Source organism: Populus alba, chromosome 8 (assembly GCF_005239225.2).
Source record: "Populus alba chromosome 8, ASM523922v2, whole genome shotgun sequence".
Lineage (NCBI taxonomy): Eukaryota > Viridiplantae > Streptophyta > Magnoliopsida > Malpighiales > Salicaceae > Populus > Populus alba.
The window spans coordinates 17,476,908-17,548,996 of NC_133291.1; the positions used below are offsets into that span (position 1 = coordinate 17,476,908).

Consider the following 72,089-nt stretch of genomic DNA (forward strand, 5'->3'; position numbering starts at 1 on the left):
AAATTAGTGCAAGACCAGCCTATCATAAGGGAGAATTAGAATAGAAAACCAATCTAAAATAACCCAAAAGGGGGATGAGGAAAACCTTGGTCTAGCACCCAAACACCCTACCTCATTTAAAAGGGGGGGTAAATGCAAGGAGAGAGGGAAGGTGACCCTTCCTCTTACCTAAAAACCAGTTGTAGCAGGCTGCATGTGCCCAGCTGCGTGCCTTTTCTTCTCTTCCTCCTTTCAAAAGAAAAACTTGACCAAACCCCAGCTGCATGTGCCCTTCTTAGGCGTGAGAAATAAAGGAGAGGGAGAGGAAAGGTTGAACAACTAAAATTATGGAAAAGAGGGAGCCTAGGGTTGGTTGGAAACAATTAGCAAATGAAGAAAAGTAGAAAACCGAGACTTAAGGGAAAAACCATACCATCAAGACCTGCTAAAAAACTATTTAAAAACATGAGGTGAGTCAATATCCTTCTCTTGGCTGATTGTTACCCCATATTTCAGATAAAAAGGAAAGGAAGAAAACTTGAAAATGGAAGGGGTGGTGTTCTTGCACCTTAACTCAAGGAATCTTGACTAAATGGATAGACCAATGTAGAACAAAAGATGAATGATCACATACCTTTACGCAAGAAACATGAACAATTTTGAATGCATGAATCTAAGGGAGGGCTGGCCATGGTGAGGGATGGAAAAAATATGAATTAGAGTGACAAAATGCATGGATGATGATCTTGTGAGACTTCTAGGGACATTCTTGAATAAAAAACAAAATCATACTTGTGTTAATGATGTAAATTCTGCATATTTGATTGATGAAATTATATGGAAAGGTGCTGGAATGATGTTAAGTGCAAATTATGTTATTAATGAACCTTGAAAGCATGTTGCAGCTGAAGCAGGAATCACACCATATAATGCTTCGGTTTTGTTTGTTTGATGAACGAACATGTGTAATTGTGAATCAAAAGAACGAATTGTGAATTGTGATTGTGATTATACTTGTGAGAAATATGATGATTTGCATGTGCAGCTAAGTGTATTGGGTAGCAATGTCTGGCCATAAAGATTGAGGGAACAATGAGAGAATTCTTCATGACGAACACCTTGAAGGGATTAAGTCCTTGATCGAAAATGAACCCTTATGAATTATGAAATTGCTAGTGGTGGTGTTGATGTATTACCATAATGTTAGTGAAAACATGGAATGATTGATTGTAGCAACGCTAAATGCCAGTTTTGAAGTGCTAGCTAGGAGAGTAATTGGAAAATGTGTGTATTGAGATTTGGTCGCGTATCGCTTGTTATAAATTGAATACGGTTAGTTATTGTTTATGTTCAAATTCTTTTTAGGTGTATTATAAAGCGGAAAGACTAAACGTGAACCCTATACGCAACCTACGGATAAAGTAAGACTAAAATGACTTAATCATCACTGTCGATTTCTAGATCGACAACAACACAAAGTTTGCTGATGATTTCAGTGGCAGCCACAAAACTGGATAACATTGATGATTTCTGGGTCGATAGCAACTAAGCTTTCATCAATGATTTTTTAATCAATAGTAGTTTATGTGCGATGATGATTTCAGCGTCAACCGTAGATATGTGTTGCATTGATGGTTTCTGGGTTGACAACGACTCAATTTTCGTCAATGATTTTTGAGTCTGTAGTAGATTGTGTGTGCTAACGATTTAAGCATTAGCCTTACAAATATGTTGCGTTGATGATTTATAGGTCGATAACAACTTAGTTCTCCTCAAGGTTCTTTGAGTCAGTAGTAGATTGTGCGCCATGATGATTTCAGCGTCAGCCGTAGAAATGTGTTGCGCTAATGATTTCTGGGTCAACAGCGACTCAGTTTTCTTCAATGATTTTTAAGTCAGTAGTAGATTGTGCGCGCTGATGATTTCAGTGTCAACGATAGAAATGTGTTGCATTGATGATTTTTATGTCGGCAACAACTAAGTTCTTGCCAATGACAGGGATTATACACACAATCACACATAAAAAATAAATATAATGTAAGCACCCAAAAAAAAGCAGCAAAAAATGACTAAACTATCGTTGCTAATTTCTGAATCGACAGCGATAGTTTTTCGGTGCTGATTTCTAAATCGACAGCGACACTGTAAAACCCAACAAAAAATAGTGTTGGACCGGCCTATCCTATAGCAGAATTGGAATAGAAACCCGTTTAGAATAACTCAAAAGAGGGATAGCAACCCAAGATATCCACCACCCATACACCCCCCGTTTCATTTAAGAGGGGGTATAAATGCAAGGAGGGAGGGAGGGTGACCTTTCCTCTTCCCTAAATGGACGGCCAACAACACTAAATTGCATCAATCTCTCTCTTTCCCAAAGCAAAACCAGCCAGCTGCATGCAGAAGACCCTTTCCCTCTTCTCAAAGTGAAGACCTTGAACCCAGCTGAATGCATCCCTCTTGAACCCTAGAATGGAAAAGAGAGTTAAAGAGTACTAAAAAATGGTTGAAACCATGACAAGAGAGGGTGTGTAACAGGCCGGCTGGTGTAGTTATAGAAGGAAGGAAGGATAAACCAAAACTAGAGAAGAAAAGGAAGCAGAAAACCATGGGTAGAGAGGGGAGAAAAACAAGGAGAGAGGGAGTGTCCTTTCCTCTTCCTTAAATGGGCGGCCAACAGCACTAGATTACAACATTCTCCCTCTTCCACAAAGAAAAACCAGCTAGCTGTATGCAGCAGACCATTTCCCTCTTCCCAAAGAGAAGACCCCGAACCCAGCTGAATGTAACCCTCTTGAACTCTAGAATGGAAAAGAGAGTTAAAGAGTACCAAAAAATGGCTGAAACCATGACAAGAGAAGGTGTGTAACAGGTCGGCTGGTGCAGTTATATAAGGAAGGAAGGATAAACCAAAACTAAAGAAGAAAGGGAAGTAGAAAACCATGGGTAGAAGGGGGAGAAAAACAAGGAGAGAGGGAGGGTGTCCTTTCCTTTTCCCTAAATGGGCGGCCAACAGCCCTAGACTGTAACAATCTCCCTCTTTCACAAAGAAAAACCAATTAACTGCATGCAGTAGACCCTATCCTTTTTTCCCAAAGAGAAGACCCCCAGCTCAGCTGCATTCATCCCTCTTGAATCCTAGAGAGGAAAGGAGAGTTAAATAGTATGAAAAAATGGCTAAAACCATGATAAGAAAGGGTGTGTAACAGGTTGACTAGTGCAGTTAAAGAAGGAAGGAAGGAAAAACCGAAACCAGAGAGGAAGAAGAAGCAGAAAACCATGTACCCTGATGATTTCAGCGTCAGCCGTAGAAATGTGTTGCGTTAATGATTTCTAAGGTCAACATCAACTTAGTTTTCGTCAATGATTTTTGAGTCAACAGTAGATTGTTCGCGCTGATGATTTCAACGTCAACAGTAGAAATGTGTTGTGTTGAGATTTTTATGTTGGCAATGACTAAGTTCTTGCCAACAACAGAGATTATATACACAATCACACATAAAAAATAAATATAATGTAAACACCAAAAAAAAGTAGCCAAAAATGACTCTACTATCGTTGCCCATTTATGAATCAGCAGCGATAGTTTTTCGGTGCTGATTTCTATATTGGCAGTGACACCGTAAAACCCAACAAAAAATAGTGTTCGACTGGCCTATCCTATGGGTAAACTAGAATAGAAACCTGCCTAGAATAACTCAAAAGAGGGATAGCAACCCAAGATATCCACCACCCATACACCTTCCTTTTCATTTAAGAGGGGGTATAACTGCAAGGAGAGAGGAGGGTGACCTTTCCTCTTCCCTAAATGTACGGCCAACATCATTAAACTGTATTATTCTCTCTCTTTCCCAAAGCAAAACCAGCCAGCTGCATGCAATAGACCCTTTCCCTCTTCCCAAAGAGAAGACCATAAACCCAGTCGAATGCATCCTTCTTGAACCCTATAATGAAAAAAAGAGTTAAAGAGTACTAAAAAATGGTTGAAACCATGACAAGAGAGGGTGTGTAACAAGTTGGCTAGTGCAACTATAGAAGGAAGGAGGGATAAACCAAAACTAGAGAGGAAAAAGAAGCAGAAAATCGTGGGTAGAGGGGGGAGAAAAACAAGAAGAGAGGGAGGGTGACCTTTCCTCTTCCCTAAATGGGCAGCCAACAGCCATAGACTGCAACAATCTCACTTTTGACAAAGAAAAACCAGCTAACTGCATGCAGCAGACCTTATCCCTTTTTCCCAAAGAGAAGACCCCCAACTTAGTTGCATGCATCCCTCTTAAACCCTAGAGAGGAAAGGAGAGTTAAATAGTATGAAACAATGGTTGAAACCATGACAAGAAAGGGAATGTAATAGGTCGACTAGTGCAGCTAGAGAAGGAAGGAAGGAAAAACCAAAACCAAAGAGGAAGAAGAAATAGAAAACCATGCGTCTTGACGATTTTAGCGTCACTTGTAGAAATCTGTTGCGTTAATGATTTTTGGGTCAGCAGTTACTCAGTTTTTGTCAATGATTTTTAAGTCAACAGTAGATTGTGCGCACTGATGATTGCAATCTACTGTTGACTTCAGCGTCAACGGTAGAAATGTGTCCTTGCAATTGTTCTTGTTGGATTCATGTAGTCTCTAAGTGTTCTAACTCGATTATTCTCATTATTATCATTATTAGAGAGGAAAAAGAAGCAGAAAATCGTGGGTAGAGGGGGGAGAAAAAAAAGGAGAGAGGGAGGGTGACCTTTCCTCTTCCCTAAATGGGCGGCCAACAGCCATAGACTGCAACAATCTCACTTTTGACAAAGAAAAACCAGCTAACTGCATGCAGCAGACCTTATCCCTTTTTCCCAAAGAGAAGACCCCCAACTTAGTTGCATGCATCCCTCTTAAACCCTAGAGAGGAAAGGAGAGTTAAATAGTATGAAACAATGGTTGAAACCATGACAAGAAAGGGAATGTAATAGGTCGACTAGTGCAGCTAGAGAAGGAAGGAAGGAAAAACCAAAACCAAAGAGGAAGAAGAAATAGAAAACCATGCGTCTTGACGATTTTAGCGTCACTTGTAGAAATCTGTTGCGTTAATGATTTTTGGGTTAGCAGTGACTCAGTTTTTGTCAATGATTTTTAAGTCAACAGTAGATTGTGCGCACTGATGATTGCAATCTACTGTTGACTTCAGCGTCAACGGTAGAAATGTGTCCTTGCAATTGTTCTTGTTGGATTCATGTAGTCTCTAAGTGTTCTAACTCGATTATTCTCATTATTATCATTATTAGAGAGGAAAAAGAAGCAGAAAATCATGGGTAGAGGGGGGAGAAAAACAAGGAGAGAGGGAGGGTGACCTTTCCTCTTCCCTAAATGGGCGGCCAACAGCCATAGACTGCAACAATCTCACTTTTGACAAAGAAAAACCAGCTAACTGCATGCAGCAGACCTTATCCCTTTTTCCCAAAGAGAAGACCCCCAACTTAGTTGCATGCATCCCTCTTAAACCCTAGAGAGGAAATGAGAGTTAAATAGTATGAAACAATGGTTGAAACCATGACAAGAAAGGGAATGTAATAGGTCGACTAGTGCAGCTAGAGAAGGAAGGAAGGAAAAACCAAAACCAAAGAGGAAGAAGAAATAGAAAACCATGCGTCTTGACGATTTTAGCGTCACTTGTAGAAATCTGTTGCGTTAATGATTTTTGGGTTAGCAGTTACTCAATTTTTGTCAATGATTTTTAAGTCAACAGTAGATTGTGCGCACTGATGATTGCAATCTACTGTTGACTTCAGCGTCAACGGTAGAAATGTGTCCTTGCAATTGTTCTTGTTGGATTCATGTAGTCTCTAAGTGTTCTAACTCGATTATTCTCATTATTATCATTATAAAGGGACTGATATTCTCTTCAGCCATGTTTTCTAAAGAAGATAAGGATACCCTACAAAGTCTATCATTTAATGTACATGACCAAACTCTCATGCACGTGTAGGAAGAGAATAAAAAGAAGAAAAGAAAAAGAAAAACAAAAGGAGACAAAACACAAGAAATAAAAGTTAGATAAAAAAAACTAAAAGGAGAAAAATATAACAAAATTTATAATTTGTACAGAAATTTACCTCCCCGACAACGATGCCAAAAACTTGACACGACACAAGATTGATGTCTTCTCCCAAGTGCAGGAGTGTTGAAGTAATAAATAACTCGGCAAGACCGGGGTCGAACCACAGGGAGGTTAACTATATAAATTATAAATGATGATGATGATGATAAGGACTTGGAGATGTAATATTAATATGAAGATTAAAAAAGGATAAAATAATTGTCAAGGTTAGAGGATCCACTAATAGTATTAGAAATAAGTATAGTATAAACTCTTTTTATTAATTAACTGTAAACCATACACAAAAGAGGTTCCAATCGGATGATTTATCCTTAATAGTTAATTATAAATTGTTAACATGATCATATTAATTATCTTATTTAAGTAACACAAAGCTTTTAAATATTGTCAGGAATTCATGATGCGAACTTATGTTAACAACAAATCAAGTTCCTTTCATAGCATAGGTGTAGGTTATACCATACAGTTAGCTATGAAAGTGCCAAGCATTTGTTATACCAAGTGTTATACAATACAATTCTAGATTAACCATTTAACAAACAAGGTATTAAGAATTAATAAGATAAAAAGATAAGACATGTTAATAACAAACTTTCTTGGATATAAACATTGAAGTCTGTGTTGAGTTTATATTATACCTATTCTAACACCATTAGTGAAACCTTTTCACATTGACATAATAAACTTAGCTAAACATAATGAAGAAGAGAAACGTAAATAAACAACATAAAAACATAAGTATAGTAAAGGAAATGAAAAGCATAAACAAGAGATTAAGGAAAATATAACATGAAATAAAACTTAAACATCACAAAAATATAAAGAAAGAAATAAAGAGCATGATCTTGATATGAACAACCAAAATGCTTAAATGCATGGCAAATGCCTTTTTAATAGGCCAAAAATTGAAACTATTGATTTGCTGACTAATTGTTAAGTGGGTGGCCACATCTTGATTTGGTGACAATCCTTATCTTCTTGTCTGAACAAAACATCATTGATAATATCAGAATTGGAACCACCTATACTTATGAAAGTTCTAGGAAATTGTCTTATCTTACCAGGAAAAACAATTAAGGTCATTTGGACTTCTATAACTTGAGATATGGGCATAACACTGAACAGTGTCTAGGCTGTAGGACAGAATCAGACTTCTCCGTTGTTGCTATAATTTAGACTTGAAAATGACATTTTTAAATCTTGGACTCCACATGAAATTTTTAGGCCTATATCTTAGCTTTCCATACATATAAAGAAAACCTAAATCTGAGATCTACAACTCTAGATATGACCCAATTACTAAATAGTATTCTAGTTTGGACTGAACCAGCATCTCTTTTCTAACTTTGACCCTCTCTTTGTCCTTTCAATTTCAGTACTTAAAACTCATCAATCAATCCTTTTATTTATGTGATACACCTGCATTTAAGATGAACATTTACCATAAATTAAAGGTATCTTATATTATTAGATATGTTATTATAAAACATGCTTTAGTTAAGGAGTTACTGATACTTCAAGTGCAAAATGATGATATAAAATCTTGATAAAAATGCACTTTTAAGTACTAATCCACTACTGATGACACAATTCAGCAGTGAAGACTGGTTTGCCACTAACACCATAATTGGGCAGCAAAAACTGATTTATTATTGACAACACAATCTGGCAGCGAAAACTTATTCGCTGCAAACACCACAATTTGGCAGCTAAAACTGATTCGATGCAGACAACACCATTCGGCAACTAAAACTGATTCACTGCTGACAACACAATTTGAAAGCAAAAACTAATTTGATATTGACTGCTGACAACACATGCATTTCGTTTTTAACATACATTTTGTTCTGAGCATCCAACAGAATTATACAATTTCAACATAAACATCTACATGCATTTTAGTTCTAGCATAAAATTTGTTCTTAGAATCCAGCAGAATCATATAATTTTTAAGCATAAACATCTACATGCATTTCAGTTCTAGGATACATTTTGTTCTTAGCATCCAACAAAACCCTACAATTTCATAATGAACATCTACATGCATTTCAATTCTAGTATACAATTTTTTTTTAGAATCCAGCAGAATCATACAATTTTTAAGCATGAACATATACATGCATTTCAGTTCCAACATACATTTTATTATTAAAATCCAACAGAATCATATAATTTTCAAGTATGAACATCTACATGCATTTCGGTTCCAGCATGCAATCTAACCAGCCCTTTAGTTATGGCCGACCCTTTACCAGGTTTTTTCCATTCAATCTATTCATTTTTTTTATGTTAATTGTTCTGGAAATTTGGTCCCCATTCATCCTTGTTTTCTTGTCCTTTTAGTTAGTTTTAGTTTCCTTCACAATTAGCTAGAAGTTCTAAATTATTTTCTTAGGGTATTCTCTCTCTTTTTCGGTTCTATGTTCCAAAGAATAGGAGGAGAAAAGATGTGGTTCATACCTTACTCTTTTTAGTAGTTCTAGGAAGGGATTTAACAAGTTTTTCTCCCTCTTATACCCACGGTTTTCTACTTCTTTTTCCTCTTCAGTTTTGGTTTTTCCTTCCTTCCTTCTATAGCTACACCAGTCGGCTTGTTACATACCCTCTCTTGTCATGGTTTCAACCATTGTTTTAGTACTCTTTAACTCTCTTTTCCATTATAGGGTTCAAAAGGGATACAATCAACTGGGTTGGGGGTCTTCTTTTTGGGAAGAGGGAAAAGGTCTTTTGCATGCAGCTAGCTGGTTTTGCTTTGGGAAAGAGAGAGATTGCTGCAATTTAGGGCTGTTGCCCGTCCATTTAGGGAAGAGAAAATGTCATCATCCCTCTCTCCTTGCATTTATACCCCTTCTTAAATGAAAGAAGGGTGTTTGGGTGTTGGATATGTTGGGTTCCTATCCTTTTTTTAAGTTATTCTACACTGGTTTTTATTGCATTTCTCCCATAGGATAGGTTGGTCTAACACTAATTTTTATTGGGTTTTACAATGTTGTTGCCGATTCAAAATTTAATAGCAAAAACTATGTCGCTGCCAATTCAGAAATTGATAGTGATGGTGGAGTCATTTCTGGCTTTTCCTTCTTTTTTGGGTGTTTACACTGAATGTTTGTTTAAGCATTACAAAGGATCTATTATTATGTATACTAAATGTTAAGCTATTACGGAATGTCTGAACGAGTATTACGAATGGTGTACTATTATGTTATAATGAATGTCAAATTGTATAAATCATTTGAATTAGCATTACAAAGGATACATTATCATGTAATAGTGATTTCATAAATCACCTATGAAATGTTTGATTGGTTAATGATTAGCTTTGATTAATGGCATTCTAGAAGGATGATCGGGTCACGTTTTATGATTAGCTATGGCTAATGGCATCCAAGAGGGATGACCGAGTTGTGATTAATGATTAGCTTTGGCTAATAACATCCTAAGTGGATAACTGGGTTGTGGTTGATGATTAGTTTCGGCTAATGGCATCCTAAGTGAATGATAGAGATAAGTAAATGATTAACTTCAACTAATGACATTCTAAGTGGATGACCAAGATGAGTAAATGATTAGCTTCGGCTAATAGCATCCTAAGGGGATGATCGAGATGAATAAATGATTGTCTTCGGCTATTGGCGTCCTAAGAGGATAGTCGGATTTGGGAGTTCTAAGTTAGTTTCAAGAATTGATGCGTTTATGTGTATTATGTTTTTTTTATATATACCAAGTATATGAAAGAACTGCAATTGTTATACTTTAAATAGAGAATACCATTAGTTCAGTTAACGGTATTCAAGATGGATGACCGGGTTTGAGTATTGTAATTAGCCTTAGTAATTGATGAATTATTAAGGGTGGTATTCATGTAAGTAAGGAGAAATGAAAGAATCATGCTCTTTTGGTCCATGAATGAAATGTAACATTAATATTGCTTTATTATGTTTTTAAATGGCTTATAATGCTTGAAATTACCTTGTGTTGTAACAGGGACATTATACCAACATGGTGCGTAAGAAAATCCATTTCACGGCTCAAACATTTTGACAAGAACTATATATTATGGGTGATATAAATTTTGTATTAACATATGTATTAATTGCTCAATTAGTCATCTAACCCCTTTTGTAAAGACTTGTAATGAAAAATTTAAATGGAACATGGATTTGTATATGTGGATATGTAGATATGATGTGTATGAATATATGTATGTGGTATTCTTCTTATGAGAATGTTATGTTGTGAAATTGCATGGGGTCATCATAAATAAAAGTATTAGTTGTGTAACTTATCATTTGACACTCTTGTATGAACTCTTGATGATAACGATACTAGAACAAGAATGTGAATTTATGAGTATGTCAATATGATATAATGTAAACCTACGAGTATGAAAATATAATATCATGGACATGTGTATTGAGAATCTGTTTTATGAAAATATTGATTTATGTTATCGTACATGGATTGTGCCTTATTAATGAATGGAATGCAATTATTAATGAATGGAATGCAATTATAATTTTGCAGAATGATATGGTGAAAAACATCTAGAACCTAATGACTTATAGAAAAAGAATTCCATTAATTTTGGCTTTGAAAAAGTCAGGCTGTTATATATAATATCAATAAATATGTAGATAAATCAGTTTTGTATCCTTCTTAACCTAAGTAGTTAAGCTCAAAGAGATGTCTTAATACCTAATACCCTAAAGTCAACTCGCCTAAGAGTTGTTGGTCCAAAGCTTGTCATATAGATCGAGGAGAAAGCTTAAGGGAATCAAACATTGCACTATCTACATTTAAGTATTTGCAACCCAAGTTACTAAGCTCGTAGGGGTGTCTCAACTCCTGATGCCTTAAAGGCCAAGTTGTTTGGGAGTTATTAGCCTAAAGCTCGTTACATGGGTTAAAGATGCATTTGTATTGTTTTTTAAGTTAAGATATTAAAAAATAATAAGAAAAGAATATATATATATATATATATATATATATATATATATATATATATATTAACCAAAGGAAGTTAACCTTAGAAAAATATTAGAACATATTTTGTTTTCTTCCAAGCAAAGCCCTATAACTATGTGTTAATATATTGAGTACGAAAAGGTTTATCAATAACCTGATTAAGAGACATATGATAGAAATATAAATCTAATATGAGTTTGTTTAGTTGGATTGATCAATGGAAGTAAAATAATGAATGTCTTGGTTTTAGATTCTATAATTGTTTTTCTATTTTAATGTTTCAATTACTAGGAACTAGTAATAAGCAAGTTGGTGGGTGTGATAAGTACTTAAAAGTGTATTTTATTAAGGTTTTATATCAACATATTACATTTAAAGTATCATTATATTTCCTGACTTAAGCATGTTTTATAATAACAATTCTGATAATATAAGATATCTTTAATTTATGGTATATGTTTTGTTTTAAATGTAGGTTTGTAAAGTAGGCATATCTCACAATTTAGAGGACTAATTCATGTGTCTAATTATTGAAAATGAGGTTTATGTGAAGAGACAAAGCAAGGGCTAGGATTAGAGAAGAAATCCTAGTTGGATTGGTTTTATTCAAACTTGAACATCATTTGGTTTTTAGGTTATAATTGGATCTACCAACCTCAAATTTAGGTATGGTTTAGCTTGATGGAAAGTTAAGATATAGGCATAAAACATTCATGAAGAGCCCAAGACTTAATATTGTTGTTTTTAAGTTCAAATCTTAGAAACATAAGAGAAGTCTGAATCTATCTTGCAATCCAAATATTATTTGGTGTTCAAATCAGCCCCTGCTTTCTGGAAAGATGAGACAATTATCTATAACTTTCATTAAGACTATTTATTCAAATTATGATGATATAATTGATGTTTTGTCTAGACACCAAATCCATAGTTAGCCACCATATCAATAGTTGTAAATTTTTTCCTACAGAAAAAGGCATTTGCCATATATTTAAACATCTTGGTTTTCATATCAAGATTCATGTTTTTGTTTTTTTTTTTTCATTTTTGTAATATTCAATGTTTTTTTAAAACATTATTTTGGAACTTAAAATATAGGTTGCCCATCTTGACTTGAGGTTCCATATAAATTGCTTTGGTGATTATAATTTTTCAAAGTGTTTGATGTTAACCATTTCTCAACGATTACTGGCTTTTTCATAGGATTTGTTACTTTTGAAGTTTGGTACGTGGACCATTTCTCAACAATTATGGCTTTTAGGAACCATTACTAAATTATTGTAGTGCTTGATGAGCTATATCTCAATGGTCTTGGAGCTTGAAGAACTATTTCTCAGCGATTGTGGAGCTCAAAGAACTATTTTTCAGCAGTTATAGAGCTTAAAGAATGGTTTCTCAATGGTTGTGGTGCTTAATGAATTATTTCTTAATGGTTGTTGTGTTTGACAAACCATTTGTCAACGTTCGTGGTGCTCGATGAACCATTTCTTAACGGTTATGGAACTTGATGAACTGTTTCTCAACTAGTGTTATGTTTGATGAACCATTTCCCAATGGTTGTGTTACTTATGAGAATTCATAACCTTTAGGCTTTTGTATAAGTAATGATGAGTTTTCAACTACAACAATGCTAAGCTCCATGTTGTGTACTTGAGTAGCCAATTCTTCGACTTAGGTTTGATGCCTTGTAAAATGCAGTGTAGTCCCCAATACATCCTTTAAATGCACATATCTAAAGTAAAAGCTTTGATAAGTCAATTCTTATAATTGAGGCTAATGTTTCTCCACCGATGAATATAGTCAATTACAGGCTCTTCTGCTCATTAACACATATTGGTGAGCTTAATCATGTTGACCACACAACAAGTGCTCTAGAAGCGGTTAAGCAACTCATGTTCTAATTGCTCCTAACTATCCTTAATAAGTCAATCCTTTAGGTGTATAGCTTCATATAAAAATACAAAGGTTAAACTGAACTTTCTACTTGTTCCATAATAGCCTCCTTGATAAGCTTTTTCAGTTGATTCGTGGTGAAGATCTAATACCACAGATATGCCTTATAGCTCCGGTGTATAGCTTCGTTTAAAAATATGAAGGTTAAACTGAACTTTCTACTTGGTCCATAATAGCCTCATTGATAAGCTCTTTCACTTGATTAGTGGTGAAGATCTAATACCACAAATATTCCTTATAGCTCCAATTGTAGAATTCTTAACAACATCCAAGTGATCTTTTTAGAAAACTTTAATAACCAAAGTTTGGCCTCCCTCATTTATGCTCTCAAGCTTGTTCAGTAATTTCACTATCTCTTGATTGTTTATCTTGAGTGAAGTTGAAAGCCCCTCAACAAGTGTTGCCAAGTTAGCCACTTGCTATGCCAAAGATATAGTCTTAGTTGTCATTACTAATATGGTAACAAAACTTGAAGCCTTTCTTGGAGATGTTAGTTATCATGGAAAAGTCTCCACAAGTTAGTTATCAAAGTAGTCACCTTGAGGTTTGATGAAAAGCCACATGCCCCACTTGAATTTATAGGTGGAGTTACTTATAATTTCAGCCTTTGAGTAGCGAGCTCTCTTTCCTTTTGTGTATTCACTGTCCCTATTAGGTTGAGAAACAGTTGTACTTTCTCATACAACTCGATGATGGATTGTTTTTTAGAGATTTGGTTGGAGAATCTTTAACAAATTATCAATGACTTTAATTAATAGTCTTGTTGTCTTTGGAAGCAACAATTGTGGTCATGTTCTTCCTGGCTTCCATTGAGAGGTAGAGATGTTGGAAATTCTTTCTTGAAGGGAAGTGATGAGAGGTAGAGATTTTCCTAGTAGAGTCACCAAAAATTTATAAACACAATTTTGAGAACTTGAAATTAAACAAGCACACATGTACACATATTAAATTTTATTAAAATATATGAATGGGTATAATCTCTATTTTAAAATAAAATGAATAAATAATCATTTTATTCTTCCATTGAATTTGATTTATGATGACTTGATTTATTTGTGAAACCAAGTCTAGATTTGTGCTTTACTAGAACACAAATTTAGTCATGTATTGTAGAGTGAGATTTAGTAATTTGATACTTTGAAGAATACCTTTGAGTTATCTTTAAAGTGTTGTTGAAGAACTTTTATAGGACATTTAAACTTAATCTAGTAGAGTTTCGTTCCTAATAAATTTCAAGCATAGATAAAGGAGGCTCAAAAGCTTTTAAAAGAGTTTCTTTACTTGAATAGATTGTCTTGAAGAAGATTTTTATTGAAAAACTCTTATGAAGCGTTTAAGTTTGATCTAAAAGAGTTTCGTTCTTTGCAGACCTCAAACATAGATGAAGAAGGTTTAAGAATTTTTTAGAGAACTTCCCTACTTGAAGAAGAGTTTGTTTTTAATAAAATTTTATATCTCTTATAAAATCTTTGAATGTACGAAGTTGACTTCAAAGATATCTAACATGTGCTGTCATGATTGGATGGCTTTTTTTTTTTTTTTTTTTAACACACATACTTCTAACATATAGATGCTATAGGAATTAGAATAGAGTGACGTTTTAACAAAAAAAAAAAAAAAAAAAGGAAGCAGAAGAAGAAAAAGAAAGAAAGTAAAATTCAAAATCTTGGAAAAATTTTAAAAAATTATTATCAAATTGAATCTAAACAGTTGGATACAGTTCCTTTTTGCAATGAATTAGAGTTGATTTTGATTTCAGCCATTGAGAAATAAAAATTTAAAATGAAACTAAAATAATCAATTTCCAAACTGAAGAGACTAAATACGTCTAGAAGAAACTATATTTATCCTTTTCAAAACTGAATAGAATGGCTATTTTTCTTTCTTGGTGGCTTGACCGCCGACTTAAAACTATTATTAATACAGGTAGACGAATATTATTATTTATAATTTCTTGTCCACCAATTTCTTACGAGTACTGAAGGATTTTGGAGTGCGAAATAAATTCTTTGTTTATCCAGTTTTGTTTGCTGCATGTGAAAAGTCTGCTAAGGAAGCGTCATTCGATGGAATTATTTAGTTCTGACAGATTTACAATATCATTGTGAGATCAATGTATATCCCTTAATCTCAATATTTTGCATATTATTTCTATTGTCATTTGCAATCACGGTCCTCGTAATTCGTGCTAAATTAATCTAGTTAAGATTATTTTTCGTACAATGATGTTTAGTTATAGTCAACTTGAGAATTTTATAATATCTCTAGTTTCAAAGCTGCTTATATTGACCAGAACAATAATTCTACAAAAATGAGAACGGTAAGGGGGCAGGGACTTGTAAACAGTCTTTGATCCAGATGAGACGTTCATACACACTTATCCTATAAATACCTCCTCCAATTCTCACATTTCTTCACCCCAGAACCGTCCTTCATAGCTTCAAATCCCCCCTCTAATTTCTCTCTTCTGTGATCTCTGTAACTAATATTTGGTTATCATGGGTCTCATCACTTTTGAAAATGAATTTTCTGTCGCTGTCCCTCCTGCCAAGCTCTTCAAGGTCTACTGCCTCGAGACTGATACTCTCATACCTAAAATCCTACCACAATCAATTAAAAGCTCTGAGATAATTGAAGGAAATGGAGGGCCAGGAACAATAAGGAAGGTCACTTTTGTTGAAGGCAAGTCATTAATTCTATCATCTCTTAGCTACTTGCTGTAACTAATATATATATATAGTGTATCGCTAGCTAACAACGCTGTAGATTTCACTTGCAGGCAAAGGGCTCACCTACGTGAAGCAGAAGATTGAAACAATCGATGAAGAGAATTTCGCATACAGCTTCAGTTTGATTGAATCTAACGTTTGGATGGAGGGAGTTGAGAAAGTCATTTTCGAACATACGTTTGTGCCCACTCCTGAGGGAGGATCCATCTGCAAAAGAACAAGCAAGTACTATATAAAGGATGGTGCTGAGATCAAGGAGGATCAAATCAAGAAGGATGGCAAGAAGACCGAAGGGCTGTTCAAGGCTGTCGAAGCTTACTTCTTGGCAAATCCTGATGCCTGAACATGAAAATTCCTGTACTTTGTAATAATTAAAGGCTGCAGAAAAACAAGCAAGTACTATATAAGTATGTCAAGATGGTTTCTTAAGTCTTTCCTTGTACTTCAGTTGAAGGTGTTGGATTCTGCTTTGTAATAATTATCTCCTTGCGGGGGTTCTGATCATTTGATCACTAGTGTTGGGTACTGTATTAAAGAGAAAACGTTTTTTTTAATAATAAAATATTCTGCTTTTGGTTTCTCTTATGGAAGTTTAGAACGAAGAAAACTGTTTCGAAGGCAACTCTCTTGTCGCACATCGTTTACCAAGATACCAACATTATTCAGATTCGAATCTGTTACCGTGAGTTGAGAATAATGGAATGTGTTGGGTTGTGCCTTAGCCAACCTTCCTATTTATATAGAGGCAATAGAACACTGCAGTAACTGTAATGATTACAACATCCTATATTAGAATCCTATTATGATAGATACATGAGTAATTGTAATGATTACAACATCCTATGTTAGAATCCTATTCTATAATATGCCCCCTCAAGCTGAGGGTGGGGGATCAACCCAAAGCTTGAATCGAAAAGCAGTAAAGGATGCAAAGGAAGCGGTTTAGTGAAGACATCGGCAAGTTGATCCCGAGAGGGAACAAAAACAAATCTGAATTTCTTTCTTGGCAACACGGTCACGGACAAAGTGATAATCCACTTCAACATGCTTAGCACGAGCATGGAAGATAGGATTTGTTGAGAGATAGGTAGCACCAAGATTATCACACCAAATGGTAGGGGCAGAGACTGAGGGAACCTGCAAATCTGTTAACAAGTATTGAAGCCAAATGACTTCAGTGGTACCATCAGCAAGGGCTTTATACTCAGCCTCAGTAGAGGAGCGAGCAACAGTGTGTTGCTTGCCGGATTTCCAAGAAATCGGCGTTTGACCAAAAAAGACAAGATAGCCGCCCGTAGACTTGAGATCATCAATACTACCAGCCCAATCTGCATTTGTAAAGCCATGTAGAGCAAAAGAGGAGCCTCGAGTGATATGGAAACCATAAGATGTCGTACCTTTAAGATAGCGTAAAATACGTTTGACAGTGGCCCAATGAGAATCTGTAGGAGCATGCATAAATTGATAGACTCTGTTAACAGCAAAGCATATATCTGGATGGGTGAAGGTAAGATATTGAAGAGCACCCACGATTTGATGAAATCGTGTAGGATCAGAGAATGAATGATCCGGTAATAAAATGACTTTTGAAGGGGAGACTGGAGTATCAACTGGTTTGCAAGAAGTCATACCAGCTCGGGTGAGGATGTCAAGAATATATTTATGTTGACGCAGCATTAAAACCATACTGGTAGACTGAACTTCAATACCCAGAAAGTAGTGAACATCACCTAAGTCACGAAGCTTGAACTCAGAGTTGAGTAACTGTATAAGGTGATGGAGCATAGTAAAGTTGCTACCCGTGAGTAGAATATCATCAACATACACCAGGAGATAAAAGATATTAGTACCATTAGATAAGATAAACAAGGAGGTGTCAACCTTGGAAGCTTGGAAACCGATGGAGAGCAAAAAATCACTTAGACGAGTGTACCATGCTCTCGGTGCCTGTTTCAAACCATATAATGATTTGTGCAATCTGCACACATGAGATTGAAGAGAAGAGTCAACGAAACCTGGAGGTTGTTTCATGTAGACCTCTTCAGTAAGAACACCATTGAGGAAGGCATTATGAATATCAAGCTGATGAATCTTCCAATTTCGCGAAACCGCGATAGAGAAAACCAATCGGAAAGTGGCCTGCTTAATAACTGGACTGAAGGTTTCAGAATAATCAATACCTTCCTGCTGGGTAAAACCTCTAGCAACAAGGCATGCTTTATAGCGCTCAATACTACCATCAACACGACGTTTGATCCGATATACCCATCTACTGCCAACAACGTTCATCGAAGGATGAAATGGAACCAAAGATCAAGTGTAATTTTCGCATAAAGCGGCGATCTCATCACACATAGCTTTATGCCAAACTGCATACTGGTCAGCATCAGAGAATGCAAAAGGCTTAGAAGAGGGAGAATACAGTACCCGTGTGTAGGTAGAAGTAGCGGCAGCGAAAGCAACCAGATTAGTTGTCCTTGGCTACCACGGTCTAAGAGTCATAAGATGTCTGCTGTGTGCTGGTGGAGACGCAGGGAAAGATGGTTTTAGCGAGGAGACCTATGGCAGCTGATAAGAAGACAAATCAACCATAAGTTGTAGACCAGCAGGAGAGGATGATAAAGAAGCAACCTCAAGCACAGAACTGTCAGTAGAGGAGGGGCTGGAGGTAGAGATTGAAGCTGCAGGAGTGCTGGCCAGAGAGGGCGAAGCAGAGGAGGGACTAGAAAGTGCCCCAAGACCATGAGGAGAGGAGACCAATTGACGATCTAAACCTGCATCATAAGGGTTAGATAAACAAGCATGGGATGATGGCTAAGGGATGGGTGGAGGCTGTGGTCGGGTGGCTGTTTAGAGTGGCAAAGCGGAGTGTTGTGGGCTGTTTGGGTGGCTAGTGAAAGCGGGTAGCGGTGGGTGGTTTAGCAAATTTGGGAGGGTGACAGTAGCAGGTGGGGTGGGGGTTGTGGTGGAGACCTTTGCAATCTGTTCAGAATTATCAAATGGAAACACATGTTCATGGAAGCGGACATGACGTGAAATATAAATACAGTGAGATGCAATGTCAAGACATCGATAACCAAGATGCGAGGAACTGTATCCAAAAAACACACATGGAGATGAACGAAAATCCAATTTATGATTATTATATGAACGCAGAAAAGGAAAACAAAGACACCCAAAGGTATGCAAAAAATGATAATCAGGAGACCGTTGAAATAAACAATCAAACGGAGAGTGATGGGCAAGAATAGGAGTAGGCATGCGATTTATAAGATAAATAGAGGTTTCAAAAGCATAATTCCAGAATCGAAAAGATGCTTTACATTGCCCTAAAAGAGTAACACCTGTTTCTACAATATGCCTATGACGACGCTCTACTGTTCCATTTTGTTCATGAGTGTGGGGACAAATCAGACGATGATGAATACCAATGGTCTGAAAAAATATGGATAGTTTTCGTTATTCACCGCCCTAATTAGTTTGAACAGATTTTATTTTTAATGAAAATTGACGTTCGACAAGAGTCTGAAATTGATGAAAAACAGAGTAAACATCAGACTTGGCAACGAGAGAATAATACCATACATATTTAGTATAAGCATCAACGAAGATAACAAAATAACGATAGCCATCTGAAGAAAAAAAAAAGGAGCAGGGCCCCATACATCACTAAAAATTAATTCAAGTGGAGCAGAAGTTTTGTGACCAGTAGGTCTTAAAGACAAACGTGATGATTTTTCTAAAGGACAACTTTGACATTGAAAATTAAGACGTTTGTTGTTACAAATAATCCTATTTTTCGAGATTAACAATTGAAAGATACGTGAAGTAGGATGACCTAGTCGACGATGCCATAAATCAGCAGAGGCAGAAGTGCAGGGAGACTTATAGGCTTGAGGAACTGACGTGACGGAAGACTTGGTCAGGGCATAGAGACCATCTTTACTCTGACATGAGAGAAGGACTTCATGGGTGTTGAAATCCTTGACATAAAACACACGAGGGTGAAATTCAAAATAAACATTATTATCAAGACAAAATTTCTGAACAGAGAGCAGAGGTTTTGTGATTGCAGGAACATGAAGAACATTAGATAAGGTGAAAGAATGATATGGTGTATATATTTTTGTATGACCAAGATGAGATATAGAAAGGCCCTTACCATCACCAACATGCAAATTATCATTACCAAGATATGGTTCTGAAGCAGTCAAGGTGGCAAGATCAGGTGTGACGTGTTGATTGGCACCGGTATCTGGAAACCAATCAACAGAACCGGTTAAGGAGAGATTGCGCTGCACAAGGTTGGCAGTAGGTTGTTGGCCATAACCTCGCTGCTGGAATTGAGGGCAATGGGGAGCTGTATGGCTGAAATTCTGACACAGTTGGTAGCGTGGATTCTGCCCCCTATTGTCACAGAAGGAGGAGTTTTGGAAGCTGCGGTGATCAGGTATGGAGCCAGCAAATCGGTTGCCTCTGTTGTTGGACTGGTTGGGACGCTAGCCACCATTGAAGCGGCCCCTGTTGCGGCCAGAATTGCCAAAAGTCTAGTGCTGTGCAACAAAAGCAAAAGATGGAATGCTGGGTGTGGGCAGCAGAGGAGCATGTATGGCAGTAGAAGATTTGTGAAGAAATTCATGTGTGAGGAGATGGCTGTGAAGATTTGCATATGATAAAGGTTCAGCCTTGGTAATAAGACTGGTAACTAAGTCTTTAAACTCTCCCCGAAGAGCACAAACACATATAAATTGAAATCTTCAAGCGAAACTGGCCGACCAGCAGCGGCCAATTCATCAAATAATGCCTTCACTTTTTGCATAAATTGAGTTACTGATTCATCACCCTGTCGAAGATCCTGAAGAGAGCCGTGAAGTTGCATAATACGAGAGTTGGAGGTGGAAGGGAGCTCGCTCAAGAGTGCCCCAAGCTGAACAAGAACTTTGACAGCCAACAACAAGATGCAAAACTTCCATAGATAAGGAGGAAAGAAGAGCACTTAGAATGAGTTGGTCCTGTTGTTTCCAGGTTTGAAAAAGCGGATTTACCAGAAGAGAGATACCATCATGGGTAAGAACATGTGTTGATGGACATGTGTTGGAGCCATCAACAAAACCAAAAACTCCTTGTCCTAGGAGATAAGGCAGCATTTGCATACGCCAATATAAATAATTGGTGTTTGTTAATTTGAGGGAGATGACTTGATGAGTGTGAGAAAGGGAGATAATGCTTGCGGCAGTAGAGGTAGCAGATGTGGGTTGCAAGAGGAGGCGTTCACTAGCCATGGCAAAGGAGAATCCAAGCAGTGATGCAGTAGAGGAAATCAGAGGAGGCACTGCAAGAGAAGAGGGTTGCACTGTTGGAGAAGAAGAAAGCTGCACTGCTGGTGCTGCAGAATTTGAAGATGTATGTGGTGGTTGTTCCATTGAAGAAGGGAGGTTGGGAGGCTGTGAGAAAAGTAGGTTTAATTTATTTTAGGGTTTTGTGGCTCTGATACTAAGTTGAGAATAATGGAATGTGTTGGGTTGTGCCTTAGCCAACCTTCCTATTTATATAGAGGCAGTAGAACACTGTAGTAACTGTAATGATTACAACATCCTATATTAGAATCCTATTATGATAGATACATGAGTAATTGTAATGATTACAACATCCTATATTAGAATCCTATTCTATAATAACGTGTATCTTCAGTTGTATATATAGAGAGGTTGAGTGAGAGATGAGAGAAAATGGAAAACTTATTAATCTTCTTCTTTTTTATTTTTCAATTCTCGTCGTTTCTATAGTTACTTAGTTATATACATATAACTATAACAAATTAACTGCATTAACTGTATGTAATTAACTTTTCTAATTAACTAACTAACTAATAGCCAACTAACTAATAGATTTATTAATTAATATTACACTTATCATTCACTGTACTCTAACATCGCCCCTCAAGATCAGGCTCGTGAAGAACTAAGCTTGAGATTGCAGCATTGAGTCGAAATAGAAGGGCACTCAACCCCTTCATGAGGATATTAGTGAGCTGTTCCTGTGAGGAGACAAATTGGACTGACAATTGCTTCTATGGAACGTGTTCATGAACAAAATGCACATCGACCTCAATGTGTTTGGTCCGTTGATGTTGAACAAGATTAAATGATAGAGCAATGGTAGAGAGATTATCATAGAAAAAGAACTGGAACATGAGGTAATGGAATATGCAGAAAGGCTAATAACTACTTGAGCCTATCCACTTCAGCTGTAGTAAAGGATAAAGCACGATATTCAGCTTATGTTGATGATTTGGACACGGTTTGTTGCTTCTTGGAGAACCATGATATAGGATTGTTTCCCAAAAAGATCACCAAACTAGTAGTGGATGTCGTCATTAGGGTCCCCTGTCCAATCAGCATCACTAAAAGCCTTTAACTGTAAATATCCTTTAGTAGAAGAAATACCAACTTGCAGTGTGCCCTTAAGGTAGCGTAAAATTCATTTCACAATAGTGAAATGAGACACCATCAGATTTTACATAAATTGGCAAACTTGATGCACAGAAAACACAATGTCAGGTTGTGTAAAGGTTAAATACTACAAAGCCCCTACAATGCTACGATATACTGTAGGATTAGGATACGGTTCCCTATCCTCTTTAAGTAGGCCATGACAAGGAAGACATGAAGTATCACATGGTTTAGCATCAACCATCTTAGATTTAAGCAGCAAATCCTCAACATATTTAGATTGGGACAGAAACAACCTAGTAGACGTGTGAGTTATCTATATGCCCAAGAAATAATGAAGGGAGCCTAAGTCTGTGATATCAAACTCAATAGTGAGAGCTTGGATAACTTGTAGAATTGCAGCAGACACGCTTCCTTTGAGGAGAATATCATCCATATAAAGTAGCAGCACCACAATATTAGGACAAACATGCTTGACAAACAAGGATGAATCAGAATAGGTGGTGGCAAAACCCAAGGAAGGCAGAAACTTAATAAGTCGATCATTCCAGGCCCTAGGTGTCTGTTTTAAGCCATAGAGGGATTTATGCAGTTTGCACACAAGATGAGGATGCAATAAATCTTCAAAGCCAGGGGGCTGAGACATGTAAACCTCTTCTTGAAGAATGCCATGCAGGAATGCATTTTTGACATCTAATTGTCTATGGGGCCAATTGAAATGAGCAGCAAGGGCAAGAACTAGTTAGACGATGGCAAGTTTCACCACAAGACTAAAGGTGTCACCATAATCCAAGCCAGGTTGTTGACTAAACCCTTTAGCAACCAATCGTGCTTTATGTCTAGCAATAAACCCATCCGAATGACATTTAATCTTGAAAATCCACTTGCATCCCACTAAGTTCCTCTTTGCTGGTAAGGGAACAAGACTCCAGGTGCCTTGAGTATGTAATGCACAAATTGTATCTTGCATGGCCTGTAACCACACAGGAGCTTTGATGGCAGATTTGTAAGTAGCTGGTTCTATCAAAGACAAATCAACTACATTAGAATCCTGAATATGGTAGATTTGTAAGTAGCTAGTTCTATCCAAAACAGATCAACTACACTAGAATCCTAAATACTGGCTAAGAAAGCCTTTCATTTATTAATGCCACTTTTGCTCCTGGTTTGCATGGGATGCAAATTTAGAGAAGGAATGGATAGGACCACTTGCAAGTTGTTAGGATTAAAGGCAATATAACTGATATTGATATCAGGCGCCACAAGAAGAGGATAAAAGGTTTGAATGGAAGCAGTAATGGACCAAGAACTAGGAGAAACTATAGATAAAGCAGGTGTATGGTGGGAAGGAGAATCAGGGATGGAAGGAATAATTGTGTTCTTTGTATTAACAAAAAGCATAAGACATATGGAGGAAGAATAGGATGGTGATGACTAAATTATGGGTGAGGAGATATGTGGGAATTCAGGATATGAAAATTGATTTTCATTAAATATAACATGTCTTGAAACAAACAATCACAGAGTAGGCACATGATAGCACAAATAACCTTTGTACTTGATGCCATAACCAAGAAACACACATTTGGAAGTTTAGACTGCAATTTGCTATGATTATAAGGGCGAAGGAGAGGTAAACAGACACAATCAAATATCCTAAGGTGATTAAGATTTGAAGAAGACCCAAATAACATCTCAAAAGGAGAATTGTGATGAAGAACAGGAGTTGGCATACTGTTGATGAGGTATGTAGTTGTTAAACATGCATAAGACCAAAATTGAGATGGTAATTTGGCTGTATGCAATAGAGTGATTTTGGTTATCATAATATGTCTATGTTTCCTCTCAGCTATCTCATTTTATTCAGAGGTGTGTGGACAAGCAAGGTGATGGGCAATGCCTTTGTTAGAAGAAATTGTTTCAAACGATTGCAGGTGCATTCCCTCCCTATCAGTCTATAGAGTTTTAACAGTAGCAAAATATTGTGTAACAAGAAAGGAATATAAGGCAATAAACGTAAAAAAAAATCTGACTTATTGACTAAGGGAAACATCCAGCAATAACGTGTACATTCATCAACAAAGATAGTATAATATAGTACCATCCACTAAGATACATGGTGTAGGTCCCCATAAATTAGTATGGATAGTGGCAAAGGGAGAAGTGAATTTATGATGATGCTGAGGGAAAGGTAATTTGTTAACTTTCCCTGCAAGATAGAGATGACACATCATAGAGGAAGAAGTTTTGGGAACATGAATATGAGCTTTATTCAGCATGAGGGAGACTACAAAATTTGTGGGATGTCCTAACCTATGGTTCCATAGATTGGTCAAAATTCAAAATTTACTAAAATTATAATGTCAATGTTGATTTAAAAATCAGAGCTGCAACATATAAATAATTGCATTTGAAATGGATATTATAATGGAAAATCCAAAATTCATGACTTAAATATCACATCATTCAAAAACATCATATTTAAAATAAGTTATTTCGTGTTTGTTTTAATGATAAAAAATATATATTGTAATTACGTGAGAAGAATTTGATTAAAATAATACATATATATATTTATGGTAAAAGATTATTAACACTTTACTTTTAGGAATACAAGCACCAGACTCAAACAGAAGGTAATGATCAATTGGGCTTTGGCCTTGTTTCTTTTATTATGTTCAAAATAGGCTTGGAAGCTAACATTTGCACTCAATAAACCTTTATGTGGTCCTGTTGATCTATACCAAATTCACTCACTGTTTGTAAAAAAAGGTATATGATTTGGTTCAGAAAACAACTAAGCACACATCAACACATATTCAAAATTAAAATTTATTTAACATTAAAAGTTGGCATATGAGTTATATTTACAAACCAAGATCAAAAAAATATGTACAAGACATTTATTATATATAATGCTTTTTTAAATTTAAATGTTGTCACCTAGAAAATAACTCCACAAGTAGAATAGTGGTTTACTGGATTTAGAGAAGTGAATTAAAAGGGTATTGCCTAGGGCACCCTTCAACTCATAGGTTCAGATTTATACACATAACTCAAAAATTATTTATATATTTCAAAAACATAATGTATTAACCATATTCAATATATTTTAACTTTCAATAAGTTTAATCTATTTAGGGATCATGCTATTTTTGGTTTATTCTTACATAAATAAAACAATCAATACACCCCAACCATCACATATGAAAAAATTGTTTGTTTTATACAAAAAAAGTCTCAACTTATAAGTGACAATTTCATTTAAGTATTTTATCATCTTGGATTGATTATTCTTTGATGAAGAAAATCAATATTTGAAAACAAATTGCTACGTAAAAAATGCTCCTACCATTTAGTTTTTTTTTTTTTTTAATGATTGAAATCCTTTATCCAAGCATATATTCCAATACAAGAAAGCGAACACATTTATAAAAAGAGTTTCAAACCAAGGCCATACAATTACATCTTGAATAATTCTACTACAACCCATCCTTCAACCCCATCATAAGGTGGGGTATTGATTTTAACCTTATCATACGTTAAAAAAATAAATTTTTGATGGCTACATTCCAAGGTTGTCACACAATGATATAGACCCAAACACTTCAAATATTCATCATAATATAAAAAATAAGAATACATTGGAAATCATGCAAAATAAGAAAAAAAAATTTTGGGGTTCAAAAACAACTTTTAAGAATTGTTAAAGTTGACCAAAAGTTGATAAAATTATATTGGGTATTACTAGTGGATTGCTTGTTCAGAGTGTGGCACATGTGCATTACGTGCTGTTACAAAACCTAGAAAACAAGCAAAAACAACTCAATCTTTCTAGGTGATTAGAAGTGTGAGAATGGATCTAATTTGCAACTAGGATTTCTAGTTGGAAAAGGACTCGATGTTGCAATGGAAAAAGTGTTACATGGTGTTGGGATTTTAGAGTTTTATAGATTTTGAGTGTGGATGATCGATTAGAGAGAATGACTATGTTATGATGATCACAAGTGGTAACTTCATTTATGGTGATCAGGTTGGTGAGTATAAGATTATAAGAAATGGTGTGTAATGGTTGTGGTGAGATGTTATCTTTGGTCTAGTTCATGATGGTTTGGGTGGCGTTTCAATGGTGGGTTAATTTTTTTTTTTTTGATCAAATGTAAGAATATATTGAGATCAAAGGAACAAAGCCACAAAAGTAGCAAAAACACAAAATATATATACAGTGATGAGGGTAACCAGTACCCTTGAACTAAAATGGGAACATGCTCCCATTGAAAAGAACATAAAATAAGCAACCCCAAGGCTAGAAGTAATCGGATGTATTGCCAGCCAAGCCAATTACTACCACCCAAGCCAAGACAAGCTGCCGAAAGCCAAGGCGGCAACATCTATCCCATAACCAAAACAGCATCACAACAACCCCTATGTCATCCATGAGCCTTATCATGCAGGGGCGTGAAAAGCCATGGCCAATAGCAGCCTCCCAGAGAAACAGCCAAGACAACTTTAAAAATCCATACATTAAATAATCAAAGCAGGACGGGGATCCAAGCAGAAGCCCATGCACGTGCAAGCAACCAGCCAACCATGCTAATCCCCAAACTACTTGTACTCCATGCAGGAACGAGGAAGGTTAATCCATGAAGGTACAAGAAAAACCAAAAGCAGGACCATGCACATGAATCTTCTCCAACCGATCCATTTAGAATGCAACACTGTAGGCCTGGAGATTTTTTTCATGAAAGTACAGTATAGTGTAAAACAGAATCTGAAATTTCCAGAAAATAGCCTCAACTGATTTACCAGTGTTGTAAAAAATTCTCGTGTTTCTTTCCTCCCAGATCAAATATACAAGAACAACAAGGGATACCCTTCTCATTCTCGGTTGTAGCCCTTTGTTAGTGTTTTGTAAAACCTGGGTAGCTCTGCTTAAGGAAGGCATATTGTGGTGAATCTTGAGCCAGAGTCTGGTCTTTCTCCAAAGAGAAGACGACCATTCACAATTGAAGAAGAGGTGAGCATGAGACTCATCAGCATTCTGACAAAGAGGGCATATAGGGTCTGGGGAGAGAAACTGCAGACGATCTCTCGTTCGCAGCTTGCCCAGCATTGCCAGCCATAGGGAGAAGCTATGTCTTGAAAGGGACCACTGCTCCCAAACTATATTTGCCCAGTGGACAAGCTCAGCTTTCTGTCTGAAAAAATCATATGCATTGGCTGTAAAAGGACTGTGATCCGAGTGCCAGCTTGTGAGCAGCTATTGCAGTTGAACTACCCCTCCACAAAGGCTTAGCATTTTGTTACGAATGTAGAAGATTGACTTCAACAGAGGAGATGGTAGAGGAGTTGCATTAGTTGGTTCTTACAAGGATAAAGAAAATGAATAATAATAATAAAAAAAGGTTGTTGTAATTTTGGCTAAGAGATATGGGTTTTCTCTTATTTCTTTTCTTCAACTGGATGGTCATATTTATAACTCATTCTCTATTTATATTTTTATCCCTTCTTATCTCCTTATCTACCTAACTTCTAATCTTTTTATCTTTCAATCTCCTTATCCCTCTATTTTCTTATCTTCTTATCTGGCCCACTTTTTTTTTTTTTGCTTATCATTACACTCATTATTTTTTATTTTATTTATTTTTATTTTTGAAAACATCTTATAAAAATTAAGGGATAAAAAATGAGTTATAATATTTTCCATCTCCTTACAATATTTATAGTACAAAGACATTGAAAAATTTATTTTTATTTAACTTTATATTATAATTTTGTAAAGAAAAGAAAGCTAACATTAGAAAAGAAAGTAAGCTTTGCTCAACATTAAATGAAACAACCTTATTAAGAGTCGATTACCTATAACTTAAAACAAAAGAGAACAACAACACATGCTTATTAAGAGGCGATTATCCTTAAAATAAACAAAAATAAATAAATAAATAGTGTTATCAAGAGATGACTACCCTAAAAAAAAAATAAGCAGTCTCATGAAAGATAACTACCCTTAAAATGAAAAAAATGCTCTCACGTATAAATCCTAAGAAATCTTCTATCTTCTTTGGTGGAGTTAGGGATGCTAACAGGCAAGCCATACTTGCTGAATTAGGCTTCAGGGAAGGAATTTTTCCATTTACTTATTTAGGGGTTCCCTTGAGTCTCCACCGGTTACTAGCTAGTCAATTTGCTCCTCTATTAAATGCCTTGGAGTTGACAGTTCAAGGCTGGATTGGTAAGCATCTCTCATATGCTGGCCGCCTTGAGCTTCTTCGATCTGTGTTTTATGGCAAAGTCCACTTTTGGCTAAACATATTTCCCATAATAGAAGTTGTTCTCCACAAAATCACCAGCATCTGCTGGAATTTTTTATGGACAAGGGACACCAGGAGACATGGTTCAGCTCTAATTGCATGGAAATTTCTCTGCTTGCCTAAAAAGGAAGGAGGTCTTGGTCTCTTTGATCTTAGAGCTCGCAATAGAAGCTTCCTTGCTAAGCAGCTTTGGAATCTTCATTTTAAAACGGATTCGGTTTGGATTCATTGGGTGCATCACTATTATTTGTGCAATAATGAGCTTTGGACTGTTCAACTCAATCAGCAATCCTCCCCACTGTGGAAATCCATCCTTTCTATTCGAGATCTTATTTCCCAGCATAGTTGCAGTGCCAACGCAAGTGTTCAATTGATGACTAATTGGCCTTCAAGTCCAGGCCTCTTTCTAGCTCATGCCTAACAATTCTTTAAACCAGTAAGTGCTTCTATTTCATGGCATCGGGTGGTTTGGGAGCAATGATCCTTGCCTAAGTACAGTTTCATTTTATGGTTGGCTGCTTTGGGAAAACTACGCACTCATGATCGATTAAAATTCATCCCTATTGACCTCACCTGTGTGTTCTGTAGGTAAGAGGAAGAATCCCACAGGCACCTATTTTTTCTTTGTGGATGGCCACGCCAACTGTGGTCTAGGATCACAGCCTAGTTAGGGATATCCAGGGTTATGAATTCCCTGTCTAGTGCTCTTTGCTAGTTACACCTAAAGAAAAAGAACATGGCATCTCAAATGAGAAGGGTGTCCCTGGGAATAGTGGTTTACTTAATATGGGAGGAGTGGAATCGTAGAATTTTTTTTGGAAATTCAAGAGATGTCAATATAGTCTTTAGGAGTTTCCAAGTCTTGTTCTACACCATCTTCCACTTTCATGAGAGGGATCACTCTTTACTACAATTTGTCGAAGTAGGGCTTCTGTTTTTATGGGATGAAGTCTTTGGTTCTTGACAAATTTCTTTAGCTCTGGTGTTACGTATATGCATGCCCCATGCATACCTTGGTTTTTCTTTTTGTCTTTTACTGGTGGGCCTGTAAGCTATAGGCCAACTTTTCTTTTGTATTTATATACTTGTCCTGTGTAAATGGTCTTGTTGCTTGGTTTTATTTTGCTTGGTTATCCTAGGCACTTGTAGTTTTTGGGTTCCTAAAATAACCAAGGGATTGGTATAATTGTATTATTCTCATGCGCTTTCTGGGAGCTTGTTCCTATAAGCTTGTTTTGTACAAATGTTTCTCTGTCGTTGGTCATCCAGCTTGTTTATATTTTGATATATAAATTCTAACATTTCAACAAAAAAAAAAATGCCAACTATTCTGAAAATAAAATAAACAGTTTCATCAAGAGGCAACTATTCTGAAAATAAAATAAACAACCTCATCGAGATATGACTACCCTTAAAATAAAAAAACATAGTCTCCATGAAATATGCCAACTTTCTCTTATCATCTTTGGCTATTGTCTCGATTCTCACTTATAATTATCATAATATTAGGCTAATTTATTTACTTGATTTTGGTTTCTGAGTAAGTGACCTGGTTTTGAGCCTTATACTTTTCTATCATGATTTGTTTTTACTTTATATCACATTCAGAGGTTTTATTTGCCCCAAAATTGCTTTCTACTATTCTAGTTCTTATTTCCCAATAACATGTCATCCCACATTTCATTCTTACATAGCCTTGTCATAAATCACTTTAATATCCTTCTTTGTCAAACATTTATTTTGTCATTATGATCAAATTTATTCTTTAAAATATCCTTGTTGCTTATTAAGTCTAGAAATAAAACTCATCCCTTTATTTCTCTATTTCTTTTTTTTTGTTTGTCAAGTTTAAACAATTACTATTAATATTGGTCATTCAATGAACTAACTGATACGATTCATTTTTAGAAATATGATAATTATGGCTTAAAAAATTGACAAACAATAATAAAATAAACACTTTAAATATAATTTGGCCAAAATTTTAACTTTGTTGTGTTGGGTGAAGAGAGCAAAACTTTAAGCATGATATTTCTTTATAATATCTAAATTTACCAGTTTCAACAATACTCTTCCATCTATATCTATGAAATTAAGGGCTCCTCCTGAAAATATCTTATTAACTATATAAAGACCCTTATAACTAGATGCATATTTACTTTGATCCTTCCTAAGAACTAGCCAAATCTTTTTCAATGCCAAATCTCCTTCATCAAACACTCATAGGCATACTTGCATGTCATAAGAACTGTCTAATCTCTTCATATACAACTACCCAAGCAAATTGTGGCCAACCTCTTTTTACTGACAAAGTTCAAATGTTCATACTAAACCTTGTCCATATAATTGTTGTAACTTTGTTTCTCTAAATACTCTTATAAAAGGTATATCCACCTTAAGGGATATCATTACTTTTATTTTGTACACTAAAGAGTATGGAGTTTCTCATATACATGTTATTACAATAATTTGATAACCATGCAATGTGTATAAAATATTTTTTTACATGATCTTCTTTATGCTCTCATTTATTGCATATATTGCTCTATTCACTTTAGGTATAATGCAAGGAATTAAGATATTTGAACTTCTACAGTCGATATAAATCTTGAATCATTTTTCTATTAAGATTTTAGGCATTACCAATCACCATCACCTCTTGCAAACCATATTGATAGATGATGTCGTTCTAGATAAATTCTTGAACCACTTTTTGAGTAACATAGATGTAGAAAGTTTCTTCATTCTATTTTATAAAATAGTCAAGTGCTACTAAGATGAATATATATTAGTTACTTTTCTATGAATTTATTGGGTCGATCACGTCCACTCTTTACATTGCAAATAGCTAAGGTGTTGTAATGTTATGGAGAACAATTGGAGGCATATTTATCTTATCAACAAATGTTGCATGTTTAATAGTGTATTATCTAACCAAAAGATAATAAATTTAAAGGAAATTTTTATTACAAGAGGTAGAAAAATCCCACATAAATTAGCAAAAAACCTCGAACAAAATAATATAAATTTAAACGCAAAAATTATAAACAGTCAGAGACTTTATGGAAATACACATACAAGACTTAAACTAGTGGCATTGTTATAAATAAAGGAAAAATTATCTCCCCTTCATTATAATAAAGCTGGCAGTAGCAAAGATGGTAGAGGAAGAGTTTACAAAATTAACTTTTCATCTTCTTCTTTCTCAAGTCAAATGAGATGAATGATAGTGAATTCATGTGATTCCCACAAATGAAAAAAACCCTAGCTTGAAAACCTTAGAGAGAGATTGGAGGATTTTATGTTTCCTTCAATAAGAACTATTAACTTGAGTTAAACTAGTAAAGGTAAGGAGCATACTTTCAATTAATTTCATTTTTTTTCTTTCATTTTGGTAAGGGGAATGAAAATCCTGATATTAAAATTTTTAGGGTTTGTGAAATATGTATGGAAATGGTAGTTTGAATAAACCCTTTGTTGATTTGGTGTGGAAAATTGTGTAATAGGAAGTAAATTAAAGAAATTGAAACTAATTATTGAAATTAAATAATTAAAGTGGCCAGCCATGGTTAGAAATTTTGGAGGATTTGAAAATCTAACAAAATTATATTGATTTTGATTTTTTAATGATGTTGGGAATGATTAAAATTGGTTTTGAATATTGTAATATGGATTGCTAAGAGTTTGAGTTACTAGTGTTATATTTTAGAATGATGGAAGTATAGAGACTTAACTAAATTTTGTTGATTTTGATGCTTTAATGATATTGAGAATGCTTAAAATTAGTTTTGAATATTGTAATGTGGATTGCTAAGAGTTTGAGTTGTTGTTTTTATAGTTTAGAATGATTGAAGTATGGAAATTTGACTAAATTGTGTTCATTTAGATGTTTTAATGATGTTATGAATACTTTGAATTGGTTGTGAACATTGTAATATGGATTGCTAAGAGGTTGAATTGTTGTTGTTATATTTTAGAATGATTGAAGTTTAGAGATTTGACTAAATGATATTGATTTTGGTGTTTTAATGATGTTGAAATTCTTAAAATTGGTTTTGAATATTGTAATGTTAATTGCTAAGAGGTTGAGTTATTGTTGTTATATTCTAGAATGATGGAAGTATGGAATTTTAACAAAATTGTGTGGAGTTTGGTGTTTTTACAATGTTGAGAGTGCTTAAAATTGGTTAGAGATATTACAATTTAGGTTGATACAAGTTTGATTATTATTGTTGTGTTTTGAAAAGATGGAAGTTTAGAAACTCAAAAAAATTATATTAATTTTGGTGATTTCATGTTTTTTGGTTGTATGGAAGTGTGGAATTTCATGTTTGGAAGTAAGATGTGTAATATGGGAAAGTATGTGATTTTTGTAAATGCAATTGTTAGTGTGGAAATGAAAATGATGTGTTTAAATAATTATAAATAGATGGGTCAAAATGATATGACTACTAATTAGGATGCCTTCTTAAAAACAATTATTTAATGGTATGTTTGAAGTGGAACCCACGACTACGAAAGCTCACACAACCAAAGTGTTAGGTAGGTGTCCATTAACCTCCCCTTTTTAAATTCAAGTAGTGTGTTTACTAGACTTTTTATATGCATAAATGAGTACTATAAAATATTAAATGGTTATGAAGAAAATTTAAATTGATCGTACCAATAGGTACTAATTATATGTATTTTAAGTTGATCGCACTTGTAAGGACTAATTATATGTATTTTAAGTTGGTCACACTGTAAATAACTAATTATGTGTATTTTAAATCAACCGCAATGGCCTGGACAAATTGTGTGTACTTTTAGTCGGCCATAATGGTAGAGATAAATTGTGTGTAATTGAGTCGACCACAAAAGAAGGTGCTATTACTTGAAAATGAGCTGGCCATACGGGCGAGGGCTATAATATGAATTATGCTAGTGGTAATGTGTCATAACAAATTAAAACAGAGAAAGGAAGGTTTAATTCTTGATAGAGAAATTGAAATATTTTGGAAGTATAATATAGTTTGTATATAACGCCTTGTAAAATTTTCAATGTTATAATGATGCTATAAGCCTTGAAATCATGAAAAAATGGCAATTTTTTTTTCTAAATTGCATAGCTACTCCCATTAACACCATTCATATAAATATTAAAACCTGTTTATTGAAATTGTCATATTAGATTCCTAATGAAATTTTGACAGAGTTCCTTTTGTCCAATAACCTGTATAACAATCAGTAGGGATTATGAATCTTTCCCACAACAAATCATATTCAAGTAATGGTCTTAGGCCATTCAATCAATCCAATAAATTTTACATCAATATCTATATATTAAAATTCTTTGAAACGTTATTGCCCTACTTAAAGAAACAATACAATTATGTACTTATATGATAATTTATATTTTATTTTACTAAATTATATTTATAGATTGATCTACTTAGTATGATCAATACAATATAAAAGTATGTCAAAGTATCAGCTCTGAATTTGGTTCGTCCATTCCCTGAATTTGGTTCTTCCATTCCCTGGCTAGATCATGCAAAATATGCTTTTGCAAAACATAATACTTATATTAGGCTTTTTCTTGCAACCCAACAAAGACTCAATTCACATTATTTATAGTTCATACAAGTTAATAACCAGAAGTTTAATTCCTTCATTATATTTTGTAACACATACTACACTAACTAAAGTTTTCCAGTTTCAAACTTTTACTTGCATTCCATTCTTTATACCCTAACTCAAGGTCTTATATATCACATATTTAATATTCTATCTCACCAAGTAATTTAATATTCTATCTCACCAAGTAGTTATACATATTTGGAGGTGACATCATCTATATAAAATCACTTGGAGGCTCGTCCTTTTAAACCCTATCTCTTCAAGTTATCAATTGCATACTTGTTTTCATGATTTCTATCCCTTATGGTTGCTCTAAGCTAAAGGTGAGTACCTAACTAGAGCTATTTATATTAATCCTTTGAGTGTATAAATCATCTCATATAGCCTTTTATGACTCAAATATTAGGGACTCATACCTCAAGTCTTGATCCATATACAACAATTATTTTATATTCAATCTATTATGTTGGTTCAAGTCAAATGCATTAATACCATTTCCTTTCAATCATATGACCCTATTTTCATAAAGAATATGCTAGACATGGTCTTAGGAATCTTACTAAAAAAATCTTGTTTGTTAGTTTTTTTTAAAAAAAAAACTAGATGGAAAGCCTATCCCGAATCTATAAAGAGCTAAGTTATTCTTGGATGTAAAACCTAGAGAAGATGTGAACCATAATCACATCTACTTATACATATACATGTTTTAAATCAAATAAAAAAACCCTCTAATTGACTTATCCATATAAGTGATATGATTGCATCTCGTTTTCCATGTCTATAAATATTTTTATACATTTAAAGAGTATAAGAGAGTGTAAAAATAACAAGATCCTTAACTATTAAAATAAAAATATTTGTTGGTTCGATCCTAAAAAGAAAATGAGGTTTTAAAATCAGCAAATCATATAGGTCTGGTAGTAATTGAGAGAAATACTCATTTAGTGTATGGAGGAGGCAACCTTAGGTCAATAGAAAATGTGTTAATAGTTGTATTTTTAGAAGACAATCAATTTTTGGATATCATCCCAAAAGCTTTAGCCAATGAGAACATCAATGGAAAAACAATTGGAAAGGAACTAATGGTCTTGACAATGTCTAAACAAATAGCTATAATACTTGAACATTTTGACACCTTTATTTCCTTACCAATTAGTTTAGGTACATTCGAAAAGATAATTCTGATTTCCTCCTACACCTAATTGAACATTAAATGTTAATGATTTTTATAATAATTTGTTGTCTTTTTTTAATCATGTTGTGGAACAAAAGTTTATAACATCTTTGACACCACGAATCATAATCTGATGCAACTGTTGAACAATTGATTGATCAACTATAAACTTTCATTTCTAAATTTGATCAATCCATAAATTGAATAGACTAGTCAACCAAGAAAAGTCATATAAACCATAGATTGAGTTTGAGCCTTAGTGTGTAAATATTTATGTCTTTTGTTTTTACCTATAATATATTATTTTTTTGTTTCATTAATTATTATATTTGTTTAAGTTTGTTTCATGTTTTTTAGTAGTTGTACTATTAGGTAATGTCTTTTATACTCTGCATTTCTAACTTTAAATATTGAGAACAAACATTGTCTTATTTTTGTTAGAGGGAGAGGATATGTAAAGACCCAACAAAAAAAAAAAGTAAAGCCAAAAACAACTCTACAATCGCTGTCGATTTCTGAATCGGCAATGACATAGTTTTTATTGATAATTTCTGAGTCAACAACGGCTATGTACGTTGATATATCCATGCATTTTGTAAAACCTGACAAAAAAATTTAGTCTTTAGCTGACCAATATTAGAAAGAATTAAAGGATATAAACTGACCAGCCTTAGAGAAAATCCTAAAGGAAGAGGGTCGGGCTATCTTAGTGGAGAATTAGAATAGAAACTAGCATAGGATAACTCAAAATAGGTATAAGAACCAAAGATATATAGCACCCAAACACCCCCCTCATTTAAGAGGGGGTATAAATACAAGGAGAGAGGGAAGGTGACCCTTCCTCTTTTCCAAATAGGCGGCCAACAACCTTGGTTGCAACAATCTTCCTCTTTCCCAAAGCAAAACCCAGAAACTCAGTTGCATACACCTCTTTTGAATGTTGAAAAAGAAGGGAGACTGAGAAAAACAAAGGTGGTCAAAGCCATGGAAGGAGAAGGAGTCTATACCCCTACCCTATAACCGGCCATTAGCTTTGACTATAATAACAACAACCACCCCTTCTAAGAAGAAAACTCTTACACCAACTGCATGTCCCCTGCATTAAGTGTCTAAGTAAAGAAGAGCTAGAAAAAGTTAGGTTGATGACTGAAAACATGGGAGGAGAGGAAGTGTAGCAGACCAATTGGACAACAAGTGAGGGAAGAAAGAAACTGGATAGAAAGAGAAAAACAAACCACAAAATCCCTTAGGATTCTTACACCAATTGCTAAGGAAAACTAGACTAGGAAGAGGCATGAAAATGGTGTTGAATAAGGGACCGAACTCTAGAACATTCAATAAGAGAAATGAACAAATTAGAATGAACAAACTTGAAAGAGGGGTGACCATAGTTGAAGGGTTGGATAAAATGTGTTTGTGTGATGAAATACATAATAATGACCTTGTTGAACTCCTAAAAACATGTTTAAACTAAAACAAAATGTAAGTGGATGACTAGTGCCTTGATGGTTCACATATGATGGATGAACTTACATGAAATGTAAAACAAAATAATGAAGTGCATGGAATGTGATGTTGTGAATTCCTAAAAATATATGTATGTTGGAACATAAATTGTAGTGATGATAATGCTCTGATTTTTGTTGTGAGATTGATGGAATTACATAAACATGGATAAGATGAATGAAGATATGGTTGTGATAAATTATTATGATTATACTTGCGAAAATGAGATAGAATGAGTAGGATTGTATTGTTGTTAAACCCTTAGGAGCATGTTAAGTTGAAATGGAAATCATCCCATGATAATCCGTTGATCTTGTTTTTATGATGAATGAATTTGTATAATTACAAGTAGTAATAAGGAGAACCTAGATCAAATAAGCAAGTTAGGATTGGGTTGTGCATTGTTGATGCCTTGTGATAGAGATTTAATGTGGTTGTTGTCAGTATGTGTCCAAGTCTTAGCTAGAAAGTGTTACAAAGGAGAAAAGCATAACATAAATCTTACGCATAGCCTAGGGGGAGGGCAAAACTAGAAACGACTCACCTCTTTGCTGATGATTTCTGAATCAACAATGACCTAGCTTGCATTTACAATTATTGAGTCAATAGTGACTTAGTTTTCATTAACGATTCTTGCATCAGCAGTAGTCTATATGCATTGATGATTTCAACATCAGCCGTAGAACTAGATTGTGTTGACGATTCCTGCGTTGGCTATAACTCAGTTTTTTTCAACGATTCCTGTGTAGATAGTAGCTTATGTATGCTGATGATTTCAGTGTCAGCCATAGAACTAGGTTGCATTGACGATTTCTGAGGTGGTATAGTGACTCAATTTTTGTCAACGATTCCTGCGTCAACAGTAGCCTATGTGTGATAACAATTTCAGCATCAACCATAGAACTTGGTTGTGTTGACAATTTGTGAATCGACAGTGACTTAATTTTTATCAATGATTTTTGAGTAAGCAATACACTAAGTACGCTACAATTTCATGTGCCAACCAGAGGATTGGATTTTGCTGCCGAATCCGGAGTCATCAACAAATCAGTTTTTGTTGCCGAATCTTGAGCGCCAATGAATTAATTTTCACTGTCAATTGCGATGTCACTAGTGAATCAGTTTTTGCTGTTGAATCTTATATCACTAGCGAATCGATTTTTGTTGCCGGATCCTACATTACCAGTGAATTAGTTTCGCTGTCGAATTTTACATCACCAGCGAATCAACTTTAACTAATATTTTTTTGCGATAGACTTCCATGTCAGAAATGACATAAATGCTTGTAATGATTTCATTGTATGATTGTGTAATATGTGAATCACTTGAATGTGATCATGAGTATTTTTGGAATATGTATTGTGACTAGTTATGTGATTATCAAATGCAAATGTGTTGATTTATGATCATTAATGTGTTAGGTGGTGCGACTAGGATCGAACCTGCAACCGAACGAAGACACCTAATAAAGGAAACAAGTAGGTGGCTTTCACCCTTTCTAGCATAACATTAATTCCCCGAAATGAATTTATTATGAAAGGCCTTTATTGTGTTATATCTAGTACTAAACTGTTATGGAATGTTGCACAAGTATCACAAAATGATCTAGTATTGTGATATAATGCATGTTAAACTGTTATGAAATGATTGTATGAGTGCTATAAAAAATTTTTATTGTGTTATAATAAATGGTATTCTATTTTGGAATGTTCATACAAGTAGTACAAAGAATCTACTATTATGTTATAAGGAATGCTAAATTGTTATCAAACGTTTGTACAAGTATTATGAATCATCTACTATTGAGAAATAATGTGTTAAACTGTTATAGAATGTTGAACAAGTATTATGATTAGCTTCAGCTAATGGCATCATGAGGGATGGTTAGGATAAGTTGATGATTAGCTTCGACTAATGACATCCTAGATGGATGGCCAAGTTGCGTTGATGATTAGCTTTGGCTAATGGTGGTCGAGTTACGTTGATGATTAGCTTCGGCTAATAACATCCTAGATGGATGGCCAGGTTGCGCTGATGATTAATTGTGGTTAATGACATCATAGAGGGATGACCGGGTTGATTATGAATTTAGCTTTGGCTAATGACATCATAGATGGATGACCGAGTTGATTATAATGATTGATTTTAGTTGATGGTATCTGTAAGAGATGACAAGTTTGATTTTGTGATTAGTTTTGGTTAATGGCATCCGAGAAGGATGACTGAGTTTGACTGTTGTGATTAGCTATGGTTAAAAATATCCATTGTGGATAACTAGGTTAAAGTGAAGTAATTAACCCCGACTGATGTTTAAACTTTAGCCCCACAACTCTTATGGGGAGGTTGGGGTATATGAGTGAGAATAATACATTTAACAAAATAATAAGGATTGTACAATGCATAAGAGAAGTAAAAGAAGGAATGTACCCATTCTAAGTTGATAATGAAAAGTAACGATAACTTTCCTCTAGTTGTTTATTATCATGTTTAGCTTATTTACAATTCTTGTATCCATGTTGTTTCTGTAATAGGGTCATCACACAATCAAGGTGCATATGAAAGCTCGTTCCATGGGTTTACATATTTTGAAAGGTGTTATGTAATAGTATGTTTTAGGTGTTATGTATTTGATAAGTATGGACGAACTGGTTGAATATTTGTCATTTGACACTTTTGTAAAGACTTGAATAAAAAATTGTTATGGAATACAGATGCAAAAGTACGATCTTATAAACATGATATAATGAATGTATGTATGTGATCTTCTCTTTTTATAAGAATGTTATGTTGTGAAATCACATAGGTATTGCACTACACTAAGAGATGAAATCTATTACGATAAACCTTAAATATTGTTGTGAAAATGTGTATTGTCACTTTTATGGGATGTTGATTTACATTACTCTATGTGGGTTATATCTTGTTAATGAATGAAATGCATTTATAAATTAACAAAATGATATTGTGAAAAGCATCAAGAATATAACAACTTACAAAAAAAAATCCATCAATTTTTTGGCTATGAAAAAGCCGGGTTGTTATAGGATAGTTGAAATAATAATAAAAATACATTTTCTTCTTGATGTTATTAAAACAATTTGACATAATTATTACTAGTAAAGAGGAACTCTACTTTTGAGATGAATCTTAAGACACGTTGCAAGTATTTGTAAACCATCTTCTTCACACATATACCTTAACACAAGTTCGTGCGTTACAAATTGAATTATTATATTATTTGTGTTCTTTTGTCATAGGTAGCAACTAAAAGAATGATAGATTATATATATAATTAACTAATAAAATAAATACATAGATAAGTTCAATTTTATAGTCTCTTTAACCAAGCAATTAAGCATGAAGGGGTGTCTTAACACCTAATAACCTAAAATTAATTGACCTGGAAGTTATTGGCTCAAAGCTTATTACATAGGTTGGGAAAAATGTTTAAAGGAATTAAACATCGCATTATCTACATTTAAGTATCTGCAACCTGAGTTACTAAGCTCACAGTGTCTCAACACCTAATGTTATAGGGCTAGCCAGCTTGTTTTTTTTTTTTTTTTTTAAGCTATGTTATTTATGAAAATGATATATATATATATATATATATATATATATATATATATATATATATATATCCTAACCAAATGAAATTAACCTTAGAAAAAGATTACAACAATTTTTTTTTTTCTTCTAAGCAAAGCTCATAACTATCTGTTAATATATTAAACACAAAAAAAAGTTTATTAATATCTTAATTAAAATGTACATGACCGAAATATAAATCTACAGAGAGTTTGTTTATTTGAATTGATTAGTGGAAGTAAAATAATGAATGTCTTGATTTTAGATTTTGTAAATTGTTTTTTCTATTCTAATGTTTTAATTACTAGGACTAGTAATAAGTAGGGGTGTTCACGGTTCGGTTCGGTTTGGTTTAGGCTCAAAAAACCAACCAAACCGGATTATTATCTGCTTGGAAAAAATTAACCGAACCGGACCAGAAACCGGTTCAAACCGCACTGGTCCGGTTCGGTTAAATCCAGTTTTTTTAGGAAAAAACCGGGAAACCTAATCCCATCATATATGCGTTTTTTTTTTTTTGGTTTTCTTTTAAATTGGCTTAGCCTTACATTAAATTAAGCTTTAAAATTCAAAGCAAACAGCTGCAAACTGATGTTCAGCTTTTTAAAATTTACATCCTGCGTAGTTTTTCAGCAACAACAACACAACTCTGTTTCTCTTTTATACATGGTTGACTATTAATATGAATTGGCTAACTTTTAACATGAATTAAAATCTGGACATGAATTTTGGAAAAAATTAAAATCCCACATAGATGCAAATTGGCTGACTTTTAAAATATGCTTTCCAAAGTGCTAAATCAATGCAATATGCAAATGCATGATTAAATTTGAACACCTCAAATTAAAAGTCCGTTCGCACTAGAAAAGTTAACATTAACATGAAAATACATTAGCAACCAACAATAAATTATCTAAAACATCCGGCATAGTTTGAACTTTGAAGAAAAAAAAAACCCAGCAACGGCAGCATCCAAAAATTCCAGCAACGGTAGCATCCAAAAATTTCAGCAAGGATAATGCTATAAAAAAAACGCTAGCAAATTAGCAACATATTAGAGTTCAACTATTGAAAGAATTAAGTATGCAAAATTTTAAAGGGAATTAACAAGGCAAAGTAAATTAATTACCTAAAACAATTATATAATTATTTCCATTAACTTATTCAGATTTTCATCGAATTATTTCACTCCCCCATATGGATTCTTACGCAATCTCTCTCTTATATAATTATTAGCACTTAACAGGACTAAACATTATCATAAAGTGAATGAAAGAGCATGTTGCTCGAAATCAATTATTCCAAACAGGGCAGGATTCAAAGTCTTTGTTGAATGCATGGAGAATTGGACATGATCCACCAGAAATAGAAAGTGATGCAGGTTCAATTAAACTCAAATAAGACAACCCCAATGGAATATTTGAATCAAGTATGAGTAATTCAAATCCAAAAATCAGAAAGTGATGCAGGTTCATACTGTATGACATCGAACTGTCAAAAATTCAGCTAACTTCCAAATCTAAAATAATTCAATAGCACAAAAACAAAAATCTAATCTAGAATGAATAATTAATTCAACAGAAAATAGATTGATAACTAAACAAAGCAATCAAGATAAAACAAATTGATAACTGATAATAAAAATAAAAAAAACCGATAATACAGATCAAAGCAATCAAAATAAATCGATAAATATTAAAGTTAACAATGCTAAACAAAGCAATCAAGAACTCAATATCAACAAATCCAACACAAATCAACAGAAAGGAGAAAGGGCCAGGAAAAAAAGGGCGAACCTGAAGAAATATGTAAAAACCTTAGCTGCAAAAGAATAGAAAAAGAAGAAGTAAAGGTTAGAGAAATGGATAAACACTTAAACAGAATTAACACCTGAAGAAATATGTAAAAACCTTAATGGAAAAAATGTTACAGGTACAACTTACAAACACACGAAGACCAGAATTAACACATGAATAGACAGTAATCTTTACCTCTTTGACTCTTTCTGCTACAAGTGAAGAGAGACGCCAGGGGTTTTGTTCGAGTTTTTTTTTTACTGCAAGTATATTAGATGAGATGTAGATTAGTGGATGGGTGCGGAGATGTGGGTTATTTGCTTATTGATCGACTAGAGAAGAGACATATGCTGGGGGTAAGAGGCAAAGAAGATGAAAATTGAAGGGGAAAGTAGGAAGGTGAGAAGACTTTTTGGTTTGGTATGGGCGGCGGCTAAGGAAGTGAATGGTAATGTAATTTAGGTTTAGGTTTACTATACTATTTATACTAGGTCGTTTTTAAATGTAATTTATGGGTTGACCGGTTCAGTTCACCGGTTTTGGTGGTAAAACTGAAACCGAACCGAACCAGAAAGATTTCTGGTTTTAGTAATCGGTTTAATCGGTTTGTCACCTCAATTCGGTTTTCTCGGTTTTTTTGGTTACTCTATTTTTTTGAACACCCCTAGTAATAAGCTAGTTGAAGGGTGTAGTAAGTACTTAAAGTGTATTTTATTAAGATTTTATATCATCATATTACACTTAAAATATCGTTAAATTCCTTAACTTGAGCATTTTTATAATAACAAGTCTGACAATATAAGATATCTATAATTTATGGTAAGTACTTGGTTTTAAATGCAATTTTGTAACATAGACATGACTCACAATTCAAATGACTGATTGATGTGCTTAATTATTGAAATTAGAGTTTATGTAAAGAGACAAAGAGAATACCATGTTTAGAGAAGAAATCCTACTTGGACCGATTGATGTTTGACCTGGAATATCATTTGATTTTTAGGTTATAACTGGATCTAACAACCTCCAACTCAAGTGTGGTTTAGCTTGATGAAAAGCTAAGATGTAGACCCAAAACATTCATGAAAAGCCCAAAACTCAACACTGTCATTTTTAAGTTCAAATTTTAACAACAAAAGAGAAATATGAATTTGTCCTGCAATCTAGATACTAATAGTTGCTTAATCTATATCAGGAGTTCTAAAAGTGCAAATAAGCCAATTCATTTTAGGTTAGATGAGACAATTATCTACAACTTTCATATAGACCATATGTTCAGATTATAATGTTATTAATGATGTTTTATCTAGTCACAAAATCCATAGTTAGCCACCAAATTGATCATTAATCACCATATCAATAGTTTTAAATTTTAACAAAAGTCAACATTTTCCATCAATTTAGACTTCTTAGTTTTCAGATCAAGATCCATGCTCTAATTTTTTTAAATTGAAACTTTGTATTTTTCAAGATTTTTTTTGAAACATTAATTTGGAACTTGAATGTAAGTTGATCATCTTGACTCGAATTTCCACATAAATTGCTTTAGTGATTAGAATTTTTCAAAGTGTTTGGTGTTAACCCTTTCTCAACAGATGATGGCTTTTTCATAAGATTTGGTGCATGAACTATTTCTTAATGGTTGCTGCTTTGGAAGTTTGGATGGGAACCATTTCTCAACGATTGTGGCTCTTGACGAACTATTTTTTTTAATGGTTGTTGTGTTGGACGAATTGTTTCTCAACATTCATGTTGCCCGTGTAATGAAGGGTTATTTAATAGAGGTCGATAAATATTATTATTTATAATTTCTTGTGCACCAATTTCTTACGAGTAATGAAGGATTTTGGATTGCGAAATAAATTAAAGTTTTGTTGTTGTATGTGAAAAGTCTGCTTAGGAAGCGTCATTCGATGGAATTAATAGAGGATTGTGTATTCTTTAGTTCTGACAGATATACAATATCATTGTGAGATCAATGTATATCCCTTGCAAATTATAGGTTAATCTCTTGATTTTGCAGATTAAGAGTTAATTTTACATGACTTGTAAAACATTAAATTCTAACTTTGAATTATAATTTCAGAGTTATTTTTATGAATAACTTAGAGAAAAAAATAAATTAAGATAATTATAGTGGTGGTCATCATAGAATGATCAATAATTGATAGAATTATGCTAATAATAAATGTTGATAAAAAAATAATTATATTTTTTCTTTTAAATTTAAATACCGTGATTAGAAAATATTTTTTATGATACTAAAAATGTGTACTTTTCTGTGGAATATATTGATATTTTATTTTGAATAATAGCAATAATGATTTTAAATGGGCAATTAATATCTGGGCCATTGAATAATGGTCCTCGATGGCTGCTAGTTCTAACCTGACTTCTACTTGTAATTTCTGAAGGCACTGGACTTGACCAAATCAGAGCTTTTTGTGACAGTAAATAACATGGAAAACGATAGATTTTCAGCGCCTGCAATTACTCTCAATGAGGAGTAAAGAAACTATCCAAATTCCAATCCTCTTGCTTTATATGCAAGTGTGTATAGCCAGGGACTTGCAAACCGTCTTTGATCCAAGCTCTAATTTTTGTGAAAATGACTTTAGAACTATCAAATTATCCGAGCACTAATTTTTTTTCTCTAATTCACTTACTGGAGGTTGCAATCACGGTCCTCGTAATTCGTGCTAAATTAATCTAGTTAAGATTATTTTTCGTACAATGATGTTTAGTTATATTCAACTTGAGAATTTTATAATATCTCTAGTTTCAAAGCTGCTTATATTGACCAGAACAATAATTCTACAGAAAGAAGAACGATAAGGGGGCGGGGACTTGTAAACAGTCTTTGATCCAGATGAGACGTTCATACACACTAATCCTATAAATACCTCCTCCAATTCTCACATTTCTTCACCCCAGAACCATCCTCCATAGCTTCAAATCCCCCCTCTAATTTCTCTCTTCTGTGATCTCTGTAACTAATATTTGGTTATCATGGGTCTCATCACTTTTGAAAATGAATTTTCTGTCGCTGTCCCTCCTGCCAAGCTCTTCAAGGTCTACTGCCTCGAGACTGATACTCTCATACCTAAAATCCTACCACAATCAATTAAAAGCTCTGAGATAATTGAAGGAAATGGAGGGCCAGGAACAATAAGGAAGGTCACTTTTGTTGAAGGCAAGTCATTAATTCTATCATCTCTTAGCTACTTGCTGTAACTAATATATATATATAGTGTATCGCTAGCTAACAACGCTGTAGATTTCACTTGCAGGCAAAGGGCTCACCTACGTGAAGCAGAAGATTGAAACAATCGATGAAGATAATTTCGCATACAGCTTCAGTTTGATTGAATCTAACGTTTGGATGGAGGGAGTTGAGAAAGTCATTTTCGAACATACGTTTGTGCCCACTCCTGAGGGAGGATCCATCTGCAAAAGAACAAGCAAGTACTATATAAAGGATGGTGCTGAGATCAAGGAGGATCAAATCAAGAAGGATGGCAAGAAGACCGAAGGGCTGTTCAAGGCTGTCGAAGCTTACTTCTTGGCAAATCCTGATGCCTGAACATGAAAATTCCTGTACTTTGTAATAATTAAAGGCTGCAGAAAAACAAGCAAGTACTATATAAGTATGTCAAGATGGTTTCTTAAGTCTTTCCTTGTACTTCAGTTGAAGGTGTTGGATTCTGCTTTGTAATAATTATCTCCTTGCGGGGGTTCTGATCATTTGATCACTAGTGTTGGGTACTGTATTGAAGAGAAAACGTTTTTTTTAATAATAAAATATTCTGCTTTTGGTTTCTCTTATGGAAGTTTAGAACGAAGAAAACTGTTTCAAAGTAATTAAGTGTGGATGAGATCTACAAAAGTAAGTTTTTTTATTGTAATTAAGTGCGATTTTTTAATTTGATTTTTTTTAAAATTAATTTACGTATCCTAATATAAATCTTGTAAATATAAATTCATTACTTTGCACAATAAATTTTGCAGCCGACCAAAAACAAAAATATAAATATAAATTATAAGTAAAAAATTTCAATGAAAAAATTGAAGTAGAGCCATCAATTAATTTATTTTTCATTAAACAAAACAAGGTAACTTAAATTTAAAATCTATTTTTATTTTATTTTGAGATGTTTGTTAATAATTTGATGAGGTTTTTTTTATATAATTCTACCATTTTTGCTTTATTTTTTTCTTAGATCTGCTAATTTTATCAATTGTTTTTTGAATTCTTGTTATAGTGTTTTTTTTAATTAATTAGATATATTTCATTGGTTTGTTTTGATTATACTTTGATTTTTTTTTTTATGTTTTGTTTTTAGTAGAATCACCAAAATTATCAATTTTTTTTTACGATATATGTTTTGATTTTAGGTTGAACCATGAACAAAATAAGAAGAATTTGATTTTTTTTAAGAAAAAATATTGATAACTCGCAGCCTAGTGAACTAACTCCAATGTGTAATGTTAAAGTTATGATTGAGCAACTCCAATGCGTCTCAGTTTACAAAGAACCCACGTTGATTAGTGAGAATAGTTCTTTGTTATTTTTTGCTTTATTTCAAAGTTTATCAAACATAAATAATGCTTCGTTTTAGCTAATGTTTCTTATATACTTTGTATGTTTATATTTGATAGATATAAAGACCAACATTAAAGTGATAAATATATTATGAAGATGAAATTAACTTCGTTGCTTTGACTCAATTTGGTATTTCTTCAAACATTTTACTTCATACAAAGATCATTATATGTTTATAGTAAGTTATTTGAATAAAACTAAATTATACAGGTTTTTTTACAACTCATGTACAATAAAGTAAAATAAATATTATATTTTATTATATTAATTATGGCCCCTCCTAACAAATAATTCTAGCTCCGCCCCTGATTGTCCATGTTACACATGATCCAATGAGTGGGCGACACTCGCACCATTAATTAGGCGTGTGAGATGCCTTTTGGTTGCCAAATCTAGTCATCCACCGTATAACTAGATGCATAGATATGCCCTTTTTCATATGGTATGGTGCTTGTAGACATATCATGGTTAAATTGCCTCTGATGATCGATTATTTGTGTTTTTTCTTTGTTTTCTTTCTCCTAACAACTAAAGTGCACAATTTTTATTTGTTTATTTGTTATTTGCTTCGTTCTAGCAACCCAAGCACCATGGGTTTGAAAAACATGCAAGACCCAAGGTCCTTGGATCTGACTATCATATTTGGTGCTAGACCTAAGAGAGGTTGGCAACCATGTTTGGTGCTAGACCCGGGCGCAAGTCTGGCATGGTTGCTAGACCCAAGCTTTGTGGGGCTGGTAATCATGTGCAAGTGTATTATGGACCAAGACAAAGTCCACTGTAGACTTGCATAGTGGATTTTTTAAGCTCTAAAGGCTTGGGATAGAGCTTATGTTGTCTTTTCATATAAAGTTAAAGTTTTATTTTCCCTATTGGTTGAAAAAATTGAAGCTCTGGTTGTCGGCGTATTTCAGTATTTCTTATAGACTCATTGATACTAAACATTTCAGCGAAGGTATTATAATCTTTTGACAATTATTTGCATAGTAAAAATAGTATTCTATTTCCATGGTTAACAAAATTAAGACTTGTTGTCAAGGGGTTTTTTTTACCTTTAACACTGTTAAATATTTAAAATACATTATTTTATTCTCTATTTATTTGTTGTTTGCTTGTATTTGACATGAGTTGCCAGATCCAAGCACCTTGGGTAGGCTAACCACACCAGATTTAAGCTACTTAGGTCTGACAACAATGCGAGGCTCAACAGCCTTAGGTCTAGCAACCATGTTTGGTGCCATACTCAGGCACGATTTGGCACCCATGCATGGCTATCTGACCCAAGAAAATTAAGCCTGATATATTTGTCAGACGCACGAGCCTTGGGTTTGGCAACCATACCAAATCCAAGCGACTTTGGTAGCTTTGTTAAGGTGTGTCTAGGCTAGGGTCCAGTATATATATAAATTTCATATATGAATCAGGTGTAGTGCTTATCAGAATCTGAACAGGTGATAATTAAAATATTGAGACTTACAATTTTTTTTTATTTTTTATTAAAGAAAACATTTAAACTATCCTTAAAGTATTCTTAATAGAAATCCAAGTTCATAATTTATTTATAAACAACAAATCATCACAAAAATCTAATCTAATGTTTTAGATCTAAATATTCAAATCATATCTTCCTATTGAAATCATTTATTTTTTATGTTTATGAATTTCTTATTACTTTAATAGAAATTATATCATCTCTTTTTTTCCCCTCTTTTTTTTATGAATTTTTATTTTATATATATATATATATATATATATATATATAAATTCACAAACGACCACCTATTATATATATATTATATTAATGTTTGTTTGCATTGAGTTTGATATATATATATATATATATATATATATCAAACTCAATGCAAACAAACATTAATATAATAGGTGGTCGTTTGTGAATTTTCACCAATGACAACATTATTTTATATTTTGTAACAACACTAGACTATATGTGTTTAGTTTCATTATACAATTTATTTAATTTTTTTCAGTGCTTCTTCTACCCAACTCTATGGCATCTATTGCTATATGAAACAATCTATCATTTCATCGCACGCTATTAGGAAGAAAAGATATGGAGCCCTCAAGAATGGAAGACTTGATGAATTTGAAAGAAAACGTATGGTTTCCAAACCCAGGTGCGTGGGTTTAGTATGGTTGCTAAGCTTAGACGCGTGGGTCTAGACCGAAGCATCTTGGGGTGACAAACCATACCAGCAACGAGCTTTTTGGGTTTGCCACCCATGCTAAACTCGAGGTACTTGGATTTTGCATAGCTATCAGACCTAAAGACTTGGTACTGGCAAACTAAAAATGCTTAAAATATTCTCTATACATTTAATATTTATTTTACATTTAAAAAAAATTAATATTGACCCATTATAAAACATAGTTCAATAAACTAGTATAAACTAAAGGAGGCCACATCCCCTCCAAGTTTGTAAAAATTCCTTTAATTGATATAATTATAAACCCTCCGAGATTATCACCTTTAATTGATGTATTATATTTAATAATTGAAATAAATTCACAAAAAATATAGATATTTAAAGCTTATTTATTTTTGAGGTTGACCTCAATTTCAGATATATGAAGTATTAAAATGATGTTTTTAATTAGCTAGAAAATACAAGTTGCACCGCACATTCAACCTCATTTCTAAAGGAACACTTAGTAATGAAAGTAGGCCATCAACAACTACTATTACAATTTAGTCCACATCGAATTTTTTTAATGGTAACATATGATAAAGAGAGTTGTGCATGTGTAGTGAAGTCAATTTTTTTCCTATACGGTGTGAGCATACCCTTCACACACAAAGCATTAAGGGGATTTTCTTTCAGGAATTGAAAAGATGTAAAACACTGAATTTCACAGTTATTATTTATTAGAAATTGGCAGAAGCTACTCTTATTTGGCAAGACTACAGTGATTAGATAGTCTAATGCATCACAAAGTGGTGTCCCGGAGTGTCTCATCGCAGTATCATTATGCGTAGGCCTGAGGATTTGCGACGACGTAGGCTTCCACAGCCTTGTAAACTGCTGCAGCCTTTTCCTTGCCTTCCTTAATTTCCTCTTCCTTTACTTCAGCACCTGGTTTTGGGAAATACTTGCTCACAAATGTACCTTTGCATCCTCCTTCAGGGGTGGCCTCAAACTTGATATCATAAGCAATTGATTCAAATTTGTCCAGCAAAGTGACACCCTCAACCGCTGTGTAGCTATGAGTGAGGTTGTCTTTGTCCACTGCATCAATCCTGTGCTTCGCATACTTACCTGCATAAGAAAAGGAACAAAGATGAAACCTTGTCAATGTGTACTTCTCCTCATGTTGTAATAATTAGATATTTTGTTATATTGAATAAAAAAGTGAAAAGTAACTAGCCGTCGACAAAGGTCAACTTCTGGATAGTCCCAGGGCCTCCATTTCCTTCGATTGTTTCAATACTCTTCACAGCCTGCGGCGCGAGCTTGGGAATGAGGGTGTCAGCCTCAAGAACCATGGCCGTGAACAACCTTTTAGCCACGACGGGGCTGGAGAACTCCTCGGTGAACGTGAGAACTTCCATGGTTTTTTCTAAAGCACGCAATGAAGAGAAGGATATGAAAAGATGGGTGACAAAGTGAAAACAAAGGCTTGGTATTTATATAGAGATTGAGAAGAAAAGGTGTAATGTGTTAGGGCTAGCTAGTGTGTGATGCCCATTACTGTGGCTGGCACCAACTCAACTAATTCAGTAGCTAATTATTCTGCTAGAAATAAAAAAATCAGCAGCGGATGAGCTACCGGCATGTACATAATTTCTAGAAGACGATTTCAACGAGGAAAGTGGTTGTTAGAGGGCGGTACTGACTCGTGCACTACATTACCAGAGTTTTAGCCAACCCAGTATTAATGGAAAGCAGTGGCAGGGACCATTCTCTTTCCTACCTAGTCGGCATTAATGCTTCATAATTCATGTTTTCGCTGGTTCCGTGTATGACTCTCATGAATTTAATAGAGTAGTAGGTTAATCGGGCTTTTATGAATTATTTAAAAAAATTAAAATAATCTAATTTTTTTTTAAAAAAAATAAACTAGAATTTGACAAGGTTAATTGGGTCATTAAATAAATAAAATTTAATCAAGTCAATTTTCATCTACTAAGTCTCACATCAGCTAGTCATCAAAATAACCAACCAGGCGAAGTCTCACTTCTTATGCACTGATAAAAAAAGAAATTGTGGATATATCTTGGATACGCCTCTTTTTAAGTATTGGATACATAGGGATATAAAAAAAGATAGAAGCTAAATTCAATTTTGGACACGCAGGGATACATGGGGGTACAGTTATGATACACGAGCGATCGTTATATCCAAAATATATTTTGATGTCCAATTTGTAATTTTAAAAAAATAGACCCAAATGTAATTTTAGTTTTATTAGTTAATAAAAAAATCCAACATTTAACTAAACATATAACTCTCAATTTTTTAATTAATTATTTATAATTTGTACATGAGAATTAATGTGTTCATGATCAATCATATGATGCGAAGCTTAGCAGAACTTAATGGAATCCATAAATCCAAGATCTATCCAATCTACATTTAAATATGAAATTGAATTTATTATAATGGAAGACTTACTCTAAGGTATAAAGACTATAAATCACTCAATCAGAACACCTATACCTAAAGACAAGCAAAAGAAGCATAAAATCATTAGTAAAGATTGATCAATTCTTTGAAGAGTTAAAGTTTAATTAAGAACCAAGAGAGATAATAATTTATTTTGCAAAACAAAATCTATTCTTGAAGTAATCTTCACAAAGAGTACTTATACTAGAAAGCTAAGTAACTCTAGTTTTCTTAATGGGTCACACATAAACTCAGTTTATATAATACTCAAACCACGCTAAAACTAGCCCATACTAATTAAAATAAACAAATCTGAAACTTAAACAAGTGTTGTTGTACAAAAAAAAAAAGAAGATAAGATTAATATCCCAGCTAATTAAAATAAGACAAGGTCAATTTTTCTTGTAATCTATTGGCAGTATCACAGCCCAACTTCAAACAAATGATTCTCTCTCATTTTAATAAATTAGAAGGCGTTTCATATATTATTGGAAAGGTATGGAAGTCTAGCTTCCAGCCCGATAAGAATAGAATCAAAATCGACTTGTAGCCCAATTATGATCAAAATAGCCTTGGTTCCACCAATAAGCCCTTCTTGAACATGAATTAGATTAATCAAGGCTTGCTCTTCATTATTTATTACCCTCTTAAAGTCCACCTTAGCCCATGTATTTTGAAGAAGTCCATTGAAAGCCTCTTTAAACATCTTAGCCTTAAGCCTTGTCACTATACCAATTGGAACCTCTAATGAATCATATGGTGTTGCTTGGATCACATCATTATAGGATCATTTTTTTTATGTAAGAGTATCTAGGAGATAGATTGATGTTGAATCCCAAAAGGCTTGGAAACATATTGATGTAGATCTCTTGATCATATGGTCAAACAACTCCTAACAAAGTTGAAATATAACCCGGAAAGCAAAAAATCAGGTTTGATAGAACTTTATACCAAGAACCAAAGGTATTGGAATAAATTTGAACACAAAGATAAACTTGTACTTAAGAGACTGAAGTATGCAAATGACATCAAGAACCTAGTTAATATTTGATAAGTCGAATGTATGATTTTTGTCCATGCAAAAGAAAGATGTTTTGCCACAAATAATTAAAAGAAACAAGCTCACATTTATTATCACCAAGCTTATGAGATTTTCAGCTCCAAAAACATTATATAGTCTCTTCTAAATAACTCTAATGAACCCTTTTTAGGTTGTAAGCCAATGAGCCTAAACTAGGAATCAACTAACATAAGTCCAACAATAAAATAAACTCCTAAACAAAGTCTAATGGGTCAGAACAAACCTAAATTAAAAATAATTCTTCAACATCAAATAAATAAAATAGAATAGTAAAAATAAAGTCTTCATACTAGAATTTATCCATGTAGCTGGAATCTCCAAGCTCTCTTGAATAGTATTTTGGCCAACACTTTTAGTTTAGGTATTCACCTAGGAAACTTTGTTTTAATTGTTAGGATTTCCTTTTGTATGTTGCCTACTCTTAGTTTTCTTGATGTGCTGGGAATACCAGTAAAATAAGAAAAAGAAACCTAAAAGAAAGATCTCCTTAGATGCTGCCACGTCAAGTCCATATGGAATTTGAAATCCTTACAAAGTATGAACTCTAATTCTTTAATAAATCTAAGCCACATTAACAACCTTTGTATCCCATGCCCATGAACAAGTTTAAGGCCTAAATAAACCTTATTTAATCTTTTTTTTTTGTCTAAAATTAACCCATTATAGGTCTAGACTGATGAAGCCAAAAATAACCAAGAAAGAACACTTTATCGATGAATCTATTAAGACAATAACAACAACTTTGACCAATTTATATAATATTTTTTCAAAATCTTATTGACCTGGAATTTTATCAAAACATTGTTCCATGTTTCCAGTATCTTCCTATAAAATTTCAGCTTGATTCAATGTACAGTTTGAGAGATAAGTATAATCTCATAAAATTGATTAGTATGCATTTTAAGGAAAAAATAGGACCTAACTTGGTTTGTATCTTCTTCTTCTTCTTTCAAAAGGATTCATACTCGAATCTATAACATGAAGATCATCCCCTAACTAAAACAAATCAATACCAAACAAACAAATAACATCATCATCAAATCCTTAAAGAACTTTATTAGTAAAAAAAGTTTTATTTGTATATAATCTCTTTTTTTCACGCATCTTCCCCATCTTCAATTTTAGTTGCTCATCATATATTTACTTAGGTTTCAAAGGTACAAGAATTATAAGCTTTTCATCCATTTCAAATGAATACCTATTTTTCAATCCGTCATGCATAGATCTACTATCATACTATCATAGTCTAACAAATAACTAGCTTGCATTAGCACAATGGTTACATAACACATCATCACAATATTTAACAATATAAAAAAAAATCTTAAAAAAAAAATATTCACCCTCACCTCACCACTATCATTCAATCATTGTAATTTATAAGGTATGAGGTGTTTGGTTGTGTGCAAATTAAACGTTTTCACCATTTCAGTACTAACTACATTAGTGCAACTATCACCATCTATTATTAAGCTACATACCTTATTTTGAACATGGCATCTCACTTGGAATATATTCCCTTATGATCTTTTAAATCACCCAATTTGATATGTATATTCAGTGCTCTCCTCATTATAAGCGTGTATTTTTTAATTAGATACTCAACACAAACATCATCAACATCCACTAATGGTGGCATCTTCATCCTGCTCATTAGTCGCACCTTATTATTTGCTTTCATAATCATGACTCTTTTGTCTGAACACTGTTATATGACCAAAACCCAAATAACAAAAGCATTTAATATCATGGTTACGAGAAGTACAAATATCCTTATTACCTTTACCAATGACCAATATATTTTTCTTTTCTCTAAGGTATTCAGCCCTACCCTTCTTATTCAACTGTGATGAACCAACCTCGATGTTAGCTTTCCAATAAGGTTTTCAAGGTGTTAAAGGGCATAATGGTTTGGCTTTGCTAAATGGTAACCTTCTATTTACGTTGTCTCTCCATTTTCAAAACCATATGCACCATCACCTTAAACTTCACATAATGTTGCAACTCCATAATATAAGTTTTATCACAATAAAGGCTATTCATGTAAACACAAAAAAAGAGAAGTAAAAGCTGAAATGACTCCACCATCACTGTCGATTTCTGAATCGGGAGAGACATAATTTTGCTATCGATTTCTAAATCAGCAGCAACACAGTTTTTGGTTGTCGATTACTGAATCGGCAATGTCATAGTTCTCGTTGTTGATTTCGTAATCGATAGCAACATTGTAAAACCTAACAAAAAAAATAGTGTTGGACTGGCCTATCCTAGGAGAGAATAGGAATAGAAACCAGCCTAAGGATAACCCAAAAAAGGGATAATGACAACCATGGTCCAACGTCCAAACACTCCTTTGCATTTAAGAGGGTATAAATGCAGTAGGGAGAGAGAAAGGGGCATGTTTTCCAAAACAAGCTATGTTGTAACCCAATTTTAACCCATTAGCTTTTAATTTAATTTTACAGGGTTTAAAAATATAAAATTAAAAGATTAGAGATTATTTCGATGAAAAGTGTGATTTGTCAACTTGCGTGAAAAACTAGGGACTACAATGTGCTTTTGTCATTATATCATTATCTTCAAGATAATGTTTGTCTTCAAGATAATGATAGGTATCCGCTTTCAAATTTGATTCTTAATCAAATTCAAACTTCAAAGAAGAGAATGAGTTTGCTTCAAACTTTGTTTCTACACGCGATGAGACTCTTGCACTATAAATATAAATCTTAGTGTATGCAAAAGGGGGAGGGGAGAAGGAAGCATATAAAACCCTGAGGAGATTACAAAAAAAGAGGAAAGAAAATAAAAAACCTGGAAGAGAGGGGTCCTAAGGCTGCCCCCTCTGAGAACAAAAGGCTCTTTCCTCACAGCCGGTAACCCTTTCCCTATCATCTTCTTCCCAGAGTCGTGAGAGAAAACAGGAAACTAAACAAAAAAAAAAACTGCCAAAAGCACTTTTTTAGACTTGTTGTCGACGAAGCTACCAGACTACTTCGTACTTTGATGCAAAGCTGAAAAGACATCATCCCATGGAGGTTCTTTTCCACCAGCTTCCTCTTGCTTTCAAGATTAATAAATATTATAAAAGATAAATATACAAATTTTAATTCATTATCTTAAGCATAAAAAAAAATCCTTACCATGTTAGCTCGATATGATGCAAATGACATTGTTCCTCTAGAATGAGTGCTTATTTTACCATTTATTTTGGTTAATTGATTCCTCCTAGCAGATTCAGACCTCCTTTGAAATTCAGGGGTGGACCAAACATCTTTGATCATTTGATTCCAATCATCATTGTTTATCCACGCAGGACCTTTATCAAGGCAATCTATAATATTTGTAGTATTTTCTTTTGACATGGCTTTCTTGTGAGCTCGTGTCAATTGTTGATTCAAAGCTATACTAGTCTTATCTTCCCAAATATTACGAACATTTGACTCATCTTCTTCAGGAAAGGAATATTTTTTCTACCAAATAATATATATACCAAGTAAAAAGAGTGCCCAAAATTTCAAAGTATATAAATAATTAATCATATTGTGTTATCTTGTTCAAAATTTGCAAGATGATGTAATAACAAAAGAAATTAAATGATACTAAAGAATAAACAAGAAATAAGAACAAATTATAACACAAATCAGTCCCTGCTATTCAGTTAATAATTTATTGTTACAAATAACAAGACAATTACTAGCATACTTCTATAGCTATTCAATTGATAATTTTCATAATGCTACATTAAAGTGATCAAAATTGAAAAGAATATGGCAATTAGTGTTGGTTCTTACCTTAAACTCTTTAAAGAGTTCATCCCTGCACATTGAATCTACTTTTTCCCAAAAGTGCCATGCTCCCTTAAAATTAGACCTTAAAATATCTCTGATTGCACGTCCACACGATGCGTTATTAAACCAAAAAATATTTAATAACAAACTTATATTAAACAAATAATTACACAATAATAAGTAATTTTTTTCATACCTGAAAATATAACCTTAATAAGTTAGTTTTTAAAAGTTTGAACTTACTCTGTTGTTCCATACAAACAAAGCTCTTTTTTTCTTGTAATTGGATCTATTGGTGTGTCAAAACCCTTCCTTTTAACATTTTGATCATAATTGTATGGAGAAGATGTTGAACCGTGGTTTGATGGAACACCATCTTCATCCTCATCACATACACCTCTCTCATTACTACCGTCTCCCTTATCTTCATTTCTAATGCTCACATCACCATCAACTCTCTCATAACTCATTTATGAATTATATCCAGCATAAACAAGTTGGTTATCTCAAGAGAAACCTCCTTGAGTTTGAAGCAAATCTTGGAAGTGAAAGCCCTCACAATATTGTTATGCTTCAACCCTCCCATAATCATGTTGAGGAGGATGTGTACTCCTCAAAGTAGGTATATAATACTCATTTGCGTTCTGATACACAGGTTGATGAAAAGTGGATCCTTTGTTATTATGTCTTGATATAGTTTGAAATTATTTCGATGAAGTGGACCTGTCAATCCTTGAAGTGGACCTGTCACTCCTAGAATCTAATATGGATCCTCATCGAGGCATGCTAAAAACCAGAAAAAATATATACATTATCATATGAATATATACAGCATAACAATAAATTAGCTCATAGTTAAACTATCAGGAACAAAAACAAATATATAAATAACATCAAGACCATTTCATTAAGCATATAATAAAAATCAGTCATGAAGTTTAAATTTTCAAAAGCCAATTAACATAAACAATAATAAAAATAAAAATCTAAATAATTAATTAAGCAGAAATCAAAATTATGAGTATGCTTACCTTAATGTTTGTTCCTATAAATAAAGACATCGAGTAAGAAGAACCCTTTTATTCATGCTTCAAAATCTATCAGCAAGAAGACAAATCACAAAATAAACTATAACATCAGAATTGCAATTTAAAGATTGATACTTGAAAGGTTAGAAATGGTTTCAAAGGTCAATGAAAATAATATATGTAATGTGATCCATAACATACACTTGAATAAAATAATAAAGAAAAAACATTGAAAACCTAAACATTGTCAGGTAATATGAGGAAATAATATGAAATCATCCATACATATAATAAAGATAATTCATTACATATATTATGAAATATAATTAACTTGTGCTACTCATTATTATCATCACTCTTAACCATGTCATCATCATCACCACACAAAACCATGTTGTCGTCATCACCACCACCACCACCACAACAATCATCTTCATCCTCATCACCATCACCATCACCATCACCATCACCATCACCATCATCACCTTCTTCTTCTTCTTCTTCTTCTTCTTCTTCTTCTTCTTCATCTTCGTTTCCCCAATTTATGTCAAGTTGAAGAAAATTCATGTTGATCGATTTCTTCATAATAAGATGATTCAACAAGTATATTTGGATCATCAAGTGTTTGAGTAGGAAGGACATGACATGGTTGAGAAATCGCATCTGATTGATCAACATCAAATGATCTCACATTGTTGGCATCTTCAATAAATTCACCCATGTCAACATTATAATGACTTCTAGCAGTTGTCTTAATAACCGTCCACCATTCAAAGGATTTATTACCAGGTGGATATGTATAGTAGACATGTTGACATTGTTGTGCTAACACAAAATCTTCATTTTCGTGTAGTCGAGATGTATGCTTGATTTCAACCAAACCATTTGAACGATGCACTCTAATCCCTCATTTTGTATCATACCAATTACATTTAAACATAAATAACTTGCACTTACTCCCCAAGTATTTTAACCAAACAACTTCTTTAAGCATTCCATAATAATCACATTCATTATCATCATAGCAACTTCCTTTCACACAAACTCCACTATTCATTGTCTTTTTAAAATGACCATAACGTTCAGTATGAAATTTAAAACCATTCACATAATACCCATTATAACATTTCACTGAAGTTGAAGGGCCCATAGCAAGTCCAAAGAGTTGATTTTCAATTCCGTTAGATTGGTATTCCACCTAGCATAATAGTTAACTCCATAAGAAATAGTGATTTAAAAGAGATTAGTAATATTTTTAAAGTAACTAATTGACATAAAATATAAATTAATTTTATTAAAATACTTACATTATTTTTTAACCAATTTGGAAAGATCTCTTCACATAATTTTTCAATTTCAACATCACTTGCATGTGGTTGTTGTGACTTTAGCTCTTGATGACATTGCCTAAAATTTTAAAATGTTAAAGTTAATAATAAATTATTATAAATTAAGTACAAAATAATATTTCATACTTACTCTAAATAAGGCTTCAGTTCTTGACAATTGAATCACACATAGTTATACACAACTTGCATTTCAGCATGTGACAACTGTCTTCTATAAAATCTTTTGAATAATTTTTTCCCTGGATAGGAAAAAATAGAGAGACGTCCATCTAGACTTTTAATTCCACCACCATCATTCCGTGGAACTCGATTCCAAATTGTTTGCATGTCATCATCAAAATAATGAGATGTAAAATTGGTAATTTCATCAATCAAGTATGCTTCACATATGGAACCCTCAACTTCAGCTTTATTAGTCAGTTTCTTCTTCAAATAAAACACATAGCTATATCATTTATGCCAATTAGTTTATTTTTTAAAATAAAAAGGGAATAAAATTAACATAGTTTGAAAACATACCGTTCAAATGGATACATCCATTGATATTGAACGGTCCACCAACTTTTGCCTCGTAAGGTAAATATATCGTCACGTGTTCCATGGAGTCAAAGAAGGATGGAGGAAAAATCCTTTCAAGTTTGCAAATTATTTCAATTATATTCATCTGCATTAACTCCATGTGTTGGGCATTTAAATTTGTTGAACAAATATCTCAAAAAAAATACGGATAGTTCAATTAATGCCTCTCACAGTGGCCTGGGTAAGTAAGGTCGGAAAGCGGTTGGAAGAAGTCTTTGAATGAAGACAAGATAATCATGACTCTTCATCCCCGAAACCTTACATTGTGCCTCTTTCACACATCGTGAAATGCTTGAAGCATAACCATCAGGAAATGATAATTCCTTCATCCATGACAAAACTTCTTGTTGTTGTTTCTTGTGTAGACAATAAGTGCCTTTAGGTTTGTAAACCCGACCACTCGTATCTTGTTGCAAATGTAAATTTGGCTTTTTACAATACAATTGAATATCCAACCTAGCCTTTAAATTGTACTTGCTTCTATTAGGACAATCCATCACTGTATAAAAAATATTGTCAAAAACATTTTTCTTAATATGCTAGACATTAAGATTATGATGAATCAAATTTGTATGCCAATATGGAAACTCCCAGAAAATACTCTTCTTCACTCAATTGTGTTTAACACCACAGTAAGGAATTTTATCATTATATGATAAACCTCCATTACGTCCCTCAGTATACTTGGACACTTCGTTTAACATTTCCAAACCAGATCGACGAGGTAAAGGAGGGAGCCTTTCAATTACTCATTTCAAAAACTTATCAAATTAACATCTATATGGGTGGTTCATGGGTAGGAATCGTCGATGACAATAATAAAATGTAGTTTTCCCTCCATTTTTTAATCTAAAAGCCTTGCTACGCTCCATACAATAAGGACAAGACAGATTTCCATGAGTACTCCACCCCAATAACATGCCATATGCTGGAAAGTCACTGATGGTCCACATCAAAGCTGCCCTTAATTGGAAATTTTCCTTTCTGTATTCATCATATGTTTCAACACCAACAAACCATAAATTCCTTAACTCATCAATCAAAGGTCTTAGGAAAACATCAAGCTTTTTCCCTGAATTCTTTGGCCTAGGAATTATCATTATCAAAAACATGAATGGTCTAGTCATGCTCTTCCATGAAGGCAAATTATAAACAGTCACAATTACTGGCCAACAAGAATATGTATTTGAAGACATGTCAAATGGACAAAATCCATCAGTGCATAACCCTAACCGAATATTTCTCGGATCTGATGCGAAGCTTAAGTGGACACGATTAAACTCCTTTCATGCCTCCCCATCAGATAGGTGCACCATAACCCCATTATCTAACTTATGAAAATGATGCCATGTCATATCTTTGGCATGATATGGAGACATGAACAGTCTCTGAAGCCTTGGTGTCAAGGGAAAGTATCGGAGTTGCTTCTCTGCCTTATTGGAACCTTTACTAGTTGGAATTCTAGGTTTGTATTGTGAACTTCCACAAAAATCACAATTTATTTTCATTGCATCTACCCCATAGTATAGCATACAGTAATTAGGACACACATTATATTTATCATAACTAAGTCCAAGTGGCCGCATAAATTTCTTGGCATCATAAAAATTGGATACCAAATTTTCATCATTAGGCATGCAACTTTTTGTAAAATCAATAAACTTGTTGAAGGCAGTCTGAGTCAAATTTAAAGTTGACTTTATATTAAACAATTGTACACAAGCAGATAATTTGGATTGCTTGGTACACCCATCCCACAAAGGCTCCTCCACAGTTTTCAAAAGCTTAAAAAAATTAGTTGCCTCTAGATTTGGAAGTTCCTCTGCTACCACAGGACTAGACACATTATCATTAGATTATGCATCACCAACCCCCATTGCATCCATAACCAAATTCCTATATGGATTTTCTAGACAAACATCATTCACAACATGAATAATTCCAACCGATGAAGGTCCAGCCAATATTGGTTCTGCGACATAAGGCTCTGCATGTACAGTCCAATTTTCATAACAAAGCAAAAAACCTTTTGTCAATAGATGCTTACAAACATCATCTTCCTTTAAAAACTTTTGATTTTTACACCTCACACAAGGACATCTAATTTTTTCCCCGGATATATTTTTATCAATTGAAAATGCAAAATTGATAAATCTTCTAACACTTGTAATGTATTCAGGACGAAGGCGACCATCCATAAGACGATGATACATCCATGATCGATCATCCATGTTAGTCTAATTAACATGATAACACTAATAAGCATTTTTAGAAATAAACATACTTCTTTAACTACTAGTACTTAAACAATCATTTAAAATAAAATATGTACCACATAAACAAACTTTAATTATTTGTCCAGCTCACACATATATATAGCCAAGAAATTAGTACTTTTACAGTTCATGGGTCATGTTCTTAAGATTTATTAGGCTGCTATTTAAGGTCACTGTTGTTCCAGTTGGCAAATTTATTTAATAACCTTAAAACTCTACAACAATTCTAACATACATCCTTTGATTTATGTGATAGGCCTGCATTTAAAATGAACATTTACCATAAATTAAAGGTATCTTATGTTATTAGACTTGTTATTATAAAACATGCTCTAGTTAAGGAGTTATTGATACTTCAAGTGCAAAATAATGATATAAAACCTTGATAAAAATGCACTTTTAATTTATAATCAACGTGCCTGTAGAAGTCCTTTTTAATTAAGCAAGCAAGCAACCTGGAACAATAAACAATGCTCTCAAAATGCAAAGATTACTTTTTCATAGGAGTCATGACATTGAGAACAAACTACTCATTATTATTCATGCTGATAAAATGAGTGTTCAAAAAGAGACAAGTTTTTCTCAAACAAAACCTTGAGCTTTTTCTCGAGACCTTCACTTTGGAAACCCATAAGAAATAGAAGGTCACCTCATGACATACTTTCACCAAAGACAATATCGCCAAACACAAGAGCAAATAATTTCTTTTTTAAGAAAAAACCGAGTTGCAAGATTTCAAAAGCAAATGCTTTTAAACTTACATCAAAATAATTTTTGTTTTCAAAATGCAAGATCAAGATTTCAAGATTCATTCTAGACAAATGTTCCTTCACCAAACTGAAAATGAGAGAAATGAGAGAATGGTCACTTAAAAACCATTATTAGGCAGGCCGGCCACGAGAATTAGGCCACCTGAAAATTCTCTGTATTTTTCCACCTCTTTTTGAGTGCGCCTTCGAGCCCTCATTTTCTTTTGAGTGCATCTTTAAGCCCTCGACCATTTAAGGTAGTGTGTTTCCTAAACCCTACCTCCTTCAGGTGCGTCTTTGAGCCCTCGATCATCCAAGGTAGTGTGTTTCTTAACCCTACCTCTTTTTAGTACACCTTAGAGCCCTCATTTCTCTTCGGGTGCGCCTTTAAGCCCTTAACCATTTAAGGTAGTGCATTTCCTAACCCTACCTTCTTTTGAGTGCACCTTCGAGCCCTCATCTCTTTTTTTAGTGTGCCTTCAAGCCCTCGATCATTTAAGGTAGTGCGTTTCTTAACCCTATCTCCTTTTATGTGTGCCTTTGAGCCCTCATCTCATTTTCGAGTGCGCCTTCGAGCCCTCGACCATTTAAGGCAGTGTGTTTCCTAACCCTACCTCCTTTTGAGTGTGACTTTGAGCCTTCATCTCTTTTTTTAGTGCGTCTTCGAGCCCTCATCTCCTTTCAAGTGCGCCTTCAAACCCTTGACCATCTAAGGTAGTGCGTTTCCTAACTCTACCTCCTTTCAAACATGCCTTCAAGCCCTCAACCATCCTAGGTAGTGCATTTCCTAATCGTACCACCCTATCGAGTGCACCTCCGAGCTCTCACCTCCTTTCGAGTGTGTCTTTGAGCCCTTAAGCATTCAAGGTAGTGCGTTTCCCAACCCTACCTCTTTTCAAGTGTGCCTTCGAGGCCTCACCTCCTTTTCAAGTGCGCCTTTGAGCCCTATCATGTCGTCCCTTAAAGACATTTCGTTTTCCACTTGGGTAGGTCACCCATTACAATGAGACCCTTGTTTGTATTTTTTTTTCATTTTAGAAGGTCACCCATTACAATGAGACTCTTTCTTTGTATTCTTCCACTTGGGTAAGTCACCCATTACAATAAAACCACTTCTAAAAAAAATCAATCAAAAGAAAAGAGGAGTTTTCACGCTTATTTTTCTTTACAAAACTTACTATGGAAAGTCAAAAGAAAATGAATTTTCCAATGCCTTTGCACCGTAAGCATTGTAAAGAGAGGACAATTGTTGTAACCCAATTTTGACCCATTAATTTTTAATTTAATTTTACAGGGTTTAAAATGTAAAATTAAAAGATCAAAGATTATTTCGATGAAAAGTATGATTTGTCAGCTTACGTGAAAACAAGGGACTACAATGTGCTTTTGTCATTCTATTCTTATCTTTAAGATAATCCCTATCTTCAATATAATGTCTGTCTTCAAGATAATGATAAGTATCCGCTTTCAAATTTGATTCTTAATCAAATTCAAACTTAAAAAAAGAAAATGAGTTTGATTGAAACTTTGTTTCTACACGCAATGAGACTCTTGCACTATAAATATAGATCTCAATGTATGTAAAAAGGGGAGGGGAGAAGGAGGCACAAGAAACCCCGAGGAGATTACAAAAAGAAAGGAAAGATAAAAAAAAAAACCTGGAAGAGCCTAAGGTTGCCCCCTGTAAGAAATAAAAAGCTCTTTCCTCACAGCCGGTAACCCTTTCCCTGTCATGTTCTTCCCCAAAGTCACGAGAGGAAGCAAGAAACTAAACAAAAAAAACTGTCAAAAAGCAGCCCATTGTCGTAGTACCATGTACCTCCTACAGCTCCAGCAGTAGTGCAGCAGCAACCATGCGTCTCCTCCCTTGCATCAATTGCCCATCCTACACTGGCGGCATCTCTAGCAAACCATCCTCTCTGCATAGCACCCTCCCTGCCCCTCACAGCTAGCTCTCTATGCATGAGAAATATGGCAACAAAGTTAATTCACGTTGACAAATGCAGGACTCCATCCTCAGCCATTAATAGTGTTGCCTCCAATTGAGATCTCCATCCTCAACATTGTTTGCAACTAAGATTAGTAACAATAGCAGCAGCAGAGGGAACACTTCTTTCCTTTCCTCCTCGCCTAAAGCAACAGCCACCGGCGTCAGCTATACCCCTACACTTCCAACAACAGCCTTCTCTTCTCAGTGGTGGCAGCACAAACTTTAGTGACCTGAGCGGTAGCCACCGTGAGCAACAACAATTGTTTCTCCTTAATCATGGTTGCAAACAACCCTCCTCAGCACTAGCAAGAACGAAACCAAAAGAGAGAAAGAGAACATAGAAAACAAAAGACCTGAGGGAAAGACGGAACAGAGAAAAAAAAAAAAGAGGAAAGACAAAGATGGTTTGTTCAAAGGTTGCCTGACCGCCAGCCTCCAACGCCACTAGCAATGATGTCCTCATGGCCAGCACCGTGTCTTCAACAAGTCCAGAACCGCAAACAATAGTGCAACAGAGGAGTTTCCTCCATCTCTTCTATAAACATCTCTTTTTCTCTCGGCCGAACACCAGCCTCCAGTCGACAATAGCAGCACCCTATAAATTTCATTCAACAATAAGAGTTCTTCATCATCGCCTCGTGACCTCGTTTCCAGCAACTAAAGTCCCACACGAGGTAAGCTTCCTTCCATGTTTTTCCAAATTAATTACCTTGCCACTGTAGCATGCATGTGTGAGTTATTCACACATGCATGCAATAATGGCCACACCGGGTCACTGGTTTGGACCAGTGACTTGACTCCTCTTTTTTAAGTTTTGAGACAGGGCTACATAAATAAAAAGAGAATAAAAAATAGTTTTTATTTCTTTTATTAGAGAATTTTGCGAATTTATTTACCAATGCTATATTTGGAAATATTCATAGGCGAATATTTATTAACACTAGGGTCAGGAATATTATAAAAAGACCATAAGAGCATAACAAAAATCAAATCTTAAGGGGTGATAGTACCTTCCCTTTCACGTAACCAGTCTCATACCAAGGAATATATATTGACTAGTTAGGGTTCTTAGTGACCATAATACTAGGTGGCAACTCCTTGAACTAGACTGCTTCCCTCAAAGAACAAGATGTCAAATATCTGTTCTTTTGCCAATCAATAGATTAATTTTTAATCGGTCGCCACGATGTCCAGGTGTGACAAGCTACATGCTCTTGCCTTCTTCCTCTCCCCAAAAATCTGTCTGCAATAGTTGCATACCCAACTGCTAAATGCTGGAGAAAAATGGTGGCCAATAGAAAGATAGAAGTGGTCGAAGCCATGGAATGAGAACAAGTCCTGACCCCTTCCCCATAACTAGCCAACAGTTGTGACTGCAACAACAACCACCCTCTCCAAGAAGAAGACCCGCCTACACCAATTGCATGTCCCATGCCTTGAGTGTTTGAAGAAGAAGAGAGCTAGGGAGTTACATTGATGACTAAAACCATGAGAGGAGAATGAATGTGATAGACCCACTATTTAACAGAGATGGAAGAAAAGGAAAAACTAAGATTGAGGAAAGAACCATGTCAACAAAACCTACTCTAAAGTTGTAAAAAACATGAGGTAAGAGAAGTATTCTTGGCTGGTTACTACCTCACGATTTCAAAACAAGAAGGGGATGAAAACCCCAAAGTAGAAGGTTTAGTGTTCATACACTCATACTCACTTAGTTTCAGAAATAATTAAATGGAAGATCTAAGTGGAATGATGCATATAAGAACTCATGTGCAAACTCTTATCAAAGAAATCTAAGTGAGTATGAGTGATTTTGAGGGTGTAAACCTAACAAGAGGACCAATTAAGTTGGTGAAGTAAGGCAAAATTTGTATTAATGTTAATGTCTGGACTTCAAATGAATGATTGATCAACTTGAATAAAAAGTGAAATGAGAAAAAGAAATGCATAAATTATGATCTTATTGAACTCTTAAGGACATACTTGAACTAAAACATAATGCATGATGGCGTTATTATCTTAATTCTTGCACGTATGATAGAAGAACTTGTGTTAGAAAGGGTTATGTACAAAATTGTGTAGTCATTTCCTTAGACCCTACTAAAACCAAAACTGGAACTATGTTGGTGTTAATGACATAAATTTTTGCTTATGTTTGATGAAATTGTATAATAATATGTTAAGATGATGCTATATGTAGAGTTATGTTGTTTGTAGTGAGATAGTTCACTATCGAATTATGTGGTTTGTAGCGAATTAGTTTTGCTGTCGATTTGTGTTATCTGCAGCAAAGGAATTTTTGCTGCCAAATTGTGTTGCCTACAGCAAATTAGTTTCGCTACCGAGGGTGTTGTCTGTAGTGAGTTATTTTCACTGTTTATTTGGAGTGTTTATAGCGAATTAGTTTCCCTGTTTATTTGGAGTGTTTACAGCGAATTGGTTTTCCTGTTGATTTGTGTTGCTTGTAGCAAACCAAATTCGTTGTCGAATTGTGTCGTATTCAGCGAATTAGTTTCGCTACTGAATTAAGTGGCTTGTAGCGAATTAGTTTCACTATTGGCTTGTGTTATTTGCAATGAAGGAAATTCGCTACCAAATTGTGTTGTCTGTAGCAAATTAGGTTTCGCTACTGAATGGTGTTGCCTGCCATGAAGGAATTTTTGCTACCGAATTGTGTTGCCTACAACAAATTACTTTCATTGCCAAGGGTATTGTCTGCAGTGAATTAGTTTTGTTGTCGAGGGTGTTGTCTATAGCAAGTTAGTTTTGTTGCTGATTTGGAGTGTTTGCAAAGAATTAGTTTCCCTGTCAATTTGTGTTGCCTGTAGCGAACCAGTTTCACTATCGAATTGTGTTGTATGCAGCGAATTAGTTTCACTGTTGAATTAAGTGGCCTACAACGAATTAGTTTCTCTGTTCATTTGTGTTCTCTACAGCGAAGCAATTTTTGCTGTTGAATTGTGTTGTGTGCTGTGAATTAGGTTTCGCTACCGAATGGTGTTGCCCGCAGCGAAGGAATTATTGATGCCAAATTGTGTTGTCTGCAGTGAATCAGTTTTCGTTGCCAAATCGTGTTATCTGCAGTGAATTAGTGTTCGCCACCAAAATTGTGTTGTTTACAGCGATTAACATTTGTTGCTAAAATTGCATAGTCTACAACAAATTTGTGTTTGCTGTTGAAATTATGTGTCTACAATGAATCAGCATTTGCTGCCCAAAATTATGTTGTCTGCGGTGAATTAGCATTTGCTACTGAAAGTATGTGTTCTGCTTCGAATATATGATTTGCTGTAGAAATTGAGTTGTCTGGAGCAAATTAGCATCGCTATTGAAAGTGTGTGTTTTGCAATGAATGTGTGATTCGCCGCTGAAATTGAGCTGTCTGTAGTGGATTAGCATTTCCTACTAAAATTGAGTTGTCTATAGCAAATTAGCATTCGTTGTTGAAAGTGTATTTTCTGCAGCGAATCTATGATTTGCTACCGAAATTGAGTTGTCTGTAGTGTATTAGCATTTGCTGCCAAAAGTGTGTATTCTACAACGAATTTGTGATTCGCAGCCAAAATTGAGTTATCAACAGCGAATTAGTATTCACTGCTGAAAGTGTGTTGGCTATAGTGAAGTAGCATTCGCTACTGAAATTGAAGGGCCTGCAGCAAATTAGCGTTCGCTGCTGAAAGTGTGTTGTCTACTACAAATTTGTGATTCGCCGCCAAAATTGAGTTGTTTACTGTGAATCATCGTTCGTTGCCAAAAGTGTGTTGTTTATAGCAAATTTGTGAATTTGTTGTTGAAATTGTGTTGTCTACAACGAATTAGCATTCGCTGTCAAAATTATGTTGTTTACAGTGAATCAGCATCTGTTGTTGAAAGTGTGTTGTCTTCAGCAAATCAGTGTCTGCTGCTGAAAGTGTGTTGTCTTTAGTGAATTTATGATTCACTGCTAAAACTGAGTTGTCTACAGCGAATCATAGTTCGCTGTCAAAAGTGTTGTTTTGCAGCGAATTTGTGATTCAATACCAAAATCTAGTTGTCAGCAACAAATTAGCATTCGCTCTCGAGAGTGTGTTTGTTGCAGCAAATTAGCATTCACTGCCAAAGTTGAGTTGTTCTGCATTGAATCAGTGTTCGCTGCTGAAAGTGTATTGTCTGCAGTGAAATTGTGATTCACTAGCGTAATTAAGTTGCCTATTGCTGAAAGTGTATTGTCTGCATTGAAATTGTGATTTGCTAGCAAAATTGAGTTGCCTTCAGCGAATTAACATTCGGTGTTGAAAGTGTGTTGGTTGTAGCGAAGTAGCATTCGCTGCTGAAATTGAAGGGCCTACAACAAACCAGTTTCGCTGCCCAATTATACGGCCAACAGTGAACCTGTTTTTGCTGCCAATTTTCTACAATAGACTCCTCGATCAGAAATGACTTTAATGTAAACATATGGATTCTTGAAATAAGTATAGTGATGAATGTGTTTTAAGGATGCAAATATACTAATTTCTGGCATTGATGTCTTAGGTGGTGTGGCCAGGATTGGACCATTGTCAGGACAAGGACAAACCGCAGGTGGAACGGATGCCATTAGCCGAAGCTAATTAATCTTTCGTCTCGGCCATCCATTCGGATGCCATTAGCCGAAGCTAATCAACTATTTGTCCCGGTCATCCATTTGGATGCCATTAGCCAAAGCTAATCAATCATTCGTCTCGGTCATCCACTCGGATGCCATTAGCCGTAGCTAATCATTCATTTGTCTCGGTCATCCATTTGGATGCCATTAGCCAAAGCTAATCAACCATTTGTCAACGTTTAAGCGTTTGACAATCTAATATCTATTCTAACACAATATGGTAACATTCATGATAAAGTATTTTATTATTCAACGTATGAAAAAGAAAGGTGCAAGTCACCTACCTGCTCCACCTGCGGGTTGTTCTGGTTTTGACAATGGTCCAATCCCGACCGCACCACCTAAAACATCAATGGTCACAAATCAATACATGGGTATCTTTGAATCACATTTGTCACCACACTTATTTCAAGAGTTCATATGTTCACATTCAAGTGTCCCACATTTTACATCACCATACCATGAAATTGTTACTAGCATATAAGTCATTTAAGCCTAGGAGGCATATTGTAGAAATTGGCAGCAAAAACTGGTTCGCTGTAGGCTGCCAATTCGGCAGCGAAGCTAGTTTTCTGTAGGCTGCCAATTCGTTAGCGAAAACTGGTTGCTGATTCGGCAGCGAAAACTGGTTCGCTGCAGACAACTTAATTTCAGCAGCGAATGTTAATTCGTTGCAGCTGACACAGTTTCAGCAGCGAATCACAATTTTGCTACTGAACACCCAATTTGGCAGCGAATGTTAATTCGCTGTAGCTGACTCAGATTTGGAAGCGAACCACAAATTCGTTGCAGAACACATCATTCAATAGCGAATGCTAATTCGCTGCAGACGACACAACATCGGCAGCGAACCACAATTTCGCTGTCGATAACTCAATTTCGGCAGCGAATGGTCATTCGCTCCAACCGACACAGTTTTGGCAGTGAATGTTAATTTGCTACAGAAACTCAGTTTCATCAGTGAACCGCAAATTCGCTGCAGAACACATCATTCGGCAACGAATGCTAATTCGCTGCGGACAACACAACTTCAGCAGCGAATCACAATTTCGCTGCAAAACACACGATTCGACAACGAATGTTAATTCGCTGTAGCCGACACAGTTTCGGCAACGAATGTTAATTTTCTATAGAAACGCAGTTTTGTCAGCGAACCACAAATTCGCTGTAGAACACGTCATTCGGCAGCAAATGCTAATTCGTTGCAGATGACACAGCTTTGACAGTGAATCATAATTTCGATGCAGAACACACGATTCGGCAGCGAATGTTAATTCGCTGCAAACAACACAGCATCGGTAGCGAATCATAATTTCACTGTAGAAAACTCAGTTTCGGCAGCGAATGGTCATTTGCTGCAGCCGACATAGTTTCAACAGCGAATGTTAATTTGCTGCAGAAACTCAATTTTGTCAACGAACAACAAATTCGTTGCAGAACACGTCATTCGGCAGCGAATGCTAATTCGTTGCAGATGACACAGCTTCGGCAGCGAATCAGAATTTTGATGCAGAACACACATTTTGGCAAGAACACACACTTCACATGCTGTAACAATTCCAGCATATCAACTGTCACTAAGTTCCAGTAGAACACACACACATTGAAATCATCAATTTCAGCATATACTCTTTCAACAATTTCCAGCAAGACACGCATTGAAACCATCAATTTCAACACATAATCCTTCAATATTTCCAGCAGAACACACACACACATGCATACTGGCCAGCCTTATAGTTAAGGCCAACTCTCTACCATAATTTGTTATTTCCATTTTATTCACTTTTCTTTGTTAGATGTTCTGCGAATTTTGCCTCATTTTGTTTCTGTTTCCTTATCCTCTTAGTTAATTTCAGTTTCCTTCATAGCTAGCTTAGGTCTTAGGTCAATTTTTTCTTAGGGTCTTCTTCTTCATTTCTGGTGGGTCTTAAGGAGAAGAGGAAAGAAGTTTCATGACCCATACCTTTCGAATCTAACTAAGTTTGAGGACGGTTTGACACTGTTCTTTCTCTTCTCCTGTTGGTTCTCCTCCTTCTTCCTCTCACGTTTTCTAGCCCCCTTTTTCCTTTCCTTCTAGGTAGCTGTCCAATCTTCTCTCAAGGTCTCATCTTTCCGTCACATGTTCACAAGGCACTCTCTACTGGTTTGGTTTAGGTTTATGTTGGGAAAGAAGAGGGGAAGAACGACATGCAGCTACTGGAGACAACTTTGGGAAAAGGATGGGTCATCCTCTCTCTCTCTTCCTTGTATTTATACTCCCCATTAAATGAGGTGGGTTGTTTGGGGTTGGTTTAGATATGTTCTTATCCTTGTCTTGGTCTATCTAAAACCAATTTTACCCCTCCCTCCCAGCTCTGCATCGCTACCGATCAAGAAATGGGCAGCGAAAACTGCATCGCTACCAATTTCTGCATCGGCAGCGAAACCTGCGTCGCTGCCGATCCAGAAATCGGCAGCGGAAACTACGTCGCTGCCGATCCATGCATCGGCAGTGGAAACTAAGTCATCAATTATATATATATATATATATATAATATATATATATATATATATATATATTTTCTTTTTCTTTTGGGTGTTTACATTCTCCCCTCCTTAATATGAATTTCGTCCTCGAAATTTAAGAAGTTTCACACTCCATACCTGGTAGTTCAAATAAATTGGGGTACTTTTTCCTCATCTCAGCCTCCCTCTCCCAAGTTTCCTCTTCTATTTGAGCATTTCACCATAAGATTCTGACGATGGGGATCTTTTTGCTCCATAGCTCCTTCACTTCTTGATCTAGTATCCTTATGGGTCTCAATTCCAGTGTCAAGTCTTCCTTTACTTCTACTGGAACTTGGGGTAGAATTTGGGCGGGGTCCACGTCAGCCTTCCTTAAAAAGGAGATATGGAACACATCATGGACCTTGGCTAACTGTGGGGGCAAGTCCACTTTGTAGGCTACTGGCCTTACCCGCTGTAAGATTTTGAAGGGTCCAATGAAGCAAGGAGTTAACTTCCCTTTCAATCTAAACCGTAACATGTTCTTCCATGGGGCTACCTTCAGGAACACCAGGTCCCTTGTGCTGAACTCGAGAGGTCTTCTCCTCACATCAGCATACTTCTTCTGTCTATCATATGCGGCTTTGATGTGATCCCTGATAGTTCTCACTTTCTTCGTGGTGACTTGGACCAAATCCGCACCATATAACTTCTGGTCCCCAATTTCCTCCCAACATAAAGGAG

At 34.6% G+C, this 72,089-nt stretch overlaps 3 protein-coding genes, 1 long non-coding RNA gene and 1 pseudogene across 4 annotated transcripts; 2 read left to right on the forward strand and 3 right to left on the reverse strand.

Annotated features, from left to right (window-relative positions):
- The first annotated feature begins 15,388 nt into the window (after positions 1-15,388).
- LOC118042365 (major allergen Pru ar 1) lies at positions 15,389-16,300 on the forward strand. Its single transcript, XM_035050014.2, has 2 exons — positions 15,389-15,673; positions 15,771-16,300. The coding sequence occupies exons 1-2, from the start codon at positions 15,490-15,492 to the stop codon at positions 16,061-16,063; spliced, it is 477 nt and encodes a 158-aa protein (XP_034905905.1). The 5' UTR covers positions 15,389-15,489; the 3' UTR covers positions 16,064-16,300.
- Positions 16,301-41,286: 24,986 nt separating this feature from the next.
- On the reverse strand, positions 41,287-42,534 carry LOC140955839 (uncharacterized). Its single transcript, XR_012170467.1, has 3 exons — positions 42,362-42,534; positions 42,167-42,191; positions 41,287-41,391 (listed from the first exon to the last, which is right to left on the reverse strand). It is a non-coding gene; the product is annotated as an uncharacterized lncRNA (long non-coding RNA).
- A 2,477-nt stretch (positions 42,535-45,011) lies between these two features.
- LOC118042364 (major allergen Pru ar 1) lies at positions 45,012-45,986 on the forward strand. The gene is made up of 2 exons (XM_035050013.2): positions 45,012-45,359; positions 45,457-45,986. The coding sequence occupies exons 1-2, from the start codon at positions 45,176-45,178 to the stop codon at positions 45,747-45,749; spliced, it is 477 nt and encodes a 158-aa protein (XP_034905904.1). The 5' UTR covers positions 45,012-45,175; the 3' UTR covers positions 45,750-45,986.
- A 3,638-nt stretch (positions 45,987-49,624) lies between these two features.
- Positions 49,625-50,402, reverse strand: LOC118042362 (major allergen Pru ar 1). The gene is made up of 2 exons (XM_035050009.2): positions 50,157-50,402; positions 49,625-50,047 (listed from the first exon to the last, which is right to left on the reverse strand). Exons 1-2 carry the CDS (start codon positions 50,338-50,340, stop codon positions 49,758-49,760), a joined length of 474 nt encoding a protein of 157 aa, XP_034905900.1. The 5' UTR covers positions 50,341-50,402; the 3' UTR covers positions 49,625-49,757.
- A 9,587-nt stretch (positions 50,403-59,989) lies between these two features.
- On the reverse strand, positions 59,990-64,512 carry LOC140955881 (uncharacterized; annotated as a pseudogene).
- Positions 64,513-72,089: the final 7,577 nt, after the last annotated feature.

Coding starts and splice junctions, on each gene's coding strand:
- LOC118042365 (XM_035050014.2), top strand. CDS start 15,490: ATGGGTCTCATCACTTTTGAAAATGAATTTTCTGTCGCTGTCCCTCCT. Junction 15,674..15,770: donor GAAGGTCACTTTTGTTGAAG/GCAAGTCATTAA, acceptor TTTCACTTGCAG/GCAAAGGGCTCACCTACGTG.
- LOC118042362 (XM_035050009.2), bottom strand. CDS start 50,340: ATGGAAGTTCTCACGTTCACCGAGGAGTTCTCCAGCCCCGTCGTGGCT. Junction 50,048..50,156: donor GAAGTTGACCTTTGTCGACG/GCTAGTTACTTT, acceptor TTTCTTATGCAG/GTAAGTATGCGAAGCACAGG.
- LOC118042364 (XM_035050013.2), top strand. CDS start 45,176: ATGGGTCTCATCACTTTTGAAAATGAATTTTCTGTCGCTGTCCCTCCT. Junction 45,360..45,456: donor GAAGGTCACTTTTGTTGAAG/GCAAGTCATTAA, acceptor TTTCACTTGCAG/GCAAAGGGCTCACCTACGTG.